We start from the raw sequence: 72,089 nt of genomic DNA, 5'->3' as shown, positions 1-72,089 counted from the left end.
CAGGCAGGCAAGCAGGCAGAGACACAAGTAATGAATCACTCAATGATGCGACATCCAGAAACACCTGCTGTATAGTATTAAGTAAAAATGTCTTACCTTCACGCCGAACAGGCCAGGAGTCCATTCCAACTTCTAACGTAACTCGTAAATGTAAAACTATGTAGGCCTACATGTGGTGAACTTGCTTATTAGCAAGTATTAATAGATGGTTGAGTCAAAGCTCCCCAACAACTGTCGGGGAGGGTGGAACGTTGCAGCCGTCAAACCGCTCCGTTAGACCGAGCGCACGTCCATGCGAGCAGAAAGCAGCGGTAATCACATGCGATTTCTGGCATTATCTTTAGCGTCACTTGGGAAAATTCTCTCTCCACATGAGCATTTGATATGGGCAGAGTGAGCAATATGATTGCGCCAAGTGCCACATCCTGAAAGCACAGATTTCCTCCGGCATCTTTAAAGGCCTCTACCTCCAGCCAAAAGGCATCGATGCGGTGATCATGACAGAAACCTGCTGATCCCACATCCCCAAATTGGCATCTTTAGGTTTCTTCGGGGGTAGCGAGCTAGATTAGACTCCGACCTCGACCTTCTCCTTCTCCGTGTGAATCAAATGCATTGAACAGGGAGAGCTCCCCCACCCCTATTGGACAGGTGCACATCTCCCACCCTATTACTAACATCATTGGATAAAATTGAAACGTCTGTCCCGCCAGTTTTAAAATATATATATATTTTTAAACGCCCGCCCAATGCAATTTTTTCCAGCCCACCCGCCCAATGCTATTTTTTCCGACCAAACGTGATCAAAAGAAGCCCAATTGGGCGTGAACCCGCCCAATCTGGCAACACTGAGCCTAACCCAGTCCAGTCCAGCCTAACCCAGCCCAGTCCAGCCCAGCCTAACGCAGCCCAGTCCAGCCTAACCCAGTCCAGTCCAGCCGAGCCTAACCCAGTTCAGCCTAACCCAGCCCAGTCCAGTCCAGCCTAACCCAGTCCAGCCCAGCCTAACCCAGCCCAGTCCAGCCTAACCCAGTCCAGTCCAGCCTAACCCAGCCCAGTCCAGCCCAGCCCAGCCCAGTCCAGCCCAGCCCAGCCCAGCCCAGTCCAGCCCAGCGTGAATATTTCCTGCCGGGAAATGTAGCCCCAGTCAGGCCACTAGCCGAGCCGACGCGGTGTGATGGAACACCTTCAGTTTAGTTCTGTTGCCGGGGGGGGGGGGGGCGCGACTCGTTGACGGGGGGGGGTGCTGCTGCGCGATTTGTTGACGGGGGGGGGGGGGGTGCTGCTGCGCGATTTGTTGACGGGGGGGGGGGGGGGGGGGGGGTGCTGCGGGCCAGGCCAGTTCACGGCCAGGCCAGTTGGCTCTCTAACGGCCCACGCAAATGACACCTGAAACTAACAGAGGGAGGGGTGGGGCCTACATATGATTGGGCCAGCCCAGTGTCAGTATAGAAAATGGACCAATGGGCCGCTGTCCCTGCTCTATGGGCCGTTCGTTAGCTCTTTTTTTTTTTAGATCGGCCCACAAGTAGGTCCGGCCCACCGGGCATTTGCCCGGTACGCCACATGGCCAGTCCAGCCCTGGTCCAGCCTAACCCAGCCCAGTCCAGCCTAACCCAGCCCAGTCCAAAATATATTATGTCAGAAAATATCTAGTTGTATGTATTAATTTTAAATAAATTAACTTTAAATGTATATTTAATGGACAATAATGTTTTTCTTCTTATTTTAGACTGGGGTGCCTTGGGATTTTAAGTACTTATGAAGGGTGCGGTGACTGAAAAAAGGTTGAGAAACGCTGGTATATATGGTGTGGCTCTGGGTGGTACCACAGTCATTTTTGTGGCTCTTAGTCTCTGACTGGTTGGCCACCCCTGCAGTAGGCTATCAAGCGCAGTATGTATGACATTGGCCGCGCGCGCCGCGCACACAGCAGTCCCTATCGGCGCGAAAAAAGATTCAGTCACACGCGGGCATGGACGAGAGACATGAAAGGAGTCACTGACGGGCGGCACCGAACAGCTGGACTAAAAAGTATGTTTTTGAGTAATAGGCTAACTTACTGAATATTGATGATGATCTTATTTTGACTTCAATTTGACTCGAACAGTATTCTATTCCTGTAGATGGACATCAGAAAGTTGTTTGCTCGCAGCAGGGAAGCAGCTCTGAGGAGAAATGAGAGAGGTAATCCCTGGCTAGCTAGCGAGCTAACGTCATTGCAGGTCTGGTAAATGAGCCTGAATGGCTAAAGCTATTGATCTTAGACTATACAATATTTTTGGGAGGGGGGGGGGCTGCATCAGAGAACGAGGAGCAAAGTGCAGGAAGACGGGGAGAGATTGAGCTACGTTAGTTCGGAAAAGAAATGAGACGGAGCGTAAGACTTGGCTAGCTAACATGCTAACGTTAGCTAGCTAACACAGATTACGTTAGCTGGTTGGCTTGCTAGCCAGGGTTTACCTCTGCTTGAATGATGAATTTAGGAAAGCTAATGTTATAGTTAAGCATATATTGCCTAGGCCTACTGTATATATTTGTATGTTGCTCCAGACAAAGTGGAGCAGAGTGCAGGAAGAGGAGGAGAGATGGAGGTGGATGAGCCTGAGAGAGATGAGCCTGAGAGAGATGAGCCTGAGAGAGATGACACAGAGAGGTGAGACCTAGCTGACAAATTAGCTAAATATCCTACTTGCAGATCTGACAAATGTAAAAGCCTTAATGATTTGGGGAGGCTATAGGTGATCATATAAAACATTTTGTATGTTCCTCCAGATGAGGAAGAGCAGAGTGCAGGGAGAGGAAGAGGAGAGATTGAACTAGATGAGTCAGGGGAAACCGAGAGAGAGGAGAGAGACAGGCAGCAAGAGACAGATGAAAGACAGGAGAAACCACACCCCAGAGATGAGACTGAGGAAGCAGTTGCTACAGTAGCAGAGAATATCAAACTGGGGGCAAGGGAAAAAAGTGTTCACAATGTTGAGGGGAACATGAGTGATCTAGGGGGAAAGGATTCTGGCCCAAACCAAGTAAAGTTGTCCCAATATCCCCAGCACAACTTTGGTTTAAAGAAGCGATCGTTTAATGCTAACTGGTTTGAAAGCTTTATATGGCTAGAATATTCCAAATCTAGAAATGCAGCCTTTTGTTTTTCATGTAGGATGTTTGGTAAACATGTGAAGCATGACCCTTTTGTGAATACTGGCCTAAGGAATTGGAAAAAAGCTCTAGACCTCTTTAGAGAGCATGAAAAAACACCTGCCCATAAGGCAAGCATGCTTTCATGGCACAGCTATAAAGCCAGTGCTGCTCATGGTACTGTTGTTGAACAGTTACACTCGGCAAATGAGGCAGAAATCAAGAGAGATGGGAGTACGTCAGCCGTGTTGTGGCTGTCACACAGTTCTTGGCTAAACAAAACATTACATTTCGTGGCCATGATGAGGGAATCTCCAGCCACAATCAGGTAAACTTTCTTGAGTATGAAACTCCTGAAAGAATTTGATCCTTTTCTGCAGTCATATTCAGCCCCATCACACAGTACATATTTATCACCTTCATCTCAAAATGAGATGATTGAGTGCTGCGCTCAAGAGGTAACTGCAACTATCGCTAGTGAAATAAAAGATGCAGGAATGTTTTCAGTCATGGCCGATGAAACCAAAGATGGTAACACTGAGCAGCTAGCTGTATGTGTCCGTTATGTCATTGAAGGTAGAGTAAAGAGTGTTTGCTGGCCGTGACAGAACTTAAAGGATTTTCTGCTGCTTTTGAAGAACAGCTGACTCGTAATGGCATTGACCACCTTAAGTGTGTTGCACAGGCTTATGACGGAGCAGCGGTCATGAGTGGGGCTGTTGGAGGTGTCCAGGCCAAGTTTAGAGAGAATCATCCGATGACCATTTATGTGCACTGCTATGCACATCAACTAAACCTAGTACTGTGTCACACCTGTCAAGCCGTATCAGACGCCAGGGATGTATTTGACCTGTTACAGAGTGTGTACACATTCTTCACTGTCTCTCTTGTAAACCATCACAAATTTAAAGAGACTCAAAATCTGCTAGGCTTACAACCATCTGAACTTGTGCAGCTCTCAAAGACCCGCTGGTCATGCCAGCTGCGGTCCATCAATGTTGGAGAATCTCCCTGCAGTCCTTCAGTGCCTATCCAGCATCAACAACCCCATGGCAGTAGGTCTCCATGTCAAGCTTGCTAGATTCTCCACAGTGTACCTGTTGATGATGTTCAAGACTTTTTTGTCTGTGACCGAGAACCTGCACAAATATCTGCAAAGTCAAACAGTAGACCTTGCCAAAGCTGTAGAGTACAAAGACGCTGTGTGTGCCACTCTAAAAGAGATGCGCACAGATGAGAAGGCTGCTAAGCTGTATGATACAGCAAAGACCTTCTGTGTGGCCAACCAGATCCCAGAACCATGTGCTGCTACCAGACAAAGACAGAAGCGGCAGAAACGCATGGAAGATTATGTAGTGGACTCTAGTTGTGGGGCAGTGAGTGATCTAGGTGATGCAGAGCAGTTGAAAAGAAACTTGTTTCTACCTTGCCTCGACAGGATGGTTGCTGAGATGGATCAGCGTTTTTCATCTCTTAACTGCCAAGTTCTAAGAGGTGTTCAGGCCTGTAATCCTGGATCTGACAACTTTCTCAGTGAGGAGCACCTCAGAGGTTTGGCTGACCATTACAATGTTGATCTAAAACCTGAGGTTTAGTGGCCAAAAACTATCTGGCCGGCAAGAAGGAAAGCCTTCCAATAACAGATATGCAATGTGTTTTCAACTTGCTGGATAAAGTAATGTTCCCAACCTTGACACAGGTCATTCAGATCTCTCTAACCATCCCAGTTAACAGCTGCACGTGTGAACGGTCGTTCAGTGTGCTGAGACGGCTCCACACTTGGCTGAGGTGCACAATGGGGCAAGACAGGCTTCACCATCTTGCCATCTTGTCGGTTGAGAGGGAGGAACTATCCAAGTTGAGTCACAGTCAAGTGATTGACCACTTTGCCAAAATGAAAAACAGACGGTACAGTTTAATGCTCAGAAAATGAGTCCTTCAAGAGGAGACAACATATATTCAAATTGTTATACTACTATGTAGATTAATTGTATTTATTTGAATTGTGCATATGTGAAATATGAATGAATGCCATTTTGAAATAAATGTTTTCATGAAGATTAATATCTCTACTTTTTTTTTTTTTTTACAGTTGTAGAGGTCAAATGTCTTTATACACCTAGCCTCTTAATTTTGAGGCCTACATCATTTTCTTACGGGGGTGGGGTGGGGGGGCTGTGCCCCAGTAGAGTTATATGTCTAGCAACGCCCCTGGTTGAAATGTAGAGTAATATCTGAAGTAAACAGTAACCCATAACCTGGCTGCACGCTAAGCTAAAGCTAAGTTCAGGAAATGAAGCCCAATGATAGCTAGCTAACACGGCCTGAGGAGTTGGAGTTGGTTTACTGTGCACATCCTCTCAAAGTGCTTTAGCTAAGGTTAGCTACTACAAGCTAGCTAGTCCTTGTCACCAACACTTGCCTCACAACGTACGTAGTTAAACTATTCACACAGCAAGCAACATCAGCTGACTGGGACTGTCTCGTGAGTAGAATAACCAGTGTTGTGAAATACATTTAACAACTGGTCAGTTGATATGTTGCACAGCAATCGAGCAGGACAATATCATTAGGGCTAGGTTAGGTAGCTAGCAAAGTCAGCTTGCCCAGCTGGTATGGTTATAGGCTCATTCCTATGGGATAGCTTAGTAGTTTGTGATTTAGCAATGGGTTGACTAGACCAATTGACTAGATCAATATTTTCAGTTGGGGATAGGACTACAACACCACCTGTGCTGTGGCACCAGGAATCTGCTCTGACCACTGTTTTTATTCACCACCATATCATGTTATTATGCAGATTAAATGTACTGTATGTCTAGCGACACAAAAAAGGCTTTATATAAATGTTATTTTTGGCCAATATTTTAATGCACTATCTCCCTTCTGTTCTGTTGCAGCTTTGATGCTGGGATGCCTGGTGTGGTTAAGGCCAGAGAACACCGTGATGCAACACCAGTCAGGTGTCGGCTGCTGTGCAACGCTGATGTCCGGCCCCCCCAAAGATGGTCTTCAGGTGCAAGCCCCACCTGGACAGGACATGGCCAGTAGGGCTGTAACGATTAGTACATAATCGTAAAACCGCGATTATTTTTTCTGACCGCGATTGTTTTTTGTAACCGCGGTTATGAAAACAATGATTAAAAAAATATATATATATATTTTTTTTTTTTTATAAAATAAAAATATGTTGCAGAGTTAATATGGTAGCAACCCTAGTTCAATGGAATTCTTCAACTTGTTGGCACTTGTCCTATATGTTCATAGCAAATAATGACAAGAGACACTGTATTAAAGAAGTAAAGAAGCACTGACGCATTGTCCACTTCATGTGGTATTTGTATACTCCAAATTTTCTTAATTTTAATTTTTCAATGCTTTTTTTTTTTATTGAGGAGGATATATGTTCTATGTAAATGTTAACATTCATGATATTAAAGAGGCGTGGTTTTAAACCACAGGTTTACTTCATAGGCTGAGTACTTGTGTTATTAGGCTAAAAATGAGTCAGAACCCGGAACCCACCCACCCACCCTCACTCACTCACTCACTCACTCACTCACTCACTCACTCACTCTGTGTCTGTCTGTCTTTCTCTTTCTCTCCCTCTCTCTCTCAAACACACACACTCTCACTCAAATCATGCGGACATGAGCATCAGTGCCAGGGGCGGCCCGTGGCATAGGCGAAGTAGGCGGCCGCCTAGGGTGCCAGATCGGCAAGGGGTCCTAGTGGTGTGATGCGAGCCCCCCCCCCCCCCCCCAACCCCCGGTCAACAACTCTGACAATTATTGTAATAATCGCAATTATTTTTCGGACAATTAATCGTTAAGCAAAATTCATAATCGTTACAGCCCTAATGGCCAGACAGCAGTATCTGATCATGGATGACTGTGACTGTGTCCATGATACAGGCAGTGCAACTACATAACATGTCAAGTATACTGTACAGTAGTGCAGAGTAAGTTCTCTATTGTATCTAAGGTGTTCAATTGCTCAAGTGTTGTCAGGTGTTGATTCAAGTGATAGTGTACAGTAGTGCAGAGTCAGTTGTCTATTGTATAGACAAGGTGTTCAATTGCTCAAGTGTTGTCAGGTGTTGATTCAAGTGATAGTGTACAGTAGTGCAGAGTCAGTTGTCTATTGTATAGACGAGGTGTTCAATTGCTCAGGTGTTGGTTCGAGTGTACAGTGGTGCAGAGTCAGTTGTTTATAGTACTCTGGTTGTACTATACATAGGCCCTCACTCTAATTATAACAATGGCACACATGCCACCCCCTGGACCAACAAGTGAACACGTGACACCTTGTCTATACAATAGACAACTGACTATGCATCACTGTACACTCGAACACTCGAACCAACACCTGACAACACTTCAGCAATTGAACACCTTACAATAGACAACTGACCTACTGTATACATGTGCATTACATGCCTCTCTTCTTTACAAAGATGGCCACAACCACAACATGTCCTGAGAGCACATGCAAAATAACAACTTATGGCTACTTTTAATGTGCATGTCTGTATGTTTAATAAAGCATTTAGGAAAAGTTTAAATCAAGACTTGCATATTACCTATTCTGTTGAGTACTGTTTACAATTGTTCATTCATGATATTATTACAATTGAACTTTCAAGTCTGCCTACACTTAGGTTACTTAGCTAAGAACCATTTTAATTACAATTTACTTCTAAGGGCAAATACTTTACTTTCATATCTTCATATCAATATAATATCAAGATCCTAGTAGATGTCCAAATAACCCACTGTGTCCTGGGTCTACTTATTCACCACCTAAAGGGAAGTGCAAAACAGCAAGTCATGACCTTTATCCAGAAACAAAAGTTTAACCCATTGCAGCAAAATAGCTAACATTACAGGAATCATCAGTGTAACTGCTTTAGCTACTGACCGCTACCATTAATGTTATGGAAGCCGCTGCTAGTTGTTGTGAGCCCATGAGCTAACTGGCTATCCTGCTCTCATTGTGCTGGATTAGCATTGGAACTGATGTGTCCAAGTGACAAGACCCATCTTTATTTATCAGACATTACTGTCCTACCAGTCCCGCACAGAAACAAGCCAGCCAACACACATAAGCCAGGCTGGACCTGGCCTGGTTTATAGACCGCTCCGGCCGCTCCGCTGGCCACTCCGTAATAACGGTAATACCGACTACTGGGGTATTTTGTGGAGACTTAAAAACGGTTTCAAAATTTGGTTATCGCCCAACCCTAGTTGATAGGAGTGTCTGGATGCTTGACTTTTATAAATATGGATAACAAGTAGGGTGATGTTAATTCTAACATTAACAAACCTCAAAAAGTAACCTTTAATACCAAAGATTGGGAAATGATTATGATATTGCCTGTATCCATTTTGTGGTTGTGCATATAAGCTATAGAGCAAATGTGTAAATTAAATTACATTGTGCACATCTAATAACTGTTTTGTAATCACTCAGTGTACATCACAAAAATAATATCAACTTATTGTGACTGACATGGGACCACTTGTTATGTTATGTTCTTGTGCACTAGTCTCCATTCCTGTGAGTCATTCTACACAGAGCCCTGCTCCCACCTGGTGGAGAGAGCTCTATGGACCCTCAAAGCGCCATACCTAAGGCTGCACACACCTTACTGAGTATACAGATGACAATATGAATGACAAACTATTAAACTTGTATGTGTCTGTGAACACATTATGGGCAATAGTTTGGGTCTGGAGGTATATGATATATTAGTCTATTAAGAATTGCCATGGTGTGTGTGTGTGTGTGTACGCGCGCGAGTGTGTGTGTGTCTGTGCGTGCGTGAATGTGTGATGAGAATAACCAATCAGGATTGAAGACTGCACAGCACTGCAGCTTTATTTTCTTGACCACATTATGTTGGAATCGCATGCACTTTGTCATAAAACACTGTCTACCCGTCATGGTCAACCACAATGATTATAGTGGCACACATAACATGCATCTTGGTTAGGAACTCACCATTTGAAATGAGCACTACGCAGAGCAGCAGAGTTTCTCTGCAGGATCTTGCAATTGACATCGTAGATATCCCAGTAAATCCAGCTGTAATGAAATCTTGACAGTCTCTTCAAATAACTGGTATAGCTTCTGATCGATGTTATGACGGTTCTTCTAGAGTCCAAAGTTGGATTGTGCGCACTACAATTTACAAAAACGGTGGGTGGCAAGACGGGTCCCCTGTCTAGTCCGATAATACGACCAAACGGGAGAGAACAAAGTTCCAGGTATCCGGATCTGGTTCTGGTTGTTCCAGACCCGCACGCTTCTATGTAGAGGTATGTTGCGCCCTCACAGAGATTCTTCACCGTATAGCCTAAGCGCACCGTTCTCAAAATGTTACTGGCTATTAAAGACCACTGCTAGGCTGTATGAAAATTAACCAAATGTTTGGTGGACATGAACGTAGCGAGTGTCCATCTGAGGTTGGCCTATCGCCTCGCGCACACTTGACAACAATATGGAGAGGTCCACGCGCAGCCTCGGAGATGGCAGTAGGCTACTCAAGCTATATCACAAGCCCTTCTCAGCTCAATATGACAGCAAACGTCGATCCAAATAAAAAGAGACTTATTAAACTATACAATTAATTAAATTCAACACGTTAAAATGGGCACTTCTTAAGAAGCCAACAACCGGTCAGGGTTGAATGCAGGGCTCGAGCTCCTCCTCCAGCCCAGTGCAGAATAACCCCGACTATCATCAAGCAATACGAACAAGTGTGATCTCAGACCAAGTGGTTGAGCTCTATGCTCACCACCACACCGTCGCGGTTCCTGTAGTCCAGACCGATCTCAGTGATTGAATAGTTCGTTTGCTTCCCTGAGAGAACGAAGGCCCGCAAACAGAGAACGATCAAATCCAACTCGCTTTCAGATTGAACACATTGTTACAGGAAAATCCTGATATATTTAGATTATATTTAGCCAAAACGATTGAAGGCTAACAACGAGTTAAAGTCCATAGCCTGACTGTGATTCAAAACTCATGAACAGTCCGACTTCATTGTTCTTCTAATCTCCAGTCCTGCGCTGAGGATGAGCAGTTGTTACCCGTCTGATTAGGGTCGCGGAGTACCTTCCATAGCGTCCCGATACAACTAGTAAAACACAAATCCTATTTTTACAATGAACAAAATAGGCTAATTCAATGCGACGGCGGCATCCAGAGCGCAGCTCCTCGCTCTCAGGATTCAACTCACAGCTGAGCAGCATCAACTACGAGGGTCACGTGATACCTACACCCGCTATCTCACGCGCGCATAGCCTATGTTATTCAAGGGGGACGGTCTGCATTTATTTTCTCAGCTAATTACATAGCCTATAATATAATATGCAATAACAAAAAAAATCGCATGTGCATATAATAATTTTTTTCAGTATAAATTTGATTAGCCTACTGTTACCTTTGCCTTTTCTTAGATGCCTTGGGACCTAGAGTAGCCTATGTTTTACTTTAGAACATTCGAAGGTTTGAAGAAATGCCAGCCATGCCACTTGAGATCAACGCTTGGCAGATATTGCTAGGATTGCAGCCTATTCCACATGGGGAAAAATGCTGTAGACTTTAATGTACTCGAGGAGGCAATTTGTTGTACAGTACACACATATAAACACACTAAAGCACAAACAAAAACAACACTATCTCAAAATCATCTACAATGTCTAGGCCTAGCCATCAAAAGTTCACAGTTCAGTTCATCAAAAGTGCATGCCAGCATAAATTACAATACCATATGGAATACTAATCCCCTAATTCAGGGGTTCTCAACCTTTTGTAATTTAAGACCCATTCTGAGGACCACCTTCCCAAATACATGAGAAATCAGGCCAGGTCCAGCCTGGCTTATGTGCGTGGCACTACTAGATAGAGGGCAGTATATGCTAATTAGGTCTCAACGTTTGTGGGGGGTGTGTGCGATTAATTTTTTGAGTGTAAATGCTACTTGTTTTAGGGAATGCAGTGTTGTTGTTGTGGTTTCCCCATCTGGGAGCGCGTCAACGCCTGGCTCGCCTGCGCGTGCTGCGCGCCCTCCCACCTTGGTACGCGCGCTGAGAGTGCAGCGGTGCACCTATGGCTCATCAGTAATCAACGCACCTGCAGTCAATCAGCTGCCTACAAGAGGGGTTCCCGCTGAGCAGTCGTCGGCAGATTGTGCCATCTAGTTCTAACGGTATCTACCTGAAAGCCTAGACCACTCTACTCGCTGTGCTACTTGTTGCCAACGTGCTAACCCGTATCTCTCCCTGTGTTTCCCGGACCACTGCGTTTCTCCCTGTGTTCCCCGCATTCCTCGTCTACCACTCCCACGTCTCTCCCAGTGCTTCCTCGTCTACTGTGCTCCTCGGACTCCTGCGTCTCCCCTGTGTTCTCCGAATCCCCTCGCCTCCTGGGCTCTCGTTCCACCTCGCCTCTGCTCCCGCCTACACACACCTTTACAACACTCCCAACATTTCCATTCTGCACACACACAAAGTCAGAAACACACCTCATATCCTGAACCCCATAGTCAGAAACACACCTCATATCCTGAACCCCATAGTCAGAAACACACCTCATATCCTGAACCCCATAGTCAGAAACACACCTCATATTAGGGCTGGGTATCGTTCCTTTTTCAATAGCCTACCTAGACTAATAAAAGCACATTTTGTAATGCAATCACCTGAAAATGTATTGTGTGGTGGCGCTGGAAAGGTAGCAGCTATACTACTTTAATAATAATAATAATAGTAACTAGAAAGTACATTTCCTGGAGAAAATGTGAGGTGGGCTAGCTGCTGCAGCTGTATATAACAGCTACTGCTAGAACTACTACAGACCAGGCACCCACCGGCGAAGACCGTGCGTCTCTAGCCCACTCATGGTCTGAGTTGTGGGACCCGTGGCATGGATAGTGGCGTGCTGGTTAGGCCCCGCCCCCTCAGGTCAGAGCTGGTCGAGGACAGTGTACCCCTCTCCGGGCCACCTACCCGCCTGCACCCGTGAAGACCATGTGTCTCTAGCCCACTCAGGGGCTGAGTTGTGGGGCCCGTGGCGTGGATAGTGGCGTGCTGGTTATGCCCCGCCCCCATGGGTCACAGCTAGTCGGGGAGAGTACAGTGACCTCTGGGCAATTTCAATGCATCCACCAATGAAGACTGTGTCTCTAGCCCACTCAGGGGTTGAGTTGTGGGGCCCGTGCCGTGGATAGTGGCGTGGTGATGAGACTCCACCCACTCAGGTCAGAGCCAGTCGGGGACAGTGTACCCCTCTCCAGGCCACCTACTTGACTCCACCATGAAGACCTCCGGGCAGTCTCCTTGCACCCACTGGGGAAGACTGTGTGTCTCTAGCTCAATCAGGGGTTGAGTTGTGGGGTCTGTGGCGTGGTGGCGAGACTCCGCCCGAAAGAAAGAAAGGAAGCAAGGATGGAAGGATGGATGGAAGGATGGATGGAAGGAAGGATGGATGCAAGGAAGGAAGGAAGGAGGGAAGGATGGATGGATGGAAGGAAGGAAGGAAGCAAGGATGGAAGGAAGGAAGGATGGAAGGAAGGAAGGAAGGAAGGAAGGAAGGAAGGAAGGATGGATGGAAGGATGGAAGGAAGGAAGGAAGGAAGGAAGGAAGGAAGGAAGGAAAGATGGATGGAAGGAAGGAATGAAGGAATATGAACGCTACCACAGTAGTCATAAAAGGGTGCCTGTACAGAGAGCCTGCACGTGTCCCCAAATTCAAATCCCAACTGACACTGTGAGCATCCTCTCATTCACTTCAATGGAAAGGCATGTTGGCTTCAGACAGCTCTCTCTCAAAAAGTATAAAGGTCACAGCCTAGATATTGACACCGTAGGAATCCTGAAAAAATGCAGAACATTTTAGGCTATGATATGTCCGTGTAGCTTAAAAACTGTAGGCATGGCGACGAGTTAGAAAAAGGGTAAAAATGCAAAATTAGCAGCTCAAAAGCTAGAGTGCGTTGCCATACGTTTCAATGAGGAGCGCAGTTGCCGAACAAATCGTCATACAGCGAAAACTATAAGTCACACTGCTTAGATACTTACATTGTACGAACATTTTGATGTATAATATGTGTGAGAGCTTTCAAAACTGTAGGAGTGCCAGAAGTTTACAAAATGTGTGAATATTTTCAAAGCAATTGCTGCCACCACTCTAAAAACATAAAGTTTCTGAACATTTCAAAAGCAGTTTCAAGCAGTTTCAATGGGACAAAAAATAGTTGTAAAAGTTAAATTTCTAAAAAACTATAAAAAATATCAAAAATCTGAATGGATCAGTTCAAGAGCTGAAAGTCATGAACATTTTAAAGTTTGAATGAAGTTTCTAGCACAAAGTATGAAGAAGTAGTTAAGGAGACAAAAAACGGGGAGAATAATAATAACTAGAAAGTACATTTCCTGGAGAAAATGTGAGGTGGGCTAGCTGCTGCAGCTGTATGTAACAGCTACTGCTAGAACTACTACGGACCAGGCAATCTCCATGCACCCACCTGCGAAGACCGTGCGTCTCTAGCCCACTCAGGGGCTGAGTTGTGGGGTCTGTGGCGTGGACAGTGGCATGGTGGTGAGACTCCACCCCCTCAGGTCAGAGCTGGTCAAGGACAGTGTACCCCTCTCTGGACCACCTACAGATGTGGGAAGTTAGAAATGTCACATGCTGCAGCATTTCACCTTCGCGGTATTTGGCAGGGAAATCCCGTTGGAAATCTCGTGGGATTTCAGACGGGTGTTATTTCGTTTTAGTGATGCACCACCACCAGGTGGCGTCTTTGAGTAGATTTAGCAGGCTGGGCTCAGTGTTTTTCTCCTATAGTCTACGAATGAAGCATCATTAAGTTTCACATTCTTTAATTTAAATGCTCTGTTGTAAAGCACTTTGAGCTGAATATATCTGTATGAAAGGTGCTATACAAATAACGTTTAATTGTTATTATTACCTTGTTCTCAAACACGTTTTCTCCATCTGGATGTAATTCAATTATTACGAACACCTATATCTAGGCCTACAGTAGCCTATCTATCTCGGTAACTGACGTCGGGTCAAGACGTGGTGGCTGTTAGGTCAAATGCGCAAAATAACAGTATTGTAAATATATTTGTTAGTAAAGATGTGGTGAACGTGGGGGTTTTGCGTTTTGTTTCTGGAACGCATTCAACTGGTAGGCTACTCGTAAACCCCGGAAGTAAATTTGAAGACGGGGCACCAGCTAACCCTACTAATGTGATAGTTATTTTAGACTTGTCTTGTCCAAAGATTTACCAAGATACGTTCAAAAGGTTGAGTCTGGTTTATTGAATGAAATCAAATACTTGCACAAGGACTTCCTGAACAACGCAAACAAAGGTGGTTTGTCAGAGAAGTGAAGTCAGTCACTTCTGGCTGTGGCTTATGTACAGTCCAAACAAAGGTACAGTGTTTCCAGGATGTGATTGGCTACTGCATTGTACATGAATGGCAGGCGTGGCCAAGAGTAAAAACATGTGACATGAGAAAACAAAGAAAACAGAGGTCTGAATCAGGACGAGGAAGGACAAGGTGTGGCCTTTCTGACTTGGACAAAAGAGCGAGGCAGAGCTATGCAGAGTGTGTTTACAATTACAAAAGGGGGGAGAGTTGGTGTTTTACATTAGACTGAAACTGGGGTTTGCGGGGGACTTGGGGGGAGGTGATAAATTACAAAGACAAAAGGTTTTAGGTGCTTGGATGTAAATTCCTGGACAATCCCTCATTTGTGCCTGAACAGGCACACAAAAATAAAATCCAAACACAGTGTAAACAGTCAGCTATGCTATACATGTGGAAAGGAAATAATCTCTCCACTAGGTGGAGCAAAAAAAAAAAAAAAAAAAATCTCATTTTTTTTTTATTATTTTCTTTCCACGTGCAAAATCACGCACCAAAACCCCTTGTTTCAGAAATTTGACAGGAAACAAGATAAAAAAGATGACATGATTATATACTATTTATAGTCTAAGAGTGGACAACCATTCACCAAAAAACAAACTTGATTAAACAAGGCAAAAAAAAGATAAAATGGTTACCAGTGTAAGAGGGGCAAAAACCTCTTGGTCAATTTAGAGGAAAAACCCAAACTTATTTATCAACTCATGTTTCAAACATTGCAACTCTTGTAAACAAATATGATATTTTCCAGATTATTTCAAAGTTCATTCATTCTTGTGAGGAGGTGACCGGCAAGGTCAGTCTCCGATTTCTCATCAGAGGAGAGGAGAGTGGGCGGTGACTGTCAAGGTCACTCTTGTTCACAGTGTATCCCAACAGTCATTTAGGTGACACTTCTCTTTTGGGCAATAGAATGTCATTGGGGAATGCAAGGCGTCTTCTCTTCTAGATCGCAACTTCAATGTCGCGTTGCTTGAATCAGTTATGTTCAATGTTAGTGTGTGCAGGTGTGTGTGCGTGTGTGCATCTTGTGAGGAGGTGACCAGCAAGGTCATTTTTCCTCCGATTCCTCGTCAGAGGAGAGGACAGTGTGATGGCCCATGGTTATGGCCTCTGAGCCCTCTGGTTCAGCTGCATTCTGATCTCCTGGTGTTTGCGATCCCCTGGTGGACCGTCCTCTGCTGCTTGGACCCGTCGGCAATGGCTTGCATGGGTCCAACGAAGTCCTCTCAGATCGCTGTCTGCGTGATGAGTAGAAACTGGTACGGCCCGAGCCACCTCGGCGAGTTCCAGCTCCTTCGTCTGTGGTCGTGGACCAGGACCCAATCCCCAGGAGAGATGTGATGCAGGAACCCCTCCTTAGCCTCAGGAAATGGCGGTCCTCACTCTGTTGGAGACATCTGTTAACATCTTCCGCCACCCCTGTTTTTGAAACATGATCTGGCCCGTGGGCTAGTTTGAAAGCATAATGAAAACATGAACGAGGTAGTACAGGTTTGTCATTAGGCCCTAGATACAGGTTAGTTTGGTGGTGGAAATGTGCACTTAGTCCTTCATTTCTTTTCTCCGCAGGTGGAGCAGATGCTTGTAGGTCAGAAATGTAGGCTCTTGAACTGAACCCGGTCCATCCCTGTACTGCTCCACGTAGGGCCGGCCCGGGTCGTGCTGCTGGAGGGCTCACCCGCTCCCCCAGTACAGGCTGATGAAGTGCTCCGTCTGTGGATCCACAGATGAGAGAGACAAACAGAGACAAAACAGAAGAGCAAAAGAGAGTCCTCTGGTCTGGTCTCCCTGTTCCCTTCTTTGGTCAGGAACGGTTATTCAACAGTCTGTAGGAGATACTCAGAAACATGGTTAAGCGCAAGCTCCTGCTTTGGGGAAAAAATGTTGTTATTCTGTCAGGAAAACTTAAACAGGGTGACTGTTCAAGTGTCATTTAGAGCCAGTCTGCAGTAGCCTACAGTGACATCAGGGGCAGTGTTAGAATGACTTCAACACGCCCAGTCCCCAGTCATGATCAAGGCAATTGGATTTGGCTCTAGCAGTTCTCTTGCGATTTTATGAAAAGAAAATAACCATATTCTCGTCTCAACAAAACAACACCCCCTAAGGGTGAAAGCAAAAATTTCCTGAAGTCAGGATAAAAATAGAGATGGGTCAAAGAAACTGACACTAAAATGAACTGGCTTCATTTACAATTAACTAATCAAAAAAAACTCCATCAAAGCTTCATTTGTAGAGCTAAAATTTGTATATCTAAAACCCTCCTTCTTCTGCATTTGAGGACAGAGTATTTGGGCACTGCTCCTGTTTCATACTTATCTGTCGCTCACAGTGAGTTGGTGACATGGCGTTGGTCTGCATCTCACGAACCCCAGATCGCCCATCTGTAGGGAAACAGGCCAGTAATCTCCATCTCCACCTCCGGTGTCCTGTGCCCGTCTCCTGGTTCGGCATTCACCCATCACTCCCGGAACGACAGTTGTCAACAGCAGGTTCCAAATGTCCCCAGGAAGGCATGATCCAGGCTCCTTAAAGACCTGCCGCCCAGGGTCCATAGCACCTGAAAATTAAGACTCAAAACACAGACTGGGTTCAATAGCAGAGGAGAAGGCCTAGAGCCAACTCCTCAAAACACATTATCATTATATGAATGAAAATTCATACAGTAGAATGCATAACACGAACAGCTTATGGCCATTCATTGACTATTGAAACAACTCCTGAATCAAACACCTATTCAACCCTGTCAGACTTTTGAGTTCTCCACTATTACCTAAAAGATCTGCTCAGAAACATTAACAGCAACTTAAGACTCAAAGGCTCTACATCTATTTCATCCTGCCACCATTATCTTAAAAAAAAATCTCTCAATCTTGGCTAGTTAAAATCTCCCTTATGGGTTATTCAAGGGAACTCCAGCAGGTGGCGCTCGACCCCAAAATCGGAGGCTCTTCCTTCCGGCCCTGTTCGGACAAATACCTCGTAGAAAGGGGCGCGCTTAACCCGTAGAGAGAAAGGGCGTGGCTAATGGCGCAACAAGTCGAGGGGGGAATCTAATTTTAAAACAGAGTTATTCTGTGGGGAAATGGTGGAGAGACTGTTTGCTGAATCTCCTTATCTTTCCTTCCTGACCTAATAAAAAAAAAAAAACTCTCGTTCTACTCTCCCAAATCTTAAAAACAGACCAGTCTAGAGAATTAACAGTCTTTTCCCTTAACCCTCTAGCTGAGCCCGAATCTTAGAATTTAACACTAAAATGTCAGATGTGGATGTAAGAAATCGAAAATGCTTTAGCACATCAATCTCATCAGACTAGCAGTAGAATTCTGTTACATTCTCTAGCCATATCTTAATAACTAGTGTTACAGGGACACCTAGTGGTGATCCCAAAATGTTGCATGTATGACCCGGATGTGGTCTTTGGTTGTGCGCGGGGAAATTTAAAGAAACAACTCCCTAATAAAACACGACGCAGCCTAAAACCCCAAAACAGCAATGAAAGGAAATTTATGGTTAACTCACGGCGGGAAAGAATACAATTTCGAAAGAAACACACATTAAGACACATTAAATTCGCTTAGTACTCACCTAGTCAGCGAAGTGCTTTGTTCTCTTCTGGCTCAATGGCAGAACACCGCGAGAGTTTTCCTGCGTCTCCTAGGCAACCAGTTAGCTAGCCTACTGGGAATCTAGCAGAATTTTTTACAGTGTAACAGTGTACAAAACAATACTTTACCTGGATCCATGGCGCGCATAACAAACAATAATCAAGAGCCGAGGCTCAAACAGTGAACACATAAGACGACCAACCCCCCGTGCACATGCAAGAGAGAACGTAGCAGACACACGGGAACGCAAACAAAGGACGACCAAACGACGACCAAAACCGACTAATATACGACTTAACACACAAACATGAAACAAAGGCCCACGTTTACAACAAATCATTCTCGGCTGCACTAGCAATTTGGTCCAGGCTAAACCATGATGTCTAGATCCTACCAAATATGTACAGCCCCTCTGGTCAAAATCTCTACCAGAAACGCGGATTGCAAAACTCTCAAATCCGCCCTGTAGCTACATCTCCATTGAGCAAAAACTCTCTCAACGTGCTCTCGGTTAAAACTCTCCCGCGACCGGCCAAAAGGAAACCTGTTCTGTGCCAAACTCTCACTTGAACAGCTGTTAAACTCTCCCGCGACCGGCCAAAAGGAAACCTGTTCTGTGCCAAACTCTCACTTGAACAGCTGATACCCTCGTAACGAAACAAGGACGAAGTCAAAAGACAATACGATATAAAATCTATTGCTGTTCACATCTCCTTAGATAGTTACTTACTAAATACCCACGCTGGGGTTTTCCGTTTTCAAACAATCCAGACCAACAAGCTGAACCAAATCAAGGCAAATACAACTCAACCCATAAGAGGGTTCGTTTAAACGTACCTGTGCGCTTCAAGAATCCAGTGGAAGAACTGAGGAAATAATCTCGGCTGGCGCTCTAGCGCAAGAGAGAAAATTGATTTTCCAACGCCCACTATGGACCCGACACGTCTGCCGATCAGTCCTTTCCACTGGAATCCCGAAGCAAACGCAGGCAGTGCTCCCATTCCCGTTCGCCAAACTGTGATAGTTATTTTAGACTTGTCTTGTCCAAAGATTTACCAAGATACGTTCAAAAGGTTGAGTCTGGTTTATTGAATGAAATCAAATACTTGCACAAGGACTTCCTGAACAACGCAAACAAAGGTGGTTTGTCAGAGAAGTGAAGTCAGTCACTTCTGGCTGTGGCTTATGTACAGTCCAAACAAAGGTACAGTGTTTCCAGGATGTGATTGGCTACTGCATTGTACATGAATGGCAGGCGTGGCCAAGAGTAAAAACATGTGACATGAGAAAACAAAGAAAACAGAGGTCTGAATCAGGACGAGGAAGGACAAGGTGTGGCCTTTCTGACTTGGACAAAAGAGCGAGGCAGAGCTATGCAGAGTGTGTTTACAATTACAAAAGGGGGGAGAGTTGGTGTTTTACATTAGACTGAAACTGGGGTTTGCGGGGGACTTGGGGGGAGGTGATAAATTACAAAGACAAAAGGTTTTAGGTGCTTGGATGTAAATTCCTGGACACTAACACAGTACGTAAAACTGACGGGACACATTGGTGGTAGTGTGGTAACTTTGCGACGGTACCAACAGCGGACCTAGCTGACACCTAGCTGACACTTGCCTTTTCAGTCGCAAAATAACCAAAATAACCGTCCTCAAGGAGACTGTAAGGGAACGTAGCCGCCACTGCTGCTTAAATCCGTAACTACGCTGTAATTAAATAACGTGACAATGTGGTTACATCACAGTCCCAATCTGACTTTATTGGAAATGTGTTACAGTGGGTCAGAACATTTGTAAATTACTTAGGTTTTAAAATAAATTTTGAAGTCATACAGTTACAGAATTGTAATAATGAGGAGAAATCCTGCATGTCTGTTTTGTGTGTAATTTCTCATTTAAAGTTAATATTAACACTAAAGATTTGCAGTCTAGGCCTAATAAAAATAATGATAAAAAATATGCCTATGAATAAAGTCCTAATTTTGCAACCTAAATGTGAGCAATGAACGCTGAGCAGTGAACGTAAAACAAAGAATGCAAGGCATTGGGCTACTTTCTTAGGTGACACAATTGAAGAACTAGAGAAACAAGTTACACACTCTGGTACAGTAGGTGGCTGTATGCACATTAAAGTTGTTTGCGATCCGCCACTAAACCCAGCGAAGAAGAAGAAGACGACGACGACGGGCTATACTTCCGTTCCGTTTGAAACAGAAACGATTGAGAAAGACCAACACGCCAGTCTTTGTCCCCGCGACAACACAGATCCTGTAAGTCAGTGATTTTCAACGTGTGCCGTGAGAGATCGTCAGGTGTGCCGTGGGAAATTATCTAATATCACCTAATTAACCATTGTCGGGTGTCTGTGCTGTAATAAAGTGTGGCAGATAATGTAATACTCTTCTATTTCAGTGGGTGGCAGCACTCTGTAAAGACAATAGAGTTAGTGCTGCGCGACACGTGACAGTGACAGTTTGGGATCACAGCAAGACGAGCAAGTGACAGTGATGGAGAAGTTTTTGAGAAGGGAAAATGCAAATGCCGAACAGAGCCCTGGACAAAATTCTGACCCAGATGAAGGCCCTAGTATGAGTGGTCGACAAAAGAAAAAAGACAAGACGGTGAGCTCGAGGCAATACAGCGAAAGCCATCTTTCATTTGGATTTACTTTCACCGGGGATGCAACGGCACCGACTCCGCTGTGCTTGGTGTGTGGTGAGAAGCTATCCAATAGCGCCATGGTGCCAAGCAAGCTTAAACGCCATCTCCAAACGAAACACCCTTCCGTTCAAAACAAGCCGATGGACTATTTTGTACGCTTACGTACAAACAATGAGAAACAGGCAACTTTTTTGAGAAAAGCCACAAAGGTAAACGAGAGAGCCCTCAAAACTAGCTACCTTGTTGCTGAACTCGTAGCTAAATCAAAAAAGTCCCACACTGTGGCAGAAACATTAATACTGCCAGCTTGTAAAGCCATTGTAAATGAGATGCTCGGCCCTGACGCGGCCAAAGAGATAGCTAAAGTGCCTCTCTCAGATAACACAATTGCCAGACGTATTGATGACATGTCTGCGGACATCGAAACTGTTGTTTTGGAAAAGATGCGCATCAGTAAGAAATTTGCCTTGCAACTTGATGAGTCGACGGATATTAGTGGACATTGTCAGCTCTTGGCCAACGTGCGTTTTGTGGATGGAGAAGCCATTAGAGAAAACTTCCTATTTTGCAAGGCACTGCCAGAAAATCAACAGGAGAGGAAATATTTCGGGTCACGTCGGAATATCTTGACAAAAGCGGGCTTACGTGGGAAAACTGCACAAGTGTCTGCACTGATGGAGCCGCAGCCATGGTCGGGCGCATCAAAGGCTTCGTAAGTAGGGTCAAAGAAAGAAACCCAGATGTTATTGTTACGCACTGTTTTTTGCACCGTGAGGCCCTCGTTGCAAAGACCTTACCAGCAGATCTAGCTCCTGTGTTGGATGATGTTGTGCGCATAGTGAACTTTGTGAAGACGCGACCTTTGAAATGTCGCTTATTTGCGTATTTGTGTGAGGAAATGGGAGCGGAACATAAAGTCTTATTGCTCCACACGGAGGTCCGGTGGCTGTCGCGCGGCAAAGTGCTGGCCCGTGTGTATGAGCTGCGAGAGGAACTTAAAGTATTTCTGACAAACGAGAGGTCCGATTACTCAAAGCTGCTTGCAAGTGATGAGTGGTGTGCAAAGCTGGCATACCTGGCTGATATATTTCATCATCTGAATGAACTGAACACACGGATGCAAGGCCGAAATGAAAACCTGCTTACAAGCACTGATAAAATGAACGGATTCCGTTTAAAGGTGCAGCTCTGGCAACAACATGTGCAGCGTGGCAACCTTGAGATGTTCCCACTCACCGAGAAACTGCATGATGGCAACACTGCTGCAATGTGCGAGGTGATTGGCACACATTTGAAAACTCTTGAGGAGAAGTTGTCATTTTATTTCTCTTCAGCCTTCACAGAATGCCTTGACTGGGTTAGGGACCCATACAGCTCAGCATCCGTTGCTGGAAAGGACATGACTTTAAAGGAGCAAGAGGAACTCATTGAACTGAAACAAGATCGTGGTTTAAAGCTAAACTTTGCTGATCTTCCTTTGGACAGTTTTTGGTTATCTGTTGCCAAGGAGTTCCCCATTCTGGCCAACAAAGCTATTTTGACATTGCTCCCGTTTTCAACCACATATCTGTGTGAGCTGAGCTTCTCAAGCTTGACTGCGATAAAAACTAAAAACAGAGAGAGACTGAGAGCTGTTGAGGAAGAGCTTTGTGTGTGTCTTTCTACCATTCCTGCCAGGATATCCATTTTGTGTTCATCGAAACAGGCTCAGGTTTCACACTAAGTGAGTATAAATACATTTAGAAACTATATTATTGACTATATGTATTATATGTACTGTGTTAGGGTGTCATTTTGTGTCATTTTGGTTGGTGGTGTGCCCCAGGATTTTGTAAATGTAAAAAATGTGCCGCGGCTCAAAAAGGTTGAAAATCACTGCTGTAAGTATCTCAATTTCAATGTATACATAGCTAGCTATGTATTTTGGTATCGTCCCAGATAAAACACCAACGTTATGTGCAAGCTACCCTTTTGTAATGATTATCTATATGCAGATGCTCTCTTTCCAATGTTAGCTAACTAGCTAGCCAGCTAACGTGATTAGCCTTTTTCTGTACATCATGGCTAGCTAAGTAGCCTACGTAAAATTACTCTGTCGCAATTATTGTTATAACTTTCGCTTTTGTGTAATTGTAGCTTAAATTATAATGTTGGCTTGGCAACTTGAGAATATTTCAGTTGTGTACACTATAACTTTTGTGAAGTGTTGTCGTGGGCCATTGTTTCCTAATTACGGGCAATGGTGAAGTCTTCTCGAGTCTAGCAGACTCGCGCGAGCTCCTGCACGTTCGTACTGTTTCATCGCTTGGAATAAAATGCGATAATTAGCTTACTCATTGATTTCGCATTAACCCACGACACCGTTAGTATGTGTTAGTTTTTAGGCATTAATTTTTCCGAAGTTAACGTTAACAGAATACTAGAAGCCCCAACAACGGAGCTAGGCTAGCTAGCAGGATTTGTTATAGCAGCCATCTTGGCTTTTTTGGTTACAGCAGCCATCTTGGTGGTTTTGGGATGTGATTTCATGTTACTCTTAACTGTTGAAATGGTTGCTCATGCTGTCAAACGGGTAAAGATTTGTGTACTACGTTTTCACTCACATACAAATCCAAATTTTGCATAATAGGTACTCATGATGTGGACTACTAATATAGTGTCTTGCAAAATCCCAAAATCTCCCTCTCTCCCCTCCCATGCTCTCAGTTGCCAACCTTCCAGTTCTTGTTTGAACTGAGCAAGAAGCAGGTGAGCCGGACAGGAAGAGGCGCTAAGACAGTGACAGGCATGGCCAGGGGCAGTCCTGGGACAGCACCACAGGCTCTGTGAGTCTTGTTCAGTTAAATGCCCTCATGAGTATCAACAGAAGAGCACCATATACATATGCGCACACACACTCTAACATGTCGCTCTCTCCTCAGCTCAGCCCAATGGTCTCTGATGGTTCTGTCTGGCCAGCCCTTAGGTGGAGAAACACCTGATCATCAATATAGGCAGGCACACGTAAGTACAAATGCACATACATTTCCATAGACGGGATAAACAAATGGGAATATTGATATTGAGTTAATGTTAGCGGTAGACATGTGAGATTCATAAGACGCATCACTGACGCCAGTGACGCCACAATATCAGGGAAATTTAGCAATTGCTTCCCTGTAGTGCAAACTTGCAAGATTCGCTCAGTTATTAACCCTTCTTGCCTTTTTTGTTGTTGGTTTTCTCTCTCCTCCTTCCTCTCTGTGCAGTTCTCCTGTGTGCTGAGCCGCTATCCCATGTATTGCCACTGCTGACAGGGTAGAGCTAGGCCCCATGCAGAAGTGAGTGATGAGGAGAGGGAAGATAATTTCCCCGTTTTTTTCCCCTCCAGTTTTAGGAACCGTCTCAATAATGTGTTCCCCACTTTTATGCCTTTAAATCAGGGTTAGTGTTGTGGGGCGTGCGCGGAGCGCGTCACGGTCTGCCTCTCCGACGCCGTCTGACCAGCCCACCACCTCTGCGCGCTCAATGAGAGCGTTGGCTAGGCGACGACGCAGCCGGTCTCCATCAGGCAATCAGCGCACCTGTCGCTGATTGCCTCCGCTGCTACAAGAACCAGCGGGACCGGCAGTTCATCGCTAGATCGTAGCCTTATGTACACGGTACAATCTCGCTCCCTGTGATTCTTAGTAAACTTGCCTTTTCCTTCCCGAACCCTGCCTTACCCCGTTTTGTGTTTTTCCTTCCAAGATTCCCACGGACCCTCCCTCGCGTCTCCCCGGCCCCAGTTCCTCTCGCCCTCCCGCGGATCCCTTCCCCGTCTCCCCGGACCCACAGAACCCCTCGAACCACCCCCGAACCCCTGGACACCCTCGGACGGATCTCCCGGTACCACGCTCGCCTCCTCCCTTGGACATCCCTTTGGACTCTCGGACTGTACTGTAGCCAGGCGCACGCACATACATACAACACCCTGCCCGCCTATATCACCCCGCACCCACGGTAGACCACACACATAGTCTTCACTACGCACTACACATAGGTATTCACACATCCCATACTCCGAGACCATTCGGCGCACCCCACTTTCTCCCGCATATCCCCTTCCCAACATCCTGTAAATAAACAAACCCACGGGCTAACGGATCAACCGCTCTGTGCCGCTTCTTTGGTCCCCCCGGGTCGTACCGCACAACAGTTAGAGTATTCCAGGTGTGGCCATGGCCATGAACACCAGTAGAGGAGGGAACCAAGTGTCTCATTCTCTCTCCACAGTTGTGTGGTTGTTACCCCCCACTAGCTACATATTCATTCAATCTTTATTTAACCTTGTGAATCAATTGAGAGTAAGCTCTCATTTACAATGATGTATAATCACTCTTTATTTAAACTACCTTGTACTACAGGTGAGATAATCCTTTTTAATGGTCTCTCTCATTCGCTCTCCTAGCTGTGATGTTAGAGTTGTGCAAGACTTGGGTGTTCTCCTGCTCTGAGTGCCCATTCTCCTACACCTCCCAGATCTACCTCCACAAGCACATCAAGAGGAGCCATGACAACCTCTGTCTCTGCTGAGGAACACACAGAGCATTATGAAGTAGCCAGTGCCTTGGCGAAGGTGTTTGAGCAGCAGTCATCAATGGATTAACTCCCAAGACACAAGGAAGAGACAGCACAACACGTGCTATGACTCCAGTGACGAAGGTAATATAATAAAGTGCATTCAACAGTCCCAAAAGAGTACTACTTGAGTTGACTAATCTGAGCTAATTTACCTCTACTATATGTTCCAGTGCCCAGGCAGCCGGTCGGCAGAACTCAGACCAGGCCAGGTGCCAGAGCCGGAAGGCCTGCTCTGCCAGTTATCAATGCAGGTATCCATGCATGTTTGTGTTGGTGAAATGTCTATGCATATTTGCACACTGACAGTTAACTCAGCAGTAGATATTCATCACCCAGGCCCTTAGAGCTAAGGCGCAGTGAGCGATGGCCCTGTGAGCCAGGCCCTTACGCCCGTCTGACCTCCAGGCACAAGCAGCATCCATCGGAGATTAGCACCCCGGCCAGACCAGGTAAGGGTCTGACATGTCTACCTGTTTCATGACTAGTTGATTCTTCCCCTTATGCCAGAAGCCGTACGCCGCCAGCACCTAGTTTCCTGCTAATCCCTTTATCCTTTTTGGTTTTCAGTTAGTCTGTGATGCCATCGCCCGTGAGACCAACAGATCCAGCAGTATTGCCCTCCACGTCTTTCCGGAGCCCCCCGCTTACCCCTCTGCCATCAAGCTCTACATGTGCTGGTATGCAGAATTTTGTGAACTACTTCATGTTGCATGCAGGGATATACTTTGAGTTAAATTTCCATTATGTGACAGTACAATTACTTATAGCCACATCTGTGTTAATATCCAGTTCATCGCCCGGGTCTTTTGAGCCAAGGCGCTGTGAGCCTAGGCCCTTCAGCCCTTCAGACGTCCAGGCACGAGCAGCATGCATCAGCGATTAGCACCCCGGCCAGACCAGGTCAGGGTCTGACATGTCTCATGTCGAGTTGATTCTTCCCCTTATGCCAGAATCACTACGCCGCCAGCACCATAGTTTCCTGCTCATCCCTTTATCCTCTGGTTTTCAGGTAGTTCTCTGATGCCATCGCCTGTGAGACCAACAGCTCCAGCAGTGTTGCCCTCCAGTTCTGTGATGGCAACGCCTGTGAGACCAACAGCTCCATCAGTGTTGCCATCAAGCTCTGCAGATGCTGGTATGCTGAATTTTGTGAACTACTTCATGTTGCATGTAGGGATATACTTTGAGTTGAATATCCATTATGGGACCGTACAATTACTTATAGCCACATCTGTGTTTAATATCCAGACTTCCAGAGGATGATGTGTCAGCAGTTCTCCAGCGTCATGCAGAGTCTGAGGGAGATGGCACAGACAATGATGAGGCTGGAGCAGAGACTGTCCGGCGAGTCTGCAGACAGCTATCGGGGAGCAGTACTGGATGACCTGCACCCTGCTAAAACGGAGGAGGAGCTGCTGGTCTTGGAGGAGCAGCTGAAGGACAAGGAGCATCAAAGGAAGATGGTGAGTAACTTCAGGGCAGAACTTTGTTCCTTATTTTTGCAGGGAAGTGTTAAGGAAATGTAAAAGTAAATGATTGTCTTAATGTTTTGCAGACACGATATCTGAGTTCCATTGGCGGCAAAGATCTGCCAGATGTGGTCCGGCGGGTGCTGTCAGCCATTGCCATACACAGAGTGTGGTGTGTCTACAGCGTCCATGGGAAGAGGGGGAAGAAGCCTCTGAAGAATATGACCCTCTACAATGTCATATTACCTAAGAGATTGTTCATATTTTCACAAAATAATACATTGCCTTTGCTTCATGCCATGTGCATTGAAACCATTCCCTTTTTGTTTAAAAGGTGCAGTTATGGCCTGTAAGCCAAGTACCACTGTGACGGAGGTGTCTGCCCAGCTGCAGGAGAAGCTGAAACATGCCCCTGCTCGATGCAAAAAGGTATGTGATGTCAGGCAGTTAATTTTCTCGTATCCAGTGACATGGCACGCTTCCAATGAACGTATGCGACTTGCTTTAACAGCCATTTCATTATGTCCTTAGGCATCTGCTCCAGCCCAGCTGACCTCCCCAGCCCAGCCCCTGACCGCAGCTCCAGCCCTGACCACAGTGGAGTATTCAGATGAGGATGACCTCTTCTGCCCAGACCCTCGATTCAGATGTGGGTGACCTCCAGCCCAGCCCGTCTCCCTAAACCTCCCTTTCCAGCCCGCCAGGATGGATGCCTTTTTTGTAAATAGTTTTTGTAAATTTTAACCTTTTTTTTTGTGGGATACAACGGTCTGTTCCCGGTCTGCCTGCCACAGAATGCGCACTTTGTTTCATTTTTTTTTTTAGAACTTTTGCAATTGTCAGATAATGGGTTGCTAGCCAGAGCTTGTACATACTTTTTTTTTGCTTTTCTGGCTATGCGTAATGTGACAGACCGTCAACCTCATCCTTGTAATTATGTATACTTTTAATTTGTTTTGCAATGTACTTTGTATAATAAAATGTTCTAAACTGTTAATGGTGTTCAGTCTCATCTTGGTTTGTATCATAATGCTTGCTGCTATATCCCCATATAGCATTAATTCGTTTTTGTACTGCAAATGCTAAATATAGCCAGTGGTACTGCAAATGCTAAATATAGCCAGTGGTCAGGGTTTAGTAAGTAAGTGACCATATCTGCACCGTGCAAAAAGGACGTGCAGACCAAGTCATATAAATACCTGTAGATCTAGTCTGAGCCAAGTTAGTCTACGACGGTACTTGCTGCTCACGTGTAGATCAAGTGTCAGCCAAGTGAGTTTATTACGGAAGTTCCTGCCCACGTGATCACGTGCGTTTTTTGCACGCGGCCGCAACTTGTGAATGACGTGATGTTCTTACGTAGCGGCTACTAATTGGCAGATCTCGCGTTTCCATAAATGGCCGCGTCATTTCCGCACGTGGCGCAGATGAATCGTCACCTATAGCGGCCGTATGTAGAACGTTTGCGCAACCTGCGTGTGTTAGTAGGGCTACCTGATATTTCAACCTGCTGCCACCAGTGATCGGCGCGTCTGCTTGTTTGAATCATGAATATCTTACGCAGTTACATTCAATGTAGTGTCCCAAAACTGTTAAATCATTCCCCATGTAGTTCACTATGAGTCGCACTCAATACATCCATGGTAATAGGGAATAGGGAGTGAGTGAACCATTTCAAACACATCTCTGGTCATCTCCGTTAGCCATCTTACTCGTCCTGATGCCATGTCCAATATGAGAACACTCAGTTAGCCTAATGTATTAAACTTCTACTTGTCCCGACAGTTAACAGATATAGACCCGGCGACAGTTACAGAGATAGAAACTATAAATAGATAGGCTCTGTTTGTAATAATTAAATTACAACCAGACAGAGAACAAGGAGTTTGAGAACGGTAGGCTCATCTAATGTGCGTGATGAGCTACAGCAATGGGTCAATGAGTGGTATAACTGCGCCCCTATGGGCAGGCGAGCAGTGGTGCGGAATGCCGTAAAGCGCCTGTTAGAATACCGCGGGTCAAGTTCCATTCTTATGTTCCCACATCTGTACCCGCCCACACCGGTGAAGACCATGTGTCTCTAGCCCAATCAGGGTCTGAGTTGTGGGGCCCTTGGCATAGATAGTGGCATGGTGGTGAGACTCCGCCCCCTCAGGTCAGAGCTGGTCGAGGACAGTGTACCCCTCTCCGGGCCACCTACCCGCCCGCACCGGTGAAGACCATGTGTCTCTAGCCCACTCGGGGGCTGAGTTGTGGGGCCGTGGCGTGGATGGTGGCGAGACTCCGCCCCCTCAGGTCAGAGGTTGTGGGGGGCAGGTCAGTGATTGCCAGGCCATCCCCATGCCCATTGGAGACCATGTGTCTATATCCCACCCGGGGCGGAGCATTAGCTGTGGAGGTGTTGTATGGAACTTGAGGTTAGAAGCAGTAGCAGTGAGAAGCAGTAGGTGTTTGTTATAAGTACTGCTAGTACTACACTCAAAAATAGATTAGACCACTCATCATAACTCATAGTTTTATTGAGTTCAATAGCTGAAGAAAGAAAGAAAGAAAGAAAGAAAGAAAGAAAGAAAGAAAGAAAGGAAGGATGGATGGATGGATGGATGGATGAAAGAAAGGATGGAAGAAAGAAAGAAAGAGAGAAAGAAAGAAAGAAAGAAAGAAGGAAGGAAGGACAGAAGGAAGGAAGGATGGAAGGAAGGATGGAAGGAAGGATGGAAGGACGGAAGGAAGGAAAGAAGAAAGGAAGGAAAGAAGGAAGGATGGAAGGAAGAACAGAAGGAAGGACGGAAGGAAGGACGGAAGGATGGAAGGAAGGATGGAAGGACGGATGGAAGGAAGGATGGAAGGACGGAAGGAAGGATGGAAGGAAGGAAGGCTGGAAAGAAGGAAGGCTGGAAGGATGGAAGGAAGGATGGAAGGAAGGAAAGAAGGAAGGATGGAAGGAAAGAAGGACGGATGTAAGGAAGGAAGGAACGAAAGAAAGAAAGAAGGAAGGAATGACAGAGGGAAGGAAGGATGGAAGGAAATAAAGAAAGAAGGAAGGAAGGATGGATGGAAGGAAGAACAGAAGGATGGAAGGAAGAACAGAAGGAAGGACGGAAGGAAGGACGGAAGGATGGAAGGAAGGAAGGAAGGAAGGAAGGAAGGAAGGAAGGAAGGAAGGAAGGATGGATGGATGGAAGGATGGATGGATGGAAGGAAGGATGGAAGGAAGGATGGAAGGAAGGACGGAAGGATGGAAGGAAGGCTGGAAAGAAGGAAGGCTGGAAAGAAGGAAGGCTGGAAGGATGGAAGGAAGGAAGGAAGGAAGGAAGGAAAGAAGGAAGGAAGGATGGAAGGAAAGAAGGACGGAAGGAAGGATGTAAGGAAGGAAGGAAAGAAAGAAAGAAGGAAGGACGGACGGAGGGAAGGATGGAAGGAAATAAAGAAAGAAAGAAGGAAGGATGGAAGGAAGGAAGGAAGGATGGATGGAAGGAAGGAAGGAAGGAAGGAAGGAAGGAAGGAAGGAAGGAAGGAAGGAAGGAAGGAAGGAAGGAAGGAAGGAAGGAAAAAAAGAAAGGAAGGAAGGACGGAAGGAAGGAAAGAAGGATGGATGGAAGGAAGGAAAGGAAAGGAAGAAAGAAAGGAAGGAAGGAAGGAAAGAAGGAAAGAAAGATGGATGGAAGGAAGGAAGGAAGGAATATGAATGCTACCAGAGTAGTCATAAAAGGGTGCCTGCACGTGTCCCCAAATTCAAATCCCAACTGACACTGTGAGCATCCTCTCATTCACTTCAATGGAAAGGCATGTTGGCTTCAGACAGCTCTCTCTCAAAAAGTATAAAGGTCACAGCCTAGATATTGACACCGTAGGAATCCTGAGAAAATGCTGAACATTTTAGGCTATGATATGTCCGTGTAGCTTAAAAACTGTAGGCATGGCGACGAGTTAGAAAAAGGGTAAAAATGCAAAATTAGCAGCTCAAAAGGTAGAGTGTGGGCCCATACGTTTCAATGGAGAGCGCAGTTGCCGAACAAATCGTCATACAGCGAAAACTATAAGTCACATGGCTTAGATACTTACATTGTACGAATCAGCACAGTTATGGGAACGTTTCAATATATAATATGTGTATAAGCTGTTAAAACTGTAGGTATAGTGACAAGTTAGAAAAATAGTAAAAATGCAAAATTAGCAGCTCAAAAGCTAGAGTGCGTTGCCATACGTTTCAATGAGGTGCGCAGTTGCCGAACAAATCATCATACAGCGTATGATGGGGTTAGTATAAGTATAAGTCACACTGCTTAGATACTTACATTGTACGAATCAGCACAGTTGTGTGAACATTTTGATGTATAATATGTGTGTGAGCTTTCAAAACTGTAGGAGTGTCAGCAGTTTACAAAATGTGTGAATATTTTCGAAGCAACTGCTGCCACCACTCTAAAAACAAAGTTTCTGAACATTCCAAAAGCAGTTTCAAGCAGTTTCAATGGGACAAAAAATAGTTTTAAAAGTTAAATTTCTAAAAAACTATAAAAAATATCAAAAATCTGAATGGATCCATTCAAGAGCTGAACGTCATGAACATTTTAAAGTTTGAATGAAGTTTCTAGCACAAAGTATGAAGAACTAGTTAAGGTTCAAAAAAGTGGTGAGAATAATAAGAAAGAAAGAAAGAAAGAAAGAAAGAAAGAAAGAAAGAAAGAAAGAAAGAAAGAAAGAAAGAAAGAAAGAAAGAAAGAAATAGTGGGAATATCACAAGTTGGGCTAGCTTCTGCAAGATAGCCCACCTAACTAGAAAATACATTTCCTGGAGAAAATGTGAGGTGGGCTAGTTGCTGAAGCTGGTTGTAAGAACTACTGCCAATAATATTATAACTACTAACTATTTTTAATACTGTATAACTACTATAAACACTATTGCTATTACAATTATAACTACAAATATAACTGTTAGCACTACCAATACTACTAAATAAATTTCAATATAAATATAAAAACTACTGCTTGTAATACACTCAAAAATAGATTTGACATCTCCTGACTCAACATTTTAATAAGCTCAATAGCTCAAAAAAGGTATAAATATTAGTTTACAGTCTGAATGTCATTCTGAATATGTATTTGAATATAAGGAAGGTAGGATGGAAGTTAGTAGCCTAAGGAAGGAAGGTAGGAATACAAATGCTACCACAGTAGTTGTTGGAGCTGTTGGTATGGAAGTTGAGGTGAATGCTACCACTGTTGTTATAAAAAGGATGCCTGTTGAGAGGATTACCCTACATTAACAGATCATCACTGCAGTGGTGTAAGGGTTAACAGTAGTATGTTAACAGTAACCTTACTGTTAGAGGTAGGGTATATAACAACTACTGCCAGTACTATTATAACTACTGTATATATAACTATAAACTCAATTGCTATTACTATTATAGCTACAAATATAACTGTTAGCACTACCAATAATAATAATAAATATAACAAAATATTAAAAAACTACTATAAACTATACTATAAATAGCCTACCAGTTAGTACTACTGGTACTAAAGTAGAAGAAGGATTATAAAATTCAAGTAGTGTTACAGTACAAATAGGGAATTCAAGTAAACTAATGAAGGTGCTGATGCAATTTAACTTAAGAACTTGGACGCCTATGACAGGATATTGAATAGATTTTCGATGACAAGCCACCAACATATTTTTAGCAGTCACAGCTAGTTCAAGAATATGTGAACTGTCACCATATCAACCACAGCGCAGCAGCACTGCTCTACAGCACCAAAGCACAGAACACACAGAATTCACTGACTCACTCGCTAAACGTTTCAATGGGGATCGCAGTTGCCGAACAAATCGTCCTACAGCGAAAACTATAAGTCAAACAGCTTAGATACTTACATTGTACGAATCAGCAGTTGTGTAAACATTTCGATATAATATGTGACCGCCGCTGGTAATTTGGTCCTCAACTAGGCATTTTCATTTTTCAGTTTATTACAGATTATGAAAGTGCACATTGTAAGCTTTCAAATGAGGTCTCATACATTGAAATCTGAACATAATTGAATAAGATATGCTTATTTGAATGCTAGTACTGCCAAATCAACTTAGCTGAGAAATCTCCCTCCAATGTTCTACAACATTTTCACACCTCTGACTGCCAGGTAATGGGCGTGAACAATAGCCTGGTAACCCCACCCCCAGCCACTCCCCCACTGGACGATCTGTCATTATCTGTCAGAGTGGCTGTCAACTTGGGGTATTAACTGAGAGTGGCAGCCAAGTGGGGTGCTCTCTCACTGATGACCCCACACTCTTTGAGTCAGTATTAATCTTGTGTTGTGAATGCAGTTAAGAACAATATAAGATGAAGTTCAAATTTAACGTTCTTTATTGTCACATACATGATATAAAGTACAAACATAAGTATTAAGTGTACAAAAAAAGGCAACAGTCTAAGTGTTAAAGTGTACAGTCAGTTGTCTGTTTTATAGACAAGGTGCATAGTGTTCATTGTGATCAAGTGTACAACAACAAAGTAATAACAGTCCCCAGCTCAATACTCAAGGTAATAACAACAGTACTCAGCTCAGTATTCAATATTCTAACAATGCAGTCTGTGCAAGTGTGGGCAAGTCTGTGCAAGAGAACAAGCAACGCTTCAGTATACAAACAGGAAAACAGGAAAGGCTGTGGCCTTTCTCCTGCAGTGCTGTCCGTCCTGATGATCTGCAGTGAATCTACAAGCGGACAGTCTGTCTCGTCCCTCATCAGAGCAGAACTCTCTGATCTTGTCAAAGAGATACGTCTGTCTGGCCATGTCCAGTCCGGGTGGGGCTTGCACAAGAAGACCTTCTCTGGGGGGCAGGACATCAGGCTTGCGCAGCAGCTGAAACTCGACTGCCGGTGCATCACGGTGTTCTCTGGCCACAACCATGCCAGTTCTCTCAGCATCAAAACTGCAATAGAATAGAAGGAAGAAAGTACATTAAACTATTGCCCACAGTACTGGCAGTCCATATAGATAAAATAGTACCAGAATGTGTTGATTAAATAGACTAGCTAATGCATGATAATTACCTGAAGTGCTGGTAACTCGTAATCTGTGGGAGTGCCCGGAAGTAGGGTTTCAGGTGAAGCTGAAGAGGGTCAGAAAGGAAGTGGACCTTGGGGGCAATTCCATGTAAATGTCAACCTCATCATGAAAAAATAAAGTTATACTATACATAACAAAATCACTTTAAAATATATCATCAAGGTCTATATTTTGGTGTACCGAATTCATCTGATCAGATCATTTAAGAAATTGCATATTTCCACCCATTACAACAGGTATCAGAGTAATTAAAAAATAACATTTTCAGTTAACCTAATTGTATGAGTTGTTGAAAGGGCATAAGGGCCTATTTTTTCCACTCACACGGATTCCACAGCCTCTCATGTGGAGATAAGGGGCTTGTAATGCAATATGTATAATATTGGGTCATTTGAGTTCATCCCTTTAACGGTTGAGCCATGTCAAGATGACGCGCTTTTACAGGACAGCCAATGTCACGTCCGTAACGTTTTTCAGCAAAAGTCGTTATAAAAAATAGCCCAAACTTTCTGTGCAAAGCTAACTTTCACTGATGTCATATATGCATCATATAGTTGTTCTAATCTCTTTCTAAATGTGTATTTTCCGCGTTACGGATGTGACCGTTATGGACGTGACATAAACCCCAACATTGCTGAGCGCAGCTTTCCCGTTAGAATCGCAAATAACCAAATTGCCAGTCCTGTTATAGCTTATTACACATTCTGGCTGGCATGCAGTCTCGACATCAGTTAAGTAAATTATTATGATTTATTTCAAGTGAATGTCAAATTTGAGATCATTGTCTATCATGAAGCATTTATTAGAAGAAAGGTTACATTTAAGAATTCCCACCGCGATGTCCATGAAGCATTTAGAGAAGCTCCCGTTTACCAAAATGAAGGCTACGATTAATGGCTACGATTATAAGGTCCATTGCATTGTTAAAACCAGGCCAGGTCCAGCCTGGCTTATGTGCGTGGCTGGCTTGTTTCTGTTCAGGACTGGTCGAACGGAACGGAAGCTAGTTACGCCACTGAAATAGCTGTGAATTGAAATGACATGAAATAATGTCTGATAAATTAAGATAGGTCTCGTCGCCTGGACACATCAGTTCACATGCTTCCAATGCTAATCCAGCACAATAAGAGCAGGATGGCCAATTAGCTCATGAAATCGCAACAACTAGCAGCAGCTTCCATAACATTAACGGTAGCGGTCAGTAGGGCTGTCGCGGTGAAGAAGTTAACCCAGCGATACAAAAGGGTGGCTTTCAAAGGGTGGCTTTTTATGCGGTATTATTGCGCTATTTTTTTTTCTTCCCCCCTGTGCTTTATAAATGAGATTTTTATAGTGTGTGTACTGTAGCCTACCTCTTATTTGTTTCAATACATTTTTATCAAACGAAAACATCGGCTACATTAAATAAATACTGTAGCAGTCAATCGTAATTTCATTACAGGAATGCAATGGTGCCCTATAACACAAACAGGCAATACACAGAATACAAATTTAATAATAAAGCAAAAAAAAAGAGTCTATAAAACAAATATGCTTCTTTTATGAAATGTTTACCAAAGAAAGACAAGATAAACTGTAAATTAAAGTATGCTCTAAAAAATAGGAAAATCCGAACCATTTAGCCTATAATTAAGGGGAGACACGGTAGGTGAAAACATCGTTTTTCAACGCCCTGGTCAAATATGAGATTTTGTGCTAGTTTGCTTCCATAACATGTCTTCTTTCATACTAGTGGAAATAAAACATAAAAAATACGCATTTAGATGTTTATTTTACTTCATTTAGTCTGTTTGCGTCTGTAGATTCTTCCTAAAATCATCAAAAGTTAGCCTTTTTTCGGAACTTCTCGCAGCTTTTCCTTAGTCTGGATCCCGTCATCCGGGGTATCTTTAGAAAGCTCTAGCTCTCTAGCAAACTATTATCGCAACCAAAACTGTTAGTTTCATTTGTATTAGCAACCAATCGTGGAAATACAAAGGCGGGTTTGATGCTAACCGTGAAATCTCATTGGCTGTTGTTGATTTCTGAGAACGTGATTGGTTCAGCGCGTCATGTGACACGTTTCCACTTCCTTATATCTAATCCAAACAATGCCGTCTGTAAAGCGTTCTAAACGTAATAAGCAACAATGACAACAGTGTTTGCCCGCAAGGTTGAACAGAAAACAAGAGAAACTAAATGGAAAGGTTTACATTTATGAGATATAAAGTGCCTATTCGCGCAAGTTGACATTAGCCGGTGCTAGCATGTCCAGTGAGCAGCAGGGAGATGAGGCTAGCGTTAGCATGTCCAGTGAGCAGCAGAGAGATGCGGCGCGTTTGAATGAGCTCATAACTGGGTTGATTTGTCCTAATTGTGCAGGAACTGGTCTTAAAATTAACATAGATCCTCAGAATAGTGGGTTATGTAGTACTTTGCTCTTAGAGTGCAGTCTTTGTGAGAAATGGCTATCTCAAAAGTGTCAACAACTAGGAATGATGTTGCATTTGATGTCAATGTGAGGATGGTCCTCTTAGCGCACGAGTTAGGGTTGGGGTATGCAGCTCTCCAAAAGATTAGTAAAGTGTTGGATCCCAGGGCTTCATCTGAAAACGTATCAGAAACATGACAAGAGGGTGACAGGTAGGCTATTGAAACGTGTTCCCTCTCTCTCTCTCTCTCTCTCTCTCTCTCTCTCTCTCTCTCTCTCTCTCTCTCTCTCTAGCCAATATCAGAAGCCTATACATATGCACAGTAGTCTCTCTACCTGTGGCATATCTACATGCATCCATAAACTGACCAAATAAACTGTTTTAATTTCAGTTGCTGAAATAGAGAGAGGTCTGGAGTCCTTTCACAGAAGCAGAGAGCAGATTAGGCAGGCATATGCAGATGTGGACCCAGAGGTAGGTAAGCTGACTGCCAATAAATGCAAAATGTTACAAAATTATTACAGTTATTGAGAATTATTACAATAATTCTCAATAACCAGCGTTCAGTGGACAACATGAAGGCGGCAATATGGGGTAGTCCGCTTCACTGATGACAACCCCATGCTCACCAGGAACATATTGTGGTTTTAGGACAGTTTTGGGGACTGCAGCTGAGTGGGTTCTACAGACCAGCTGCTTAGAACAGTTTTGTGAACTGCAGCTGAGTGGGTTCTACAAACCAGCTGCCTAGAACAGTTTTGTTGATAGCTAGTGTGGTGCCATCTGAGGAGTGACTCTGTAGACCTATGACGGCGTAGCTTGATGTCTCCTATGGTGTTGCTTTTGACGATGGTTATATCACTTGTTTGTTTGGCAATCTATATTTAGCTTCTATTGGTGTTTACCCTGCATTGTTTACCACATCTTGTCCTGTGTATTTATGAATCAGCTTACTCTTCATGTTCATTCATTCATTCATTCATGTTTTCTCCATGTAAAACGCTTAAAAAAACACAAAAAGCTAGATAATCTGTTTTCTCATGCATGTCCTCGTCAAATGTGTCTATCTTTGTCCATGATCTGTTTAACAAAATAATACAAGCTTTCTAAAAGGGAATGTTCTCTTCCCTACTAACATTGTCTCGTCTCTAGTCTCGTCTTACTAACATCCCACTCGTGGGCTGTACCTTGACGTGGTGAGTGGGCTTCCAACTAAACAGGTCTTACTTCTCTATACAAAATGTCTACTCCTGGACTATTTTGAATCCACAACATGCTGTGTTATTCAGTTTTCAGTTTCTATGTGTTTTCAGATGTTGTGTAATGTTGTTACTAATGATGTGATTGGATATTGTGTTTGTAAATATTGGTTTACAATGCAAATGTATGGTTTTTTACAATACAAATTTTCAAAGCCCGTTTTCTCAAAATGAGTTATTTCTCATCTTAGGGACATCAAAACCACCACTTGAGTAGCACCTACATACACCTAACTTTCCAGTTTTGTTCCAATCCATATTCTGAGAGTTTGTCCAAGGGGGATTTTTTAAATTTCATTCATAGCCTGATTTATATAACAGTTTATCCCTAAAACATGGCGAAAATTGGTCTTTTTATGACTGTTGACAGTATTTTCTGATTTCTGAAGTGAAGAAAAGAGATATCAAAAATCCCCCTTGGACAAAGTTTGAATAGGGATATGTGAACAAAATGAAACAAGAATTTTGAATCTGGCTTGAACCAGTTAAAAAAATTGATTTCCTGAAATTATGCAAATTAGCACATATTTAGCGCATATAATGCCTAATTTGCATATTCATCCATAAGATTTCAGAAAACTTGTAATACAAAAAAGATGCTCCTTAATGTACCTAACAAACTGGGGGAGTTTGATGGTGATACCTATTAAGGATTTTTTTTTTCCTATTCACCTGGGGTGTCTCCCCTTAAACAATAGCCTAACAATAATACAATGAAAGACTTCTCTTAAGCACAACTTAACTTGTCTGGTAGAGTGTGGGCCTACATGAGAAGGCACTGGCTATACTGACAGGGGTTTTCATGTCCTTGTTACACTGAAGGAACACCAACATATTTACTTTGTGTGGTTTCAGCGAGGATCGGAGTGGGGTAACAATGTTACCGGCAGCACTAAAAACTCTGTCTGAAGATGTGCTCGTTGCACAAATGCACATATACTTGCGTGCGACTTTAGAGAGCAGGGGAAATCTAGCTTTGTTTTCGTGCCACCAGGCGAGGGGATCCCCTTTGGGGTTGATGGGCTCCTCCTGCAGGTAATGTGTGAGTTCTGTATCTGCTCAAGCTCTCTTGGGAATGCGCACGGGGGTGGTTGCGCGTGACTTCAGCATGTCTCCAAGTGTCCTCCTCTTCTTTGCTGCAGGTGGCTCCTCTTGCGCCTCTTCCTCTCCAAGCGCTTTTATTACTATTATTTACATTTATGGGCCTGAGCCCAATTAAAACCCGACATTTTCTTTCTTAATTGGCTGTTTATAAGTAACTCATTCATTCCGAGTTGTTTGGATGACAGAACTATGCTACGTGCTAGATCTTCTTCCATATAGCCTTCTTCTCGCAATGGACTCGCAAAGTGTAGTAGGCCTACCTGCAGGTGCCATAGAAGGCATGCGAAAACCCTTACATTTCAAATAGTAGGCTAACCTTTGATTCACTGGTGATAAAAATCATAATTGACTAAAGGAATTAACAATCAGACTTCTGAAATACGTTATGAACCTAAATCTGTTCAGAATTATTACGCACAGAATCATAAATACCTCAACATGGATTGGAAGCGAAATTGCATCTATTGGGCAAAAAAACAATATGCGTGTCCCATTTATTTTGTCACTTATCTACACAGCCTACTGACAAGTGTTAGGCCTGATTGTAAATACATGCTTCGGAAATTGATTTACAAATTTCGAATATCTGTCTCAACTCTGTGTAATGCTGAAGACACGGCCTGTCGGAATGGTGTGTTTGTTTAGGGTAGGCTAAGTGAGAAAAAAGTAAGTCCATACCTGATATTTATTTGACAGCTCTAATGGGAAAAGCCTCATGAAACATAAGAACAAAATGAAAAAACGTTAGTTACCGCGGTTGATGCGGTCGTCTGAGGAGTAGCGCGTTTTGTTTCACAGTACCGTGGTCGTGCAATATTGTGGTAACCGCGACAGCCCTAGCGGCCAGTGGCTAAAGCAGTTACACTGATGATTCCTGTAACGTTAGCTATTTTGCTGCAATTGGTTGAACTTATGTTTCTGGACAAAGGTAAGAGATAAAAAGATTGGAGTGAAAAGATGAACGTGTGGAGGTTTGGGGTATAGTCCCATAAAGTCATCCCCACCAGGGCCTTGAACCCCCGTCTCCCGGGTGGGAGTCCTATGCTTTCACCGCTACTCTACTTGTGCAGTGGAGATCGGCAGGTTGATTTTGGTGTCCTTCTTTATTTTGGTGTGCTGGGACTACTGCCTCTTGTGGTGCCAACAGAGAAATGCAGGTCAACATTGACCGGAGGGAGGGAGGGATAACCAGACAAACGCTATTCTAGGTGTGCTGGCTTACAGCCATGCACAAAAACACACTGCCTCTTGTGGTAGCAACACAGAACTGTAGGTCAACAACCCGACGGAGGGAGTGACAACTGGACATTTGCTATCTTTGGTGCGTCGCCACGCACAACAATGCATTTAGACACAATCCCCTTAATAGCCTACTATTTTGCCGGCCATCTTGAAAATCTTCAGAGCCATTTAAAATGGTTTTCTTCATGTCAAAACTGACATTAAGAGTCACTTTAGGTGTCAATAAAAGTGCTGTGATAGTTTGATTGTTGATTTCCCAGTGTTTCTATGTGCATTTCAGATGCGTCACATCCATAACGGCATAACGTCACATCCATAACGCTGTTTATTCCTCATACAATTCTAAATAAATTATTAAATATTTTAAATCCTGCTATTTTCATGTTCAGCCAAGACTCCTTCATCATGTGGATATCAACATTTCTGCATTAGACTTAAAAGTTCACAGAGTTTAAAAAAAAAAGTGGTGTCCAGAAAACGACCGTCTTTTTTTGTCACATCCATAACGCAGGCCTTTTTGTCATTTTAGACTTAAAAATATTTTTGATTTTTTTTTTTTTTACCATCTGTTCTCCCCATTGTGTGGTCTGAGAATATACATTACAAATGTAAATGTTCTCAAAACTTTAGTTTTACTGAGACATTTTGGTTGTCATTTTGAGTGCGGATGTCACATCCATAACGCTGGAATTGCCCTTGGACAAAGGAAAAAATAGGAAGAAAAGGAAAAGATGAGATGCATTGAAAATCAAAAACACACCTGTAACCCTAACCCTACCACATCACAACACACTCATCATAGGATGAACGTATTCTCACCTGTTGTAAATCAAAGCTGTAGTGCATAGTGATCTTCTTGCTGGCTGCACTGCAAGAAAGCCCTGTCAAATTTAAGTCTAAAGCTTCTAGATCCAAGCACACTTGCACTTAAAACAAGCAAATTTGGCTGTCAGTGCGTTAAGCAAATTTTACTTGACAAGACTGTCTTAAAACAAGTCAAGCTGTCTGACCATCATTTACCTTGAAATAAGACCAAAAAGACGCATTTCAAGCACCATGACAATAGCATATATGATCTTGTAATGGGACCAGAAAGGCTCACTTCAAGCTATCTATCATCATGAATTTAGCACATACCATCTTGAACTGAGACCAGAAAAAACTAATTTAGGCAATAAATCAGCAACTGTACTAGTGCATTCCATCTTGAAATAAGACTGGAAAAACTCCTTTTGGGCAATATATCAACCCTGCTAGCACATATCATAAAAGATCAGTAGACTAATTCCATGAAACCTATTCAATGCAAAAGACCATTATTACTCAAAACTAGAACATTTTAAGCATCATAATACTCTGAATTAGAATACATGCCCTTAAAATAAGACTTGAGGCAAGAGCTGGGTATTACCAACATGGCATATTTATTCAATTAAATGCTCATTACATCCAGTTTGAACTCAATTGGAACATATTGGTGTCATCTAACCAACTATCAACCCCACTACCCAACCTACTCTTCAACACTCAACCCCATTCAACCTACCCTTCTCTACCTGCTCTACCCACCATACTCTACCCCATTCAACCTACCCTTCTCTACCTGCTCTACCCCATTCAACCTACCCTTCTCTACCTGCTCTACCCACCATACTCTACCCCATTCAACCTACCCTTCTCTACCTGCTCTACCCACCATACTCTACCCCATTCAACCTACCCTTCTCTACCTGCTCTACCCACCATACTCTACCCCATTCAACCTACCCTTCTCTACCTGCTCTACCCACCATACTCTACCCCATTCAACCTACCCTTCTCTACCTGCTCTACCCACCATACTCTACCCCATTCAACCTACCCTTCTCTACCTGCTCTACCCACCATACTCTACCCCATTCAACCTACCCTTCTCTACCTGCTCTACCCACCATACTCTACCCCATTCAACCTACCCTTCTCTACCTGCTCTACCCACCATACTCTACCCCATTCAACCTACCCTTCTCTACCTGCTCTACCCCATTCAACCTACCCTTCTCTACCTGCTCTACCCCATTCAACCTACCCTTCTCTACCTGCTCTACCCCATTCAACCTACCCTTCTCTACCTGCTCTACCCCATTCAACCTACCCTTCTCTACCTGCTCTACCCCATTCAACCTACCCTTCTCTACCTGCTCTACCCACCATACTCTACCCCATTCAACCTACCCTTCTCTACCTGCTCTACCCACCATACTCTACCCCATTCAACCTACCCTTCTCTACCTGCTCTACCCCATTCAACCTACCCTTCTCTACCTGCTCTACCCACCATACTCTACCCCATTCAACCTACCCTTCTCTACCTGCTCTACCCACCATACTCTACCCCATTCAACCTACCCTTCTCTACCTGCTCTACCCACCATACTCTACCCCATTCAACCTACCCTTCTCTACCTGCTCTACCCACCATACTCTACCCCATTCAACCTACCCTTCTCTACCCCATTCAACCTACCCTTCTCTACCTGCTCTACCCACCATACTCTACTCATCCCACTATAACTGCCCTACCCTATCTAACACTCTTGTCTCAACACGTTCCACTGTACTCGATATCCCAGACTTAACAATGGCTGGATATAAGATTAACAAAGGGTGCATGACTAAGAGATACATAAAATGTTCACCCAGAAAAAAATAACACCAATGACAAATTCGAGAACCCTACCCTCTCTACTTTTTGGTGAACGTTTTCCAGTCGGCAATGGCCTTTTTGTATGATGGGGTCATGTCTGATTCGTGGATGGCATCATTCAGCACCTGTGTCTGAATGACTGCCAGTAGTGTGCTCAGACACTTGGGGTAGGTTAGCTCGAAAGCATAATAACAGGCCATAACAATGAGTGGAGCCACCTCAACATAGTCCATATTGAGCGTCAAGACGGGTGTTGTCCCCACCGCCACCAGGATGTTTTTGTCCATCAGTATGACTGGACTGCCTATTGGCCTCTTCTTCAGGAAGTTGCTCGGGTCTTCAGAGGGCTAAACGGAATTAAGACAAAAAGGTAGAATGCAATTAGAATACAACACGACTGTCAGCAATGCTGAAATTGTACAGCCCAGGGTTTTTTCTAGCCAATGAAAGAACTTGGATTCAGGTTGTGTTCACCACAGAGCTTATTTGAGAAGTGAGAGATTCCCAGTCAAGAATCTGTGAGAAATCTGCAGTGGGAGCAGGAAGTAAGTTTGGTCTACAGCACGTCATCATCCACTTACAACCTCTATAAAGACATCTAATTATACACATTCACCCCTGGAAACTACCCTATACAAACTGTAGTCTGATGTAATGGCCAAATAACAGCTCAACAGTAGCTTTTGAAGTCAAGTTTTAAATCAGATGCAAGCTCACCTCAAGAACGTGGAAAAGTGCTTCGCTAGCGTTCCCAAGCTTCTTGTGGGGGGCAATTGGGGAAGTGAACATTTTTGGGAGAGCCTCCCACAAGGCCATGGCTTGTTGAGCTGAAAGACAATGCAATATGACTGTCAGCAGTGCCGATATTGGTTAGAAAACACGTATGCAGACATAAAGAAACCATATTCTGCTTTGTTTCATGCCCTTTGCATTTGCTCAAGGTCACTTGAGCAAACAGCCAAACAAAAGACATGTTTGCGTTTTGCTTACTTTCATCCAGACCCATCGGTGGTTGCATGGATTTGTTCCACATTCCAAAGAATGCCGCATTCTTGCAGAAGGTGGTCCATCTCAGTTTCATCTCTGCAATGAAGTTTTTGTTTTTTGACTCGATGAGTCTGCCCATTTCCTCCATGATCTGAGTGCACAAATCAAACACACAAAGTAATAAGACACTTATTTTATACCCTATGAGGTATAAAATGTCTATGCAAACAGGCTAGGAATTACATAGGTCACTCACATGCCGGGGGTCTCTGAAGCATGGATATCCTTTCAAAATCATCTGGGTCCTGTCCTCTTCTTTGGACGAAAAGGTTTGGATGAAGGCTCTCCTGGCCTCGAACTCAAGGTCAAGCAGATGGGCGACATCCTCAGGGTTGTGTTTGGGTCTCTTCCATAGCTCTAGGAGTGTTTTATGATGTCTGGCCTGCACCAGCCTGGAGTCACTGCCTGTTGATGAACAAAGTATTGACATTTACAGTAACACTAAACGTCCCAGTGTCACATTTGTCTGCATCGGAATTTCCTATAGAGGCGCAGTGTGGCAGCGGTGCCTTGCAAAGGCAGTCAAAGCAGTTAAGGTACAAACAAACAGGGCAGGAGGCAATCACCCGTTTCCATAACATGAGGCAGCTTGATGTACAAGTAAGCCCCTGGACAGGAACGCTGGCATGTCACAGGGACTTCCAACCATAGATATGGAGTACCGTAGATAATGTCTATGCTTCCAACCCTTGTTATGGAGTACCACGCGGGGAGATATAGGGTACTATCTTAAAGGGTAAGTAACATGGGGACTGCTTTGTCCCAATCTAATTGTATAATAATTGTGTAAATAATTGCCAATGTAACTATACACTGAAACAGTCCATTATGGGGGCTTTTGCCAGGAAGGAGGGCCAGCTACCGAAGCACCTCCCAGCCGCGTCGGAAAGTGCCGAGTGGTTATGGCGCGTCAGCTCAGTTACTCGCTGACGTCACCCATTAGGAATGCATTGGCGAATAACCGTAGGATATACACTTAATAAATAAGTAAATGCTTAACGCCGTGGTGATCATGATCAGCGAAATTGTGCCATCCTCTTTACAATCGGCCCTGCTTTTGCAACATCCACAGTGAAATAGCGCTAGCATGAGATGCTAGGTCTAGTGGCATTGCATAGGCAATGCCTATTAGCATTGCACACCGCTGTCTCACTGAGATACCCAAGTTGACGTCACGGAACCCACGTGATCCTGCCTTTTCAAAAGTCCCGGATGTGGTTAATTTTAGCTGATAAAACGCAAATATCAGATGTGTATCTCATCCAGAAACATACATGTACATCTAGGCGACACATTTAGGGGGTTTCTGAGGGACGTGTGTCAGCAGTTTTGCAAGAGTAAAATCATGTTACTCACCCTTTAAAGTCTTTGGTATGGCTCGTTCATTGATCAAGATCACAACCTTCCCAACTCAAGGCAGACACTTACCACAAAACCACTGAGCCAGCCACATGCTTAGAGAAAAACTCAATTTTAAATACATAACATAAGCAGTCAATTTACCTGGGTCACTACCATCATTTCCAGAGGGGGTCTCTTGGCCCGCATCGAGATCAGAATCCTTGGTGTCATGGTTGGGTTGCAGCAGTTGTCGTCTTGTTTTGTTTTGTTTTTGAGTTTGGTCGGATCTGGGAGTGGATGGGGGATAGAGATGAGATGGTATACCGTGACAGTAAACGTCAACCATTATTTTGTATTTTACTACGAGCCTATTAAACTGAAAGAGGCTGTATGTAATCACCACCAAATGGCAGTAGCAATGAGCTAAATCTGAAAAGATGGTCACCATGTTACTGTGCATGCACACCAAAAGCAGCCAGAGACAATTCATTCTCAATGGATGCTGGCATCACAGGGCGTCGGGCGCCTTGTCGCCCTGTGATGTCAGCGTCCATTGAGAATGAATAGTCACTGGCTGTTTTCGCTGCATGCACGGTTACAGGTGGTCCATTCAATCACAGGCCAAGGAATTAATTCTTGTCAAACTCCCACTTACTGGAAAAACTGCATTCAAAACACTAGCAAACTCCAATTGTTCAAAGAAACTACAAAGTTAGAAAGACATTCAAGTGATTCAACATGTTTCAGACAAAAGGAACCATATCACCAGAATTTAAAATAGATGCCCAGTTATAGTTGACAATCCAGATTCAAACCCAGAACTTTATACTATTTCCAATCCTGTGTTACACTGTAGGAGTCTAAACTCAGCCTATTCAAGTGTCTGTCAAGTTGATTAAACAACATATGTTCCAAGAAGCGTAGTAGACCGAGGGCATGGGGGAAGGAGGCAATACTGTAAACTACAAAACACAGTATACCATAAAACTAGATACCATACCAATATTCCATACCTTCTCATTCCTGATGGGGGACTCATCAACTGAGGTCCTGACTTCGCCATCTGCAGGGGAGTTTTTTGGTGACCAACCGGTACCATCTCCTTAGAGCTACAGCCTGCAAATGAACAAAGTATTATAAGACTAACGGCGCTCTCGCACGCAAGCGATGGGAGCGACATGAACGGGGAGATATAGGGTACCATCTTTAAGTCTTTGGTATGACTTGTTCATTGATCAAGATCACAACCCAACCCAATCACCAACTCAAGGCAGACACTTACCACAAAACCACTGAGCCAGCCACATGCTTAGAGAAAAACTCAATTTTAAATACATAACATAAGCAGTCAATTTACCTGGGTCACTACCATCATTTCCAGAGGGGGTCTCTTGGCCCGCATCGAGATCAGAATCCTTGGTGTCATGGTTGGGTTGCAGCAGTTGTCGTCTTGTTTTGTTTTGTTTTTGAGTTCGGTCGAATCTGGGAGTAGATGGGGGATAGAGATGAGATGGTATACCGTGACAGTTAACATCAACCATTATTTTGTATTTTACTACGAGCCTATTAAACTGAAAGAGGCTGTATGTAATCACCACCAAATGGCAGTAGCAATGAGCTAAATCTGAAAAGATGGTCCCCCTGTTACAGGTGGCTCATTCAATCACATGCCAAGGAAGTCATGTGTTACAAGGTGTGTTACACGGTAGGAGTCTAAACTCAGCCTATTCAAGTGTAATTTTTTATATATATATATATTTATATATATATTTTTTTTACATTTTATCAAAATATCAGATCGCTTAGTGCCTGCTTGCACTCAATTTGCACTCGTTTGTATTTATATTTATAGATGTTTTTGTTTACGTTTTCTATTCTATTGTAACGGACTTTGAACTGAGTTTGAACGGAGTTTTAGCTATAGAACACTGTTGCTTTAAGAATTATCGGATGACGTTCATCCGGGGGAGGGACGGGTCTGAACGGGGAACGGAAGGTTGAAAGCGAGCGGGAGGCGGAGAGAGTTGGTGATGGATTTATGAGAAGTGATTATTCGAGATATAACCTGTTAACTAGTGAAATAAAGTGTGGAACTAAGAACCCTCCGACTGGTTTATGACAACGCTACACTATTCTATATTCTATGTTGTTCAAAGAATAAAACTGGAACATGTCATGTCACTGATACAGTCTGAATCTGCCGCGGAATGCGCATATATGATATCAATCAATCAATCAAACTTTATTTATGTTCTATAGCACAAATCATGCATTGAATGTAACTCCAAGTGCAGTATTTACTAAACCACAATATAAACAAGAGCTACACGGATCAAGAGTGTTTGTGCACAGCGCTACTGTGTGTGGTTGAAGGCGCTACTGAAAGTGATGACAGAACGCATGTCTCAGAAGATACGCGGTCATCCTGTATTTATCTCCATCTGTATTAGTACATTTATTTTGTAAGCTCTATTTTGACAGCTCTACCATGGGCACTTTTATTTTGATGGGGCATTCTTTGTTGATAGACTTAGGACAGTTCAGGACGAGTCAGAGTCTTGCGGCATGTGGTTTTTATGAAAAGCTTAAAGTCTAATATTTCAGTGATTATTGAGCAGTATTCAAATATTTAAATACATTGAGCAGCAGCTGAAACTTTGTCTAAGAACCAGATCTGCGGAGCTGCTGTGTTCATGTGTTTTTTTAGCAGTGGCGGCGCCAGCGGATTTTCATTGCGGGTGCTATAGGGAGCTTGTCCTGAGGGTGCTACGGAACTTGTTGACGACGGGGGCGGGGGGGGTGCGCCGGAAAACCCCGGTTTTAGTCTTTGACGGTTTTTCGGTTTCAATAATTGGAAACCGTCCATCCCTACTGTAAACTACAAAACACAGTATACCATAAAACTAGATACCATACCAATATTCCATACCTTCTCATTCCTGATGGGGGACTCATCAACTGAGGTCCTGACTTCGCCATCTGCAGGGGAGTTTTTTGGTGACCAACCGGTACCATCTCCTTAGAGCTACAGCCTGCAAATGAACAAAGTATTTAAAGTGGCACTCCAGGGTATGGCTTATGGCTCTTAGCACAAGTAGCCCTGTATATTATTTTCGATTAACAATACCAAAATCATAAAATTGCATAATTCAAGCAATAAATTACAATACCGTGAGAAACCGGTTTGATTTGGAATGACTCAGATAACCAGAATGCCTTGCGCGGCTACCAACAATGAACCCGCCCTTCGGACATGAATTCCCCGATGAACGAGACACAAGGCTGAGAGAGAGAGCCGGCGGCAGATCGGGTACACAAAGAGCTGTTTGCTGAGGCGGGGGCGAGAGAGTTGTTGCGGTCTGTTTGAAAAGAGCGTAAATAAAATCACCACTCCCCAGTAAGAAGACTCCTCTCATCCTTTCCTAAATACCGAGAGTTACACTGGTGTCAGAAGTAACCTAAAACTGGCTAGCTAGCTAGTTTGTTGTAGAGTAGGCCAGAGATGGACTGGGACACAAATTCTTACAGGTAGTCACATACAATCAGGCCACCGCGAGGGGGGGGGGGTTGGACCAGTTATAGTTCTTGTATTTCACTTCCCAGGATTTACCTACGTCAAATTATGTGTTTGATGTCAGCAAATCCTTGCTAGAATTGACACGATCTTCCCTGTGGGTTCATGTAGCCATGGTGGTCAAGGGGGAACATTATCACCTATAATTATGTAAAGGGATCTAGTTTAAGCCCAATGTTGTTCTAGGGTGGTGTGTCACTTTAAAGTCTAATGGCGCTCTCACACACTAGCGATGGGAGTGACATGAACGTTGAAAGTTAAACCTTGTCATTCAGAATGTTAATGTGTTAATTTTAAAAACATAACATTAGCATAGGCTGGCCACATTTAGAAATCCCCAAACCAGGACTCAGAAGTGCACCATCCGCACATACGTATCAGTAGGTAACCTGCACACAGTAATTTTTCATCAATCTCAATATCCCACTTTGCAGAAACGTTAATGGCCGCGTGCCCAGTAACCTGTAGCCTGGGTTTACATCAAAATATCAACTCTAGGGGGCCGCGGTGGTGTAGCGGTCTAAGCACCAGGGTGTCTGCTGGCAGCCTCTGGTGCAGCGCCCACCGAGGACCGGGTTCGCGCCCCGGTCCTGCCGATCCGAGTAAGGTCGGTCCCCACGGGGAGCAACGATTGGCTGGCTGCTCTCGAGGGAGGGTATAGGATAGTCTCGGAATCGTGGATCCGCTGCCACAAAACAGCTCTGTACCGTTTCGGAATTACGGCAACGGGCAGAGAGAGCAGGGAACTGACTTCTCTCATTCGGGTCCCCGAACTGCGGAGTTGTGAACAGCGGATCCCCGAATCTCGCAGGGGTTAATTGGATTAATCGAGTACAATTGGCTACCAAATTGGGATGAAAAAGGGATAAAATCTGAAAAAAAAATAAAATAAATAAATATCAACTCTAACCACCGTAGACTACGACAGTGGAGCCCTCCAGAGCAAAAAACAACAAATTTAGAATACCGGGACAAATCTGCATTTTACGGATATAACTCGGGACATGGAGCTTCAAACCGGGACGTCTGGGCAGCCTACATTAGCAAGGTATTTCTTAATTTACCTGAGTCACTACAATCACTGTAATCAATAGTGTCTTCGCTGTCATCCATGGTCTCTTCGCTCTCAAGATCAGTATCCTCGGCTTGGTTGGACCTGGGAGTAGATGGGGGATAGGGATGAGATGGTATACCGTGACACTGCAATCTGCAAGCAGTATTTAGTTTTTTTAGAAATACCAGTCCATACCCGGGACAGACAGATTTATCGGTTTAAATATAGGATGATATTAAAACAAAACTTAGTAGTATTTTCCATCATTGGTTAACACTGTTGGACTCTGGAACTCATAGGCTATTCCTATGTCTTCTTTCCTGCAAGTCTTTCCTCTATTGAAATAACATACTGTGATAATCTAGACTATAGTAAGAATGGTTATGAATTATGAGACAGTGTTGGGTGTAGGCTGCTCTCTGATAACGTGCACTCATACATGGAACATACAACCACTGACTGACTGCCGACAGCGCATTGACTGACTAGGCAGTGGCACCACAACCACATGCTCTCATTCCACCTATCATATAAATCTACCACTAGGTGGCGACTGGTGATTTTATTCATTACTATGCGTTTTGCACTGTAAACATTTTAGAGACTGGCCAGGCTTAGGGTAGGGCCTGAAAGGCTAGGGTAAGGCTCAGGTTTGATTTCCAGATCCGTTCACTCCACTGATGCACAGGGAGCAGAGCATACAGTACATGATGCAGTGTGTATACCCTGGAGTAAGCAGGATTGCTTATTATTATATAGCTGTAGTCCTCAGTCTGGCCAACCTGACCCTAACATGTTTGATAAAACTAGATATAATGCAAAATTCCATACCTTCTCCTTCCTACTGGGGTGCTTGTCGAGGACTTGACATTCTGGAGTCTCTTTAGCATTTGCCGGAAGACGGTATCCTGTGGTTAAAATCGACATGGCACCTCATTAAGAAAGAGGTAATATAAATTATGAAAAGCACAAAAGCAGGAAAACTACTTTTACTCAGATGGTAGAGGCGTAGCCAACAGGCAGAAACCAGGAAATACATGACGCTTGGATCTTCCATATTGCCTTGCCCTGCTGAGACCACGCCCATTGAACACTTCTTTGCAAACCCAAACGAAGGGGAAGGCTTATTACCACAACCTATTGACCACAGCTGTGAGATCAGGCCATATATACGCAGGGCGTAATGGTAGAAAAACCACTTCACAGTGCACCAAAGACAAGGGGAGAAACGTGGGGCATTATCCCTGCAGGGCATAATCTATGGAAGATTCTTGCACATGATTATGTAAGGGCGGGGCCCCTCTAGTGATTCTGTATGTCTGTGCTTTTACTAATCGGACAACAGGTACACACAAAAAGAGCAGAACTGCCAACAGTAGAAAGAAAAAAGCTATCCATTGATATATGCTCCCAAAAAGTGAGTTGATTGAAGGCACAACATCCAGGTATTGAGGCCTTTGAAGCCTTTTATTTAACCAAAACATATGCTTTCACATGCTTATGCATTCAATAAACTCACTTTGGGGGCACATTTCAGTGTACAAGCCTTAATTTCTACAGAAACCTAACTTACCCATGTTTTTTTCTGACTAGCTTTATCTCGCAGCATGGGGTAGTACTCAACGAGTCTTTTGGCCATGGCAGAGAGGTCGTCACGTGAGGGATATTCTGCATCCATTTCACCAGCCCGCAGGAGGGATATCATGTTGGTAATGGTGTTCCTTATCAAGCGGCACCTAGAGACAGAGAGTGCAGATAAAGTGCAGAAGTCGCAAAGTGCAGATAAAGTGTGCAAAATGGCGGCTGTGAACACTTGTGGACTTAGCAATTCCGTTTTGGGACAACAATGAGGCTTTGTGGACTTAGCATCAACGTGCAGCTAAAACCACAAGGCCGCAAGTGCTCTGGAATTAAGCCTAAGAGCGCGATTTGGAATTCAGCTTTAGATTGGAACGCAGTTAATGTGTGAGCTTCCTCAAGGAAGTACTGGAGCTGGGACTACAGTTCTGCACCTAGTCTATTATAGCACAAACCTGAGCTCCTTTGACATGATGCATTCATCTTCTCTGGCTGCACGCTTCAGCTCCTTATAGTACAAGCGCACTTGGTTCAGCTCTGCATCAGTGTAAATTACGTAGTCAGGACTGCTTATCTTCAATATCTTTTGAGGAGTCAATGTTTGTGTTGATGTATGGGGTGAGCTTGTCTGTGGTGGGCTCATCCATTTTGCTGCTGGTCCAGAAGTTGAGCTCTCCTTGACAAAAAAGATAGCATACACAATACACTTTTGTGGGGGCTTTAAGTAGGTAGTTGACTAGGCCTTCACAGGACTGCGTTGGTATTAGCTGGCACTCCTGCCCATAATACTAATGCAATGTACCATAGAGGCAGTGGGTTGAATGGGATTTTAAAACAGCTAGGGGGCGTTGTTAAGCACAAAGCGGAATGCCTCAATCCCCCTAGCCGTTGTAAAATCCCATTTCTACAAGAGCAAGCTTGAACTCCTTTGTTCTGATTGGCTAGATTAATCAAATGGTCAGTGGGGTAATCTGCCGGCCATTGTATAAGTAACAACAATAAGGCGATTCTCGATAATGCATCTTTAATTAACGAAATAACGAAAGAATCAGATCACTAATACATCTCATTCATCAATGCACAGTAATTACTCACCTCTGGATGCAATGAATCCCAAATCCTCTTTCTCCTAAGAAAGTGTTCTGGACCCGGCAGAAGGTCCTTCCAGTCTTCCCTTGTAAACGAGGGCAGCATCTCCGCTGTAATATTTGCCGCTATAATGTGTGAGAGAAGATCATTTACCACAAGCATTGTATCATTGTAAAAGACCTTTGAGAAATGCTGCTTCTCATGAGATATTACCTCCATTGTCAACGCCAAAAGCTGAAAGCAAAATTTGGGGCTTTGGCATATGGACTATATGCCCAAGTAAAATATTACAAGTGTCTTGAATGGCGATGACTTAGACTTACCTTCAAATATTGACACTGTTGTGTCGTCAAACCCCTCCATGGCCATTTCTTTCTTTTAAATGAATCTGTAATTAACATTGTGTTAATATCATGTATATGAAGCATGTCACAGGATGGTGTTAGCTGGCTAGCTAGTATTGACCCCTTTCACAGGCGGCCATGTTGGAGGGTAGGCACAGGTGTAACTGATCAAATTAATTATGGCCCCGTTGTAATTAGTGTGTCACAGCCATTCCAGTGAGCCAGCATGCACAATATCAGGGCCCTGGCCCACCTAATTCCTAAATGGAATGGGGCCATAATTAATGTTATTAATTACACCTGTGTTAACCCTCCAACATGGCCGCCTGTGATGTAACGTGCAAGGGCTGTATAACGTTAACTAAAGTTTGGCCCATCTGGCTTTGGACCAGAGGTGCAAACATCACAGGTGAAAAAGGTGACAAACATTCAAACTCATACATACACTGATCAAACAAATGGTCTATTTTGGGTTAAAACGGCTATTTTCACCTAAAGGTTAAAAGTCTGCACCCCTACACGTTTGCAAGCGCCTGCACGGCTGGCTGTTAAATGTTCCAAAATGGCAGGTCTAACATGGATGTTAGCCATGTAGCTACTATGGTCTGGAATGGACGCAAGCAAGCGCTTTAAAGCCAGATAACCAGCGTTAGCCCGGGATATAGCTTAAATCCAATGTATATCGTTAACCCTGGCACTAGCTTCTGTACACAGTCGCTATGCTAGGGTCACGTCAACCAACGTTGGTAAAGATAGCTTGCAAGCTAGCTAGCTCGAAAAATTAGCTGCATTGGGGCCTAGCTAACGTTACTTCGCGCCTCAGTACGCTCCTTCATTGCAAGCCTTGAAGGTTAGCACATGCTAAAGTCAGCTAACTGAAATGTAATTAACAAGCTTTTCTGAATTAAAACCGCCACTAACGTTAAACTTACGTTAGTAAAGCTACTTACACCACGAATAGCCGACGTTAATGTTCAAAGTAACGTTACCGTTACTGGTATATTAACTTAGTTGTGCTTCCCGTCCGTTTAGCAAATGACGGCAGGCCACAGTGGTGCTAGGCTAGCCAGCTGTAGCTAGTCTAGCTAGCATTAAGGGTAACTTAGCAAAATAAAACTTAAGTTTCTCAAGTAGCTAACGTTATCAAGCAATAAAAATCAAACGGTGTAAAAGTTACATTTTCTTACCTGGCTCGGTCGATGGGGCTGAGGAAACGTTTAGAATGCTCCACGCTCAAAGCGCCCATCAAGCGCGAGGACGACCTAAAGTAAGCTACACTTCTGCTGACTGATGAAACAGCTGCAGTCTGATCCAGGCAGCGAGAGCGGGAAAGAACGTTAGCTACACGTGACTGGCTCAAACCACAAGATTCAACCAAACGGGTGGTCTAAAGATTGTTCAATTTTACGTAGGAAAAGCCCAAGTAAGCTACTACAGTTTGCCAGAACTCACAAGTGTACATATTTTGAAAACGAGTGGCTAGGAGCATAATCAAGTGCTGAAGGCAAAGTGCAAGTATATCAATCAATTCTATAGTGTGCCTTGGCCCAGGTAGAGGCAGGGTTGAGGGCTGGGGGGGATACGGACCCGTGTTAGGGTAAGGGGATCTGAGCCTAGGGCTTGTTGTGTATGTATGTGTGTGAGTTTGTATGGGGGGGATATACCAATAAACAATGCAAATCAGTCATCAGCAGTGGTCAAAAGCACAGTAGTAGCAATCTAGTAAAATGGGTGCTTTAAGAGGGAGGATCGCAGTACTTCTTGAAGAGATTTCAGCTGGCCCCGTTTCAATACTGGCCCGAATGTGTGTGCGTGTGTGGATGTGTGCGTGTGTTATTGTCAGTCAGTCAATCAGTCAGTCTGTCAGCCAGGCTCTATGGAGGGGAGGTATGAAACATGAAGGGACAGCTGGGGTGAGAGATCGATCATGGTACAGGTAAAGCACATCACGATTAGAATTGAGATATAGGCTAGCTGTAGGCGCCCCCCTTAGTTAAAATCGGCTGATTTATGATGATTTTCTCCGAATAAAACGTCTGATTCGTGCGGTATTGGGCGCCTCTTTCATCTTCTCGCGGTGCACCAGTCAGCCAATTAGCGTCAGTGATCAAAGCGTTTTTTTCACTCCAGTCATCTCATCTTTATTTCCGACACGGCACAACGGTAGTAGTCTGTTGACTTATCAATACAAGTTGAAGTTAGCTCACTAGTAGTGGCATATTTGCGGTTTGAACGTTACAGCATGACTTGGCGTTGCGTGGTTTGTTTTGTTTTCGTGACTCTTTCACTGAAAATACTCCTTGGGCATATTAATTCGAGTCATGGACGAAGTCCCAGTTTCCACGTTACATGTGGGGTAGATGGCTGTGACGCCAAGTATAGGGTGTACAACTCATTTTATCAACACCTGAAACGCACGCATACAGCATTTTTGGATGGTGGTCGACCAGCAAGACATCAAACAACTTTTGAGTCAGCAAGGCTTGGCGCAGAAAACTATGACATTCCCATTTTTCAAGGCTGCACCTCGCCACACTTTGGGCCATTGGATGAATGCAACGCCGCTAGCACTTCCAGACAAATTGAGTCTGGCGCCAACATCACATTCGAGGACACAGAACCTCGTGGGGATATGGAACCAATGCCAGTTGAGCTTCAGAATCCCGAAAGCATGGTGGTGAGTAATACAGTGTATACGTTAGTTAATCTTTAGTCAATGTAATCTTGGCATCCCATGCTAGTTGATGTCAATGGTCTCAATGTTAGCTAGGTTAATTAGACAACAACATAATGCTTGCTAGCTTGCCAACACCGTAGCTGTGCTAGCTAGCACTAGCTAAGTTAGCTAACAACATTAGCGTCTTGGTGGTTTCACGTTAGCTAACAGTTAAATGCTAACGTTAGCTAGCTACCTCTAGCAACTCCAGTGACGTCAACTAGCATGGGATGCAACTATTACATGATAATTGACATTTTACCATTGATTAACGTTAGACTAAGAATGTTTGCTAGTTTGTTGGATTTGTATTGAGCCTCATTTTATGCATCCACCTGTAACTTAAAGGATAAGTTCAGCGAATAAACACAGCGAATAACGTTAGCCCTATTTCTAGAGTCCAAAGCAGGTTTTTGAGATCTCTCAAGTATCACCACTCCAGACCTCTGGCTGCATGTACATCCCATTACCATTATAAGTATATTGTTACTTGTTTGTTAAAAGTAATATTTAAAAGTCTAATCTTAACCAAGCCAAGTGTAATTGAGCCAACCAACCCCATAATTGAGTCTAATTGTCGGGAACAGTTGTCAACCACTGTGCACAAATGAAAAGCTAGGTTTTTAGGAATACCTTATTTTAATGTTTTAATGTTACTGTTGAGTCATTATATAACTTCTTCATTGTGAACTTCATTATTTAATTAATTATGACTCTGTTGTTGCAGGAACTTGGAGTGGCATCGTTTGGCATGGATCGTCACAGTCTGACCCGGCATGCTGCTGCATTTGCGCTGAATATCCGTGAGAGATGTTACTTGTCTCAGGTATTGCACAAACAGTTCTGCATCTCTTGTTGTATTTTGTATTTATTTAACCTAGAGAAAATTCATTTTGTAAATGTTTAAGGGTTATGGTTTTTTTCAACCTGGACCCTAGTTTGCATCGCTGCAATGTATGTTTTTGTCAATATCGTGCAGCCCTAGTGCAATTATGAGTCCCGGTTTGGAGATTTCTAAATGTGGTCAGCCTATACTTAGATCGTGTTTTATCATTCGGTTGTGAAGACTCCTCTATGAAGCTATGGCCTAGGTAAGATGCAGCCCTTGAATTCAGACAGAGGAAGTCGTACAAATGCTACGTTTCTTGAGCACAACAGAATTTGGCACTTTTCAGAGGCGAGTGGCTGTGGGGTGATTACTTTTGTAATCTGAATGTTAATAAACTGTAGCACCTACTAGATGGATAGCAAACGACTAGTAGTTGTAGTTCTCAAAACGCTCTGATATCAAGACTACCTCTATTCTGATAAATTTCAACGCAATATGTTAACCAAATGTTTTGTTCCTTTTATCAAATGGATAATGCTTTTTCACTGATACATGCACACCACCCTTTCCTTTAGGAGAATGCCAACCATGTTGTTGGAGATGTGCAACAGTACCAAGCCTCCCTTATAGACAACCTGAGGGATCAGATAAAGAATGCTTTTGACATCCATGAAACTAAGGAGACGATCCAAACCGCAGTGCTGGGAGTGTTGGATGATTTTGAAGACCCCTTCCTAAAGGTATCATCAACATATCTACAGGACAGTAGCATTCGGCATTTTTTCAACCCTGTTGAGCCTGAGGAGGTGGTCATATCACAAACTGCATGTAGAAGTAAGGGAAGAAATTCAAGAGCTCTTGCCATTCAAACCAATTCATTTTATTATGTACCGCTATTGGATAGTCTGGAGGATTTTTTTTCTGATGCCAGAATATTTAAAATGATAAGCTCAGAACCTAGGAGGTGCAAAGAAGGTTTTGTCTATGATATAGTTGATGGGGAACTTCTTAGGCACCACCCACTCTTTTCCATCAGACCTTCTGCTTTGCAGTTTATTCTTTATACTGATGAGATAGAAATATGCAATCCACTCAGTCCAAAGAACAAACTGTTAATGGTTTATTACACATTAGGAAATATTGATCCTAAGTATAGATCAACCCTGTCTGCAATTAGATTGTTAGCCATTGCTAAATCAAGTGATCTCTCAAAGTGTGGTGTCGATGTGGTCTTGGATAGAATCAAAAAGGATTTAGATGTGTTGTACAGTGGTGTTCAAATCAAAACAGCTCTTGGTGAGAAAACCATGTATGGTGCTGTGGTTTCCTTTACAGGGGATACATTGGCTCAACATGATGTTGCTGGTTTTAAAGTGGGTGTGGGGTTTGCTCATTCTAAATGTAGGCATTGTGAGTGTGACATGCATGACATGCAAACTCACTTTAAAGAAGAATTGTTCAACAAAAGAACAAAGGAGCGACATCTGAGACAGTGTGTTGACATTGAGAGGGCCAGCACAGATTTTGTTAAAAACAATTTAAAAACAACATATGGGATCAACAGAAGAAGTACATTAGTGGATTTCCCTGGCTTTAATCTTATTGAGCAGACGCCACAAGATATTATGCATATCATTCTTGAAGGGGTTGCCCCTATGGAAATTAAATGTGTGCTAAAACATCTAATTGACAGTCATCTGATAGAACTGGATGTTTTTAATTCAGATATGCGCGGTTTCCCTTTCTCGCCTCATGATCTAAGGGACAGACCAAGTCCTATCAGTGCTTCTACACTGACCTCTGACAACAAACTAAAACAGTCCTCAGGCCAAATGCTTATCCTTTTGAAAATATTGCCATTTCTGTTATATACGATCAAAGATAATTTGTTTGTGCAGTTTGTTATTCAACTAGTAGAGATAACACAAATATTGTTTGCACCAGTCCTCTCACTCCAAACAGTTGCACTGCTTAAAGAACTGATAGAGCAGCATTTGAAATCATTTAAGCAGCTTTTCCCAGAAAGAAATATTATACCAAAACAACATTATTTGCTTCATCTTCCTTCTCAAATTATGGCCTTGGGTCCTATGTGTAGACACATGTGTATGAGATTTGAATCAAAACATAGATACTTTAAACGCTGGGGTTCAAAATTAAATTTCAAGAATGTTTGTAAAACATTAATTCAACACAACCAGAGATATGAATGCTCTCACAATGTCAATGGCAGGGAACACCCTATTTATTCCAATGAGAAGGAACTGGGTCCACCATCTGATGTTCTAAACATGGAATATGTGCATTCAAAATTGAGGGACTTCATAGGTACTGACGACATACAAACAGTTGTGTCACTCAAATGGCTTGTCCTGAATGGAAACAAATATACAAGTGGGAAGTCATTAGTAATTAGTAGTGTTAATGACCAGCATCTACCCGTATTTGGGTTGATCAGAGATATATGGCTGGTGAACACGTACTTATACTGTTTTGAATATCAACCTTATGACACGTTAAATTTGAACAAAGATTTGCTTGCATATGAAGTAGATATCCCTAATGTTGCTCAAGCCACAGAGGTAGTTGATGCTGAGAAGCTAGTTGATTTCACTGCGTATTATGCAATTCCATTTAAAGACCACCAATATGTTCCAATTAAGTACAAACTTGATGATGTAATGAGCTCTTCTAATTGAATTGAGAGAGGGGGGAGGAAAGAGGGAGAGGGGGAAGGAAAGGGAGTGTGTGGGGGGGGATGAGGGGGGAGAGGAACGATGGAGAGGGGGGAGGAACGAGGGGGAGGAAGAGGAGGGAGGAGAGAGAGGTGGGAGGAAAGAGGGAGAGGGGGGAGGAGAGCGAGAGGGGGGGGGGGAGATGGAGAGGGGGGGGAGGAAAGGGAGAGAGGGGGAGGAAAGGGGGAGGAGAGGAGAGGGAGAGATGGGGGAGGAAAGAGGGAGAAGGGGGAGGAGAGAGGGGGAGGAAAGGGAGAGAGGGGGAGGAAAGAGGAAGAGAGGGGGGAGTAAAGAGAGGGGGAGGGCAGGAAAAGGGGAGGAAAGAGGGAGGGGGGGGAGGGGGAGAGAGATGGGGGAATGGGGTAGAGGGAGGAGGAAAGAGAGGGAGACCACCACAGCAACCTAGTGACCCCCTAGAAAATGCCTAAACACATGTATACACACACACACACACACAGTTGAGTCGGTTTAGATTTGTGATCTTTTTTTGGGAGCGAATTTTATGTTCTGTTATGAGGGGGTGAATATTAAAGGAAGAGGTAGTATTGAGTTAAAGAGAGGAATTTTGTGTGGTGTATCTCCTCTTGCCAAGTAATGTATCTCAAGTTAAACTGGAGTGCTTGGACATAACTGTCAGAGATTGTTTAACATTTCTACTTGTCTGTATCTGAACTATTTATTTTGTAAATAAAATTGTACAAAAAAGAATGAGCTGTTGTGAAAGAATTGTCTTTGTGACCATTGTTTGCATAGATAACAAGGCTTAAGTTGTTGCTTAAAAATCAACCAAGTCGTCAAATTTAGTCAGTGCACATTTGAAACAGTATCATAAATGCTAAAAGGTGAGCCTCAGTTTTCTTCAAAATGGACCCCATGTTCCCCTCCACTTTTATCTAAAAGAGTGGTTTGATTTTCAATTTTTGCAATTGCTCACAAATCTCACCCCTCTAAGATAAAAGTAGATGGGGGGGGGTCCAGGTTGGAAAAAAATGAAGCTCCTCTTTAAAATAAGTTGTATGTTGATGGTGCTAGTGCGCTTGAAGTATTAAGATATTGACATGAAATGTTTTAGAGTAATGTGCTTGAAGTTAGACTTAACTAGTCTTGAAATAAGTTTTTACACTGATGTACTTGAAGTTAGATGTTTTGGGCTTGATATTTCAGAGCTTAAAATAAGGCTTCCAGTCTAGTGAAGCATACTCAACACTGAGCCAGTCAAAAATAAACAAAATTAAGACAAAAAGTCCTTAGCAAGACATAGCAAGTGAATGTTGCTTGATTCAAGACAAATTAGCTTAGCTGAAAAACACTAGATAAGCCATGTCTGCTAAAAACGAGACCAACTAGACTGAACTAGACTTAAAAGTCTAGCTATAAGACTATTGAACTTACTTAGTGCACTTGGTAAGCCAGCATTTTTTGCAGTGTGGTATGGAGGGGCCAAGGGAGAGCTGCAAATCCTCACAGGCCTAGAGCTTGTTTTTGCTCATCCTGTAACCAAAACAAAAAACAAAGGTGTCCGACTACCATACCTCTCATGCTCTCTCATTCTGTTTCTCTCTATAATATAGCTACCTAGCTAGATATTAGCTGCCTCGCTGGCTAGTTTAGGAACAAAGGGCTAGCTCACTAGCTAGCCATGTCCCTGTGCTAGACAGCTGGCTAGATATTAGCTGCCTCGCTAGCTAGTTTAGGAACAAAGGGCTAGCTCACTAGCTATAGCCATGTCCCTGTGCTAGGTAGCTGGCTAGTTTAGGAACGAAGGGACAGCTCAGCTAACTAGAATGTTAGCTAACGTTAGCTAGCTAGCCTTTGTTAGTTAGTGCTAGTGCCTTTGTTATGCTAGCTAGACTTAGTCACTTGTTTAGAAAGGAGCTACTGCTAAACGACTAACGTTTAATGTAATGTAAACAGCACAGATAGTATAAAGATAGCTTACCCCAAAGCAAAGCAGAATGATTTGAAAGCAGAAGAATTGGCGGCAGACAACAGTGGTGTGAATCTGGTACGTCGTTCGACGCAACTAGCTTGGTAGCAACTTGCTTTGTTGATAGTCATCTCTGTATCACAGGTCATCAAGAATAAAACTCTGTGTACGAACGAGTCCTGCTCTGCTGGAGTTTTAGCTGCTCTTAAAACTCTTTCCATGTCCTGGATGCCATCCCCGTCTTCTCTTTAGCAAAAGCTGTAGCATCCATGGTTAAATGGAAGGGTGGGGGGCGGAGAACCCGGAAGCAAAAGCCAATGAAACCAAATCATGCTAATCGATCTGCCCGCCCCCAAACCCGACTCGAAATCAGCTAAAAACGAACTTAGTTTGCAGACTAATTATACGTATTTCGTGAACCCAAAACTGTTGTCTGTTATAGTAAGTGGGTTCTTCACAACTTCAACTTTGGTAATACAAAAAAAAAAAAATATATAATAATAATTTTTTATTTTATTTATTTTGCCCCCTAGCGCAGGGATACTCAAATAGCTGAACCTGTGGGCCACATTTCAAAAATGGCAGTGGGCCATGGGCCAGTTGATAAAATGTTTATGATACTTGATAACGTCTCATTTTCTTTATTTCCACATAACGTAAGCGTATGGAAAGACAAGGAAAGGCACTTTTTCCATTTCTAATGAATTTTTAATCAAACTAATTTGCAAAATTTTCTCTTTTGAATAACTCTGTGGCAGTGCAAAAAATAATTCAACACAATCAAATTCCATTGTACAATTGTCAGTGAGTCAGCCAGCCAGCCAGTCAGTCAGTCAGTCTGCTATAGTTAACATTTGCATTACAATCACAGTCATTTATGACTGGACCCCACATTAAACACTAGCGTTTTTTTCTCTCTCCATAAAGCAACCAAGAAAAATAGATAAAATAAATAAATAAAGTATAAAATAATATTGACCTGAAAATATATTCCGCAGTCTAGTGAGATGGGTGGCAAACCCTCTCCATTGCAATCTTACTGAACACTGGCTTGTGTGAGGTGAGAGCGATATGCATGCACTGGTTGAGGTGCGCGTCTGTCAGCCTGTTGCGCTTCTGATCTTTAATCAGATTCATAGTTGAAAACCCTGACTCACAAATATATGTTGATCCAAACATTGTCAAAAGGTAAATGGCAAGTTTGTTGCAGTTCTTATACTGCTGTGCAGAACGAGTCCAAAACGCCCACAGTTCTTCATCCTTGAACTTGACTTTGAGGAGATCGTCTGTCTGTAGTTGCGTCATTTCCAGCTGGAATGTGCCCTCGTCAATATCGGGCAGCAGAGCCTTTGCTTCGGCTGGACATGTCCCGGTGGCAGTGACGCTGAATGGATCCCGCAGAAAATTGAGCACTCGGGATTTCGAAATGCTTGAAACGGGTCTCAAAGTTATCTCTCAAACATGTCAGTAATTCTCCCATTGCTGACAGTGAAGCTGCGTTTGCAGCAGGGACATCACGCAGAGAAGGGAAGTGTAACTTTCTCCCCTTCAGATCGGACAGGAATACATCCAGATTAGATTGAAATGCATTCACTTTGTGGAGAAGCTCTCCGACACTCGCACCTCCACCCTGCAGCTGCAGATTCAGCTTGTTAAGGTGGCTTGTGATATCACACAGAAATGCAAGATGGGATATGAACTCTGGATCTTGCATAAATGAATAAATAAGGCTATAGAAATAAACAACTCTTGTGATTTGGCGGATTTCTGACCGGAGAGAAAGTCCGTTATCTCTTTACGGAGGGCAAAAAACCTCTCCAGCACACGCCCCCTGCTCAGCCACCTGACATCGTTGTGCTGGAGCAGATCAGCATACTCCGCGCCCTGCTCCTTGAGCAACATTTTAAAAAGACGGTGCTGCAAACTTGACGATGAGCGGATATGGTTCACTGTTTTAATCACCACGTCCATGGTTTGTTTCATTTTACCAGACAGCTTTGCACACAAAACAGTCTGATGGATGATGCAATGTAGTGAGTTGACAGTGGGATATTCTGCTCTTACACGCGATGCAAAGCCTTTATCCTTTCCGACCATAGATGCCCCTCCGTCGGTAACGAGAAGGTTTATTTTACTGAGGTCCAAAGAATTTTCATTAAAGAAATTCTTCACTGCTGCATGAATCACCTCTCCAGTCGTGTTAGTTTTCAGGGGCAAAAGGCAAAGTAACTCCTCTTTGAACTCATGTCCATCGAAGTACCTTACAAATACAGATAGTTGAGCTGTGTCCGTTTGATCCGTTGATTCATCCACTGCAATGGACATACAGTCCAACTCCTCTGATTTTAGATGTGACATCAAAGATGAAAAGCTGTTCTCATACAAAACTTCAACCCGGCGCATCGCGGTTGAGTCAGATAGCTGGACTGTTTTCACACGATTGATGATCTCTTCCTTCTGTTTCTCCCCACTGTATAATTCCTCCACCATGCCTAACGTGCAGCGTTTCACCAGTTCAGCATCCAAAAATGGCTTGCATTGTTTAACAAGCTCCCAAGTCACACCTACAGTAGTGAGGCCGCGGTGGCCTTTTGCGTTGCTGTTGTAGCTGTTGTTAATATGGTTGTGGAGCCGGTGTATGAAGTTTTCAATTTACTAATCTTTTCTTGTCTGGCTTTGGTGCTGAGGGGGAATTCAGCGTGGAAGCTTGCATGTCTGCTTTCGTAGTGTCGCTTTATATTCTCGAGCTTAACAACTGATACTGTTCTCGTGCAAATTAAACATAGTGGCACTGCATTTGCATGAGACGGTAAAATAAAAGCGAAATCATCCGTCCATTTGGGATTAAATTGCCGATTCTCGGCATCAACTTTTCGACGCTTGCTGAGGCTCATGTTTGTGGCTGCTTTGAATGGGTTCAAGCAGGTGAGTCCGAGGTGACTTGACGGTCAGCTCCATATGGTTCCGCTGCGTTAAATTAGTTTTTTTTCTTTCTTTTTTTTTTCTAAATTTTTGATTGATTGATTGATCGAATGGCGGGCCACTCAAAATTGCGCGTTTGAGTATCACTGCCCTAGCGCATTTCGGGGTTTGCCGAGTTGCGGACCAAATCACCAGCCGCTGTCACATATATTTGCTAAGTAATAAGCTATAAGGACAGGCTGAACTACTGTTTTGCACTGGCAAACAAAGGAGAGTGTGCGACAGCCCTGTGCAACTCGTGCAAATTGCCTGCCGCTGAGTGGTTGGGAAACATCAAGAATAGTCATGCATCTTAGCTTGCAGAGTTTGAGAAACATCCTCAACTTTTCTAACACTTGTTGTAGAATCCTGTTTTTAGACTAGTCGTGTAATAGGTTACAAAACCACCGTCTAGTCATCAGTGAAAAAAGTCGCTGCGTACATCCCTATTCTACAGTGTTTGATTAAAAAGAGACTGCTGATTTCTGATCACTGTATCAGAGTGAGTGAGTCACGCTGACACACACATACACACACTGTGTGAGCCAAGGTGGGCTAGGCTTGATATATGAGATGGGTGTACAAGCTTGGGGGTCTTCATTGTTGATCTCTCCTCTCTCTTTCTCTCTCTCTCGGTCAAAAGAAATCTCAGCATTGTAACTCTCCCAGGGCTGAATGGTGAGGATGGTTTGGAAGAGACAGCCATCAAAGTGTCCCTGAAATGTCCAAATCACATTCAGACATGCAGCTGCCGAGACAAGGACATGACTGCAGATACATACATGTGAGAACAGTGAAATGTACAAATACACACACACATACAAGCGCACAACACGCATTCACTCATACACACAACAAGTCACACTTCTTCCTTTAATGCCCGCTCTTTCTCTGATCTGCCCCCGACCGGCTCCGAGTCTCGCCACCATGCCCGACATGCCAAATTTTAAAAATCTGTTGAAAGTGTTAAATGTGCTAAAGATCCTGAACATGAGCAACCCCCTCCCCCACAGCCATTACTGGCTATGAAACGCATCCATCCAGGAAATTTGAATATGAACAGGTAACGGGGGTGTTGTAATAGCGTCCAGTTCAACAGTTCAGTTGCAACAGGTTTGTTGCGGGCGAGTGGTGGTAGACTATACAGTAGCAAGTCGAGCCATAGCTGTATGCTAAGTTAGGTAATATGGGCAAACATATATCAACTGACCAGTTATCAAAAATACCATCAAACAGGTTATGCTTGCTTGCTGTTTCCAAATAAATGTCAAGCTTCTTTGATTTGACTGCAATACATGCACAATTTACAGTCAAGCGGTTACATGTTGCCCAAACTTGTTCCTTCATCTGAAGCTATTTTCCATTCATCCAACAACAGCCTACTGTAACCAACAAATACACTTCCCTCTCTGTTTGCGTTAAATGACTGGTGCGCATTTACAATAACGTAGGCTACCTAAATAAATAAATAATAAGGTGAACAGTAGCCTAGTAATAATAGGCTATAATATATTGTTATCAAAGCAGCGCAGAGATTACAAGCTTGGATTCCATATTATTTTGAAAGCAGGGAATGCGCACCGGACAATTTTCAACGTTGCAGTCAGAGTAACGACACTACGATATACACAGGGTTCCTACAGGTTTCTTCAAGTTAAATTCAAGTCTTTGTAAGACCTTTTCATGACCATTTATATCAAAATGTAATACCCATTTCACGGCCTATTTCACAGCCCTACTGCCAAAGAAATATGAAATCCCAGAATTTTAGAATGTTTATTTATTCAAACAGACACTATAGCAGTCCACAGAGGATGAGGGGGTGTCGCCTCATTGCAGGGTAGGCCTGGGGAGACTGGCAGGCCTGGGCCCTGTACTACGAAACAGGATTACGGGGTTAGCGCGATGACTTCAGGTTCAAGCCTGGTTTATCCGTACTACGAAGGTGGTTCACTTTTCACCGTGCTATATCGCCATGGTAACTTATGCTGCCGAGCTAACCTGCTCCGGGGCAGGTTAAGTTCCAGATTATGGATCAAAACGTATGAAGCACTGCTCGCTGACCGATCAATTCACTTGGAAAAAGGCATAATGAATGTTAAGATTCTATATGGAACTTCAGTGTGAATTAAAAAATAATCTGCAGTGTGCGAACAGCGAGAGGTTCTTAACAACACTTTTTACAAACCAAAAAAAACCCTCTTTGGATTTCCCCGATATCATATGAAAAATTGCAGAATAACAGATGCTTGAGCCATATTTTGCCTTGTGCATTTACAGTCATAGACTGTAGGCTATGCACTGGTTTGCATTTTATTAGCCTACCTGCAGTTTTGTGTAGGCTGTAAAATCACTCATTTTTTTAAATTAAATTTTCAAGTCTTTAATGTTGATTTATTAGACTAGCCTCCCATTCCTAGGAACAAAGAGAAGGCTACATTTTAATTGAATTTTGCACCAATGCCTGACAATCAATGACATTATAGGCCTACTGAAATAGGCTACCTTTTCCCTGTAGGCTTATAGCCTACTTCTCCACCTCGATCTTCCCTTTCTCCATCGTAATAGCCTGTTTTATCTCTAGTTCCTCTTGTATAGAGACATCACATTGTCTACTCCAACCTGAAACTATTAAAAACTATAGCCTACATTAGCTTTATTTCGGCGTCCCCTTCCAGTCTAGGGGTGGCAGTTGAAAGAATAAGATATATTGATATAGGCTACAATTGCTTTACACGCCATAAGAATAGGCATAGCCCAATGATCTAGCCTACTGTTCATGTGGAGGATAGTTATAAAACGTAGGCAGTATTTTTTCCAGATTTCTTTCCTGCCTTTGGCAGTAGCGACTGTGTTGCGGTGGACGGAACTTGGTTATGTGTATTGTTTGTCGTGTCCATGGCCGTGTCCGAATACCCATACTAAGGTACGCGATTGGTATTTTTACCGTGAACGCGCTCATAGCTAGATTGGACCAGCTGGGTAGAGTTGATAGCCACCGTCGTAGTACCGTTTACCCGTGATTGCGGTTGTCCGGTTTACTTGAGCAAGCTAGCGAAACGTTATCCTGGATATGTTGAACGAGCTTCGTAGCACGGGGCCCTGGTTTCTACAGCATCTATTACTGCTGCTTCTCTAACCAGCTAGGAGGAGCTGCTGCTGTAGTAGGAGCTGCTCTAACGTTAGTAGGTGCACTAGCAGCTAACGTTAACTGGCTAGTTGATGAAGCAGGTGAAAACACGGAGGTGATGGCAGGAGTTTGTTCCTTGCTTCTGACTTGGGTCATGTGTTTAGCTGATTTAGCAAAGCCTTGACTCCCATTGTTCCCAGTAGAATCGATTTATTGCACATGGTGCAGTAGGCTTCAAAAAAGTAATCTTCCACCAGCTTCAACCAAGTAGCGAACAAACTTTTCTCCAGCCACGTTTTATTAAACTTACACTTCCCCATACCAATTCCGAATGTAACATGAATAAACTAGCCAATTTTTCTTTTCTTTTCTTTCTTTTCGTTTCAGTGTCTCGGTTCTGGGCTTTTGCCGAACTCTGAGGTGGTCTGTTGGCGCGTGTTCCAACGAGTTCCAACTCAATTACATGTTCTGAGAATTTTTCACCGGGGCTGGGGTGCGTTTGCGATTATTGGTTCTGGTTGATTTATTTGGTCAAATCATCGAGGTTGACAGGTGAAACTTGTTACTAGAAATGCGATACAGAGTTAAGTTACCTAAAGCACAACTTTTTAAGACCCATCAAATCAAAATTCAAGATTTTTCAAGTCTTTTTAAGGTATTATATCCAGACTTTTAAGACTTTTTAAGGCACTGCGGGAACCCTGTATACAATCAATAAATAGCGCTTAACGATATTACCTGTGTAAAAATAAATAAATACCGGCCTAGAAAGGATGAAAGCCGAAAAAGGTTATTTCTGTTACGGCTCGCATGCCCTCGCCTCCACAACCGCCTCCCTCTCTCCCCTCTGGGCCCGCTGCGCGCTCGGGGCGTCCTACGCGCTCTACCGCACGTCGCATCGGCCCGGGCATACAACGTTCTGACTCTCCGGAGTTTCCCCCCACTGCCGGGCGTTCCCCGTCTCCGGCCAGCTCCGCGGACTCGGCAGTCTCCTCCCACTCCGGTGACGTCGAGTCGGATCCCGACATGCCCAGCACATCAGCCCGTGCGCAAAGACAAGAACGGCGCGCTCGTCTCCGACGATGACGCGGGCGCGGCTCTACTCACCGGTTTCCAATTATCATCACCACACCTGTCCCTCGTTCTGCAATCACCTTCAACCTCTACAAGAACCTGGTCTACACTCCACTCATCGCCAGATCTTACCATAATACTCTTGTGGTAAAGTATAGCCTAGCCTACAATCTCCTTACCCGTATTTTGTAGTGTTTTTTCCCGTTCCCCGTTTGTGATTACTCTCACTCACCCTGCCTCCCCTCCTCATCTCTCCAGTTCCTGCCTGACCCACGTCTGTACGATTACCCTGCTCCTGCCTGACCATCGCCTGTACGACCCCGCTCCTGCCTGACCATCGCCTGTACGACAACCCAGCTCCTGCCTGACCATCGCCTGTACGACCCCGCTCCTGCCTGACCATCGCCTGTACGACAACCCCGCTCCTGCCTGAACATCGCCTGTACGACAACCCCGCTCCTGCCGGACCATCGCCTGTACGACAACCCCGCTCCTGCCGGACCATCGGCTGTACGACTACCACATCCCCCTTTGTGATCTTATTAAATCGCCCCTCCGGGCTTTACCGTTCCTTGCCTCCTCCTTTCCTGTTGCGCCTGGGTCCCAAAACCGAACTCTAACAATTTCAAGCCTACCGGTATTTATTTTGTCTGAAAAAGATGTCAACAAACCAGCTGCCTGAAAAAAACTAAATCTGATAGACAAAACTCGTAAAGCATTAGGCTAGTAATGTCATAGTGTCTTAAGCAACAACGGCACATTGCTGAATGCTGTAGGCTACCGGTTATATTTGCATTAACGATAGATAGCCCACCTAACAAATTATTGAACTGAACACAGTAGGAGAGGCAGATAATAATGTAGGCTATAGGCCTACCCTATGATGTCCTAGCCTACTCATCACCATCTTCCTCATCATCGTCCTCCTCAACTACCAGTTCGTTGTTGAACTCTTCCTCCTCAATCAATCAATCAATCAATCAAAGCTTTATTTGTATAGCGCATTCCATACCCAGAGGTAACAAAATGCTCGTATTCTCCTCATTCTCCTCTTCTCTGACTTCAACCAACTCTCCCTGTCTGGCCTGAGCTAACGGAGTAATATAGACCCGGCTTCTAATTGAGACCGGCCTTTATCAAAAAGTGTAGCCAAACCCGGCGAGTAAAAGGGACAGGCGTCTATTTGGGACTCGGCTTTAAATTGAAGTTTTACAGTAGGCTATAACAACAATCAAATGTAGGCTATTAGGCTACTGTAGTTGTATAATAATAGTTTGTTTCTGTAGGCTATTCTATGTGTGGAAAAATAATATAAATAATATAATTATATAAATAAATAAATTATAATTATATAGGAGCATTGGTGTGAGTACAAAGAACTGTGCTTTATCCCTCTGGAGTCTGCGCCCGCGGTGGCGCGGGCGTCATACGTTTTTATAGATTTTTCAGCCATATAAACACGCATAGAAATCATATACATAATTTTACACCGTTGTTTTGTGTATAAGACGTCTGTTTGATTTACAGCGTTTATGATTGGTTCCTGAAGGCATCCTACGCCACCTTCTCTGAATCTCCATTGGTTGGAGCTTTCCCCATGGATTCAGCAGTCTCAGACATAATAAACCAATGACCATCCACATTATTCACCACTTTCTATCAAGCGAGCCCCCCATTGGATAAACCTGGGCCATGTGGTTTGCAAACAACTAGGGAGGATGTTTTGAATCCGGCTGGGCTAACGTTACCTGAATGAACTTAGGCTACCGGAGGAGATAAAATGAGCAAACAAACATAAAACAGGAGATGTGCTGAGGTTTTAGAGGCTGTCTTTGAGTCCAGCTCATCAGAAGAGGAGCTTGGGGGATTTGGAGTTTGGAATTTGGATCTCGTCGATGATGTAAGTTTGGCTAGCTTCGCTAACGTTAGCCCATTCTTACCGGTAATTTTGACGTCACTGTAATGTTGCCGACTGCTTATGTTAGCTAGCACTGTTTGTGTTAGCACTGTATGTTAGCTAGCTCTGTTTGTTTATGTTTTATGCTTAGCCACTGTTTATGCACACAAAATGATCAATCCTACGGTAAGTTACCTCATGAACTTATCAAGAATAAATATCCGCTCATTATATTTGTGCGTAAAGGGAGTAACTTAGGGTGGTTTTACACATAGTTTTGTGCGCACCAAACGAGCTTTGTGCCCGAGAGCGCTCTGTATGGGCCTGTGTGAAGACAACAATCGCAGACAAGTGCGCACTTAAACAGCCGCTCCGAGACCCTCCTGAAGAGGTGTTTTCGGAGCGGTCACAACCGATTTCTAGGGCGCTCCAGTTGTTGTGTGAAACTGCCCGTTCTCGGACGGATGTTTGACCTAAAAAAAGACCCCGTAGTCAGATGCGCTGTGCATTGTGGGGCGCACTGTTTGTTTACTTGACTCTCCAGTGGAGTGCGAGCTAGCTAGCGAGCTAGCGCAAAGGTGATGAGGGACTGAATAACTGAAATATTTTAATAATAATAACTTTAATAACCGAAATAAGAGGACAAGAGACATAAATAAGCACTAGTGCTATGAGCAACAGGCGTTGAAACATCTCCATGTTTACGTCATGTTTACATCTCAAGCCGGTCTACTCCTGTTTACAGCCGTCGTCATGGAAACATCATTGGTGCGCATTACATCTTGCGTGGCCTTGCGAAGCTTGCGCTTATGTAGTTTGCGTCGACTATAAATCCGGCCTAGGCGCAACTGTGCTTCTCCAAAGTGCGCCGACTTCTTGTTTCAGTCAAAACCAAATCTAAAGTAGGCCTAATGATTTACGTCCTGCAAAATATATATCTTTCTATTGTGGTGGCTGGACTCGGTTGACCTATGACCTTTCGGACACTCACAAAGTACTATTATAACACTTCAGATTTAATTCACCAACACCACAGGGTTCTCCTCGTAAGAATCAACACAATCACACAACCTTGTCAAATGAGGACGAGAAATACAACGGAATAGAATAAAAAGAACTTACTTTAATACCTTACAGTTTGCAGCAAAAGGGACGGTTACACAGAAACACAAGTGTGTCTGAGCAAGCGCGCCGACTGATGTCGGGACGCTCTATATATATGCTATGCTATGCTATTCCAAACAATACATTGGCGTGTGACTACATGTGTTAGTACCTGATTGGTTGAAACTTTTATCTAGTGCTAGTCCTATGAGCTCACTAGTTTCGTTTTCCATTCAGCCGATGTGATTAAGGTGTTCCCTGTTAGTTACATTTACTGCAACTTTGACAGGCTTTTTTTGAGGTTTTCAAGGGGTCTGGAGCTTTCGAAGGCTCTTTTCGTTGCAGGTTGTGTGACCTTGGCAGTCAACTTATCTGCTACTGGAACACAGATAATAACAACTTTTCATGCGTACTATGTGTTCTGGAAAAGTACAAACTGCTGACATTCAGTTCTAATCACGCTATGGAAAAGTACAAAGTGTACAGCAGTATTGAAGCATAACTAGGCCTAAATAGACAGGCCTTGTATTAAACAACTATAATAGCACTTTATCAAAAATACCTTTCACATTTCCCCCCCTTTGATCCATAATATGGATCACTCTACTGTTAACATTACTGGTGAATGATGCTAAGCTAAGCTATCAGAATGGGGAATAACAGAGTACTTGAAAACACATCTAAATAGCCCAGTGACTTTAAAACAGAGTATAAAACATAATAGAACATAGTTACTGTACTGTAACTAGTACAATCATAAAACAACAGTTTAAAATGTCAGGAATGGCATGAGTCTTTAATAGTGAAATTTACAACAGTATTATTGCTTTTGGGTTGACCCTATTGGTCAGTTACTCAGCTTCTTGGTGGTTTGGTCTTCAGGACTCCAAGAGTCCTCTCCGGTGCTCAACCTTTAGATGACTGCCAGCTGGTCTGTCACTGTAGGGAGGTGTTTGTAGCTCGACTAGCAGGGGCCACGG

Source organism: Borostomias antarcticus (genome assembly GCF_949987555.1).
Source record: "Borostomias antarcticus genome assembly, chromosome: 15".
Classification (NCBI taxonomy): Eukaryota; Metazoa; Chordata; class Actinopteri; order Stomiiformes; family Stomiidae; genus Borostomias; species Borostomias antarcticus.
This window is presented reverse-complemented; position numbering follows the sequence as displayed.